This window comes from Mixophyes fleayi, chromosome 5, assembly GCF_038048845.1.
Source record: "Mixophyes fleayi isolate aMixFle1 chromosome 5, aMixFle1.hap1, whole genome shotgun sequence".
In the NCBI taxonomy this organism is placed as follows: domain Eukaryota; kingdom Metazoa; phylum Chordata; class Amphibia; order Anura; family Limnodynastidae; genus Mixophyes; species Mixophyes fleayi.
Window position 1 is genome coordinate 165,684,773 of NC_134406.1, and position 72,089 is coordinate 165,756,861.

The 72,089-nt window shown below is 40.1% G+C and overlaps 1 protein-coding gene across 1 annotated transcript; it reads left to right on the forward strand.

Moving 5' to 3' along the window:
- The first annotated feature begins 4,179 nt into the window (after positions 1-4,179).
- On the forward strand, positions 4,180-50,207 carry LOC142158731 (protein-glutamine gamma-glutamyltransferase 5-like). Its single transcript, XM_075212970.1, has 13 exons — positions 4,180-4,274; positions 5,858-6,034; positions 20,042-20,284; positions 22,065-22,183; positions 24,612-24,740; positions 25,220-25,397; positions 27,359-27,494; positions 33,939-34,042; positions 37,511-37,756; positions 40,689-41,009; positions 44,869-45,029; positions 47,563-47,696; positions 49,888-50,207. Exons 1-13 carry the CDS (start codon positions 4,265-4,267, stop codon positions 50,045-50,047), a joined length of 2,118 nt encoding a protein of 705 aa, XP_075069071.1. The 5' UTR covers positions 4,180-4,264; the 3' UTR covers positions 50,048-50,207.
- The last annotated feature ends 21,882 nt before the right edge of the window (positions 50,208-72,089 follow it).

Genomic DNA, 72,089 nt, shown 5'->3' on the forward strand with positions numbered 1-72,089 from the left:
TTAGGTGCACGCAGCTCTCCCTTTTCAAGCAAAGCTGTGTGAAGCAGGAGCAGGGTCCAGCCACCTCAATTATACAGTGCCCCAGGCTTGGAGGGGGGTTTCCAGGCACTAAGAACCCCCCCCCCCCCTCAGTTTGCCTATGGTTATAAGTGTATCACTAATCCTAGTGCAAAACAACTGTGTCAGATTAAATAGCTCATACAGAACACATGAGACCAACAACTTCTCAATGATCAATCTCAATTCAAATTTTATTCTAAAACATTTAAAATAAAGTAAATTAAATAGATAAAACAATATATATATAAAAATATATCAGTGAATTCATCAACTTGATTGCAAAAGATGAATAACCAACTTGCAAATGAGCTCATCAATTAAGTTAATTAATTTTGATCATCATATGGTGTCCTCTTTTATTCTAAAAAACTATCTTAAAATCAGTTCCAATAAAGTAGTAATAGTATAGTATGTAATGTCAATCCCAAATGGTCACGAACAGAAGTAATGACAAAGCGTTTTAACGTCATTTAAAATGGTGATGGCCATATTAGTATTTTTAAAGTGGCATAGGTGGCTCCCAATCCCTAACCCTAATGCTAACCCTAACACTAACCCTAATCCTAACTCTCACACTTACCTTAGATGACAACCGGCATTGCCACTTTAAAAGTGCTGATATTTCGGTCACCATTTTAATTGACGTAAAAACGCTGTGCCGTCATTACTTCTGTTCGTGATATGTCAGAACACTGTCGGATAGTTGTGTTGTCATTATTCAGGTCAGTCTGCATTTATTTAATGTCGCCCTTGTCACCTTTGGTCATTTTTTGTCATGGAAGTCAGTGTCGGTGTTATAAGGACCGCTAATGTGACTATCACCGCCTAGAAGAACTCCTTCCTGACTCACTAGAAACAAGCAATATACACAGGTGAATGGGGAAGCCAATACGCCACTTTTATTAGTGAGAAATACAGGAGTAATTAATAGCGGTTGATTTGGGCTTAGAATAGAACAGAAAATAATTAAAAGGGAAATATGTACAGGATAAACCATGCATAGACTTCAGGGCAATGTGAATTCATTTATATGTCCATAACCGTGAAGTGCTGCTTGTAGTATGTTGTTGTGTGTTGTTGTACAGGAGCTGTGGTCTGTAGATATTGGATATTTAGATGAGATTGAGGTCCATAGAAAGTGAATGAGAGGGCTGAGTGGAAGTAGTTGGCTCCTGGTATGGAGAGCTAGTGGGATTTTAGGAGATATATGAAAGATCCTAGGAGGGTATTAGCATATGGGAAAAGGAAATGGCATGGTAGTGTTCCTATGTGAAGGCGATATCTACATTTAGATAATGGTATAGGTTTTCGGATAAAGGACACATCAGCAATAGTAGAAAGATTGTTATTATATAACGAATATTAGTGATAAGCAGACAATACATATTGGTGCATAAGTGTTGGATAGCAGTGGTTAGATGGTAGGATGGGGTAAAGTGCATTAAGACATAAATATGGTAAAAGAGAGTAAGTAGGTGTTGAAAGTGTGTATAGTAGATAGGATATTAGAATGTGAGATGTGCATGAATTGTGATATAGAGAAGTAGAGAAGATAGATGTTGTTTCAGGAGAAATGGATAGGGCAGAATTAGAAAGGTGGGATGAGGTTAAGTAGGGATATATCAGTAGATACATAAAAACAAAAATAATAAAATGAAATGAATGTTGTGTCAGGATTCCCAGTATGAATATTATGGAGAGTTGTCGTAGTGAAAATAGATTATCTTTATTATTGAACACTGATCACACTATAGCATAGTCCAGAGAAGCAGTACGTACAAGACAGCAGGATTACCAGATATAGTTTGGAAACTGCAGATGCTGGATACACAATGGTTGAAATGCAGATACAGGTGTCAGGATTGCCAGGTTAGCTGGGTAGCTGGAGCAGGAAAGACTGATGTTGAGGTATACAGAAAAAATACAGGAACAAGGAGACTGAAATATCAGGTTTAGCCATAAGAGCAGGAACTACTGTTGTTCAGGTATAAAAGATGAAATACAGGCACAATTAGACTGAATTTCCAGGTTAGCCAGGAGGCACAAGGCACTGGATTATCCACAGTAGAATCAGGCAAAAGGAGGGTCAGGCAGGCCAAAGGTCAGAAGTCTGAAAATTCACAATATACCAGGGAGTAAGCAAAAACAAGATCAGCCGAAGCCGGGGTCTGGGTCACAGAGGATGTGCAAAACAGGGCAACAAAGCAGGAGTCAAATGCCAGAGAGAAGTCAGGATCCAAACAGACGTTTCACAGAGAGACAAACAGCAACAAAGACAATTGATGAACTATCTCAAGTTGCTGGGAAAGACAGTCTCTTAAAGGCCAGACACAGTTGCTTAGAATCCAGGAGTTATGATGAAGGTTTAACCCCTTGCATGCAGGACCAGGCGCAGGCAATGTAAAATCTAGAGAGGAGATACTGAACAGCAGCCTGAGGCAGATCGCAACATGTTGGCATAGTTTTTAGTGGATGAGATAATAAAGGATATAGTAGATAGGGATACCATTAAGGGTATAGTCAACAACAGGTACCAAATTAAATAAGCATGAAATAAATAGAAATCAAACTGTTAGAAGTGCACGATTTGTTTGTTACAGATTTTTTTCCAGACCACAATGAGAACCTACTACAAGCAGCTCTCCACACCTACAGATAAGTCTAACTTAGTTACTACGTTCACTAGATGTAGCTCATACACTATCTGTCATGATAGCCAAGCGCAATACAAAGTCAGCTCCTGCAATCAAAGTATCTGGCGTTGCCCAGGTTTAAATTATTAAGTTGTCATTGAGTTGGATGTAACTGTCAACATTTTAAAAATAATTAGCAGCTAAGATGTCATCCAAATCCATCCAATGGAACGCCCAGAACAGGCCTCTGTGTCAAAGTTCTGGCCAGCGTAAACCAACGGGAGGTCCGACCAGAACCCCAAACACAGCATTAGTTATCCCAGACCAATTGCCACCACTCTGTGAAGTTTTCATCCAAATCCATCCAGTGGAAGGGCCAGAACAGGCTCTGTGTGGCAAAGTTCTGGCCAGCGTAAACCAACGGGAGGTCCAAATTCTGGGGTCCAATGTTACCAATCTGTGAGTTTTCATCCAAATCCATCCAGTGAAAAGCTCAGAACAGGATTCCAGGGTCAAAATTCTGCCCAACGTACAGCAACAGGAGGTCTGAACAGGACCCTATACCCCCTAAAACCTGGCCAGGATCAAACTGGACCACCTCATGTTGGTTTCATCCCAATCGGTGCAGGGGTGCCCAAATACATAGCTGGACAGACAAATAACAAACAAACAAACCGATGATTTTTATATATAAGATTAGAATAATTAGAATACTTAATTCCTTGTTGTTTTATTTACATACTTACACTTCTCTGAATGGCAAACTCTCACTAACTGGTAATGTATATACATTATTAATGTATACTGGTAATGTATATACATTAGTTACCAGCGCTACCATTCTTTCTGTGCTACATGTCATTGGATTCTAACTTCTCATTAATGGGATTGATTTAGAGTCAGGAGCAAATTCAATCGCTGGGTACCAAATGTGCTCCTGGAAAATAAAGTTTGTGCTGCAGGAGCATAAATGTAAATTGCATAACCTGAGTTAGAGTTGTGAGGAGGGCGCAGCCTAGCCCAACTTTAAAATGCAGTGTAAAAATAGATCTGGCAGGGATGTATGTCCAGCATGCATTCCTTCAGTTAGAAAACACCAGTTACATTTTTTAAGTATTTTAGCCCCTGTAGTTAAGGGCACTAAGGGTGTCAATAACATATCAAATATGAAATAAATCACAGCAGCATCATTTTCAAATATTCCCAGTTTTCCCATTATTTTTTACGCTTTTTTATGCAGTGGAGCAATGCATTTCCATATTTCTACTTTATATTGTTTAAGGCTAAATTTATTGGAAAATCCTTCCCTAATTAAATCCACATTACAAAAATCCACATTTTAGATGTCTTATTTACCTAGATTATCTAGTCTAAACCCAAAAGGGGAAAATATACTTTCTGGACAGTTAGTTGCTTTTTCAAGATAAGTAAACCAGTTACAGGAAATTCAGCCACACCCACAATTTCAGTAGACTACCAAGTTTTGTATAAAAGGGTCAAAACACAGTATTAGCCACCACATTAGATTCTACAACATTAGTGAATCACCTAGAAAGGAGAAGGGAATCTCAATGGATCAAGGTACCGTATTTGTGTATTGTCGCTCTTAGTTGGATGTATGTGAATGTGTGTCTGTCTATTGTCTATCCACACAAAAGAAAATATATATATATAATGTATATACTATAATCATATCTTGACTGTACCTTTAAACTGTTTTCACTTTTGAGTGGTTGCATCTAAGTCTTCCATTATATAGATATTCTAAAGGCTTTATTTCAAGATTCTGCTTCCATATGTTATTGTGAATAGACATTATTTCCACCTCTCTTTTTGTTCCTCAGTAAAATAAGTTTATATCCATCTGTTCAGGGATGCTTAGTTTAAACGTTATTACAACTACTGGTGATTCCAAAAGAAGCATTCTATAATGTGGCCATCAGGCATAATTTCATCTAAAGTTTATTCATGATTTTGAAGTTTGCCTTGACAGTGATTTTCCTTGACAATCAAAAAATGCAGCTAAACTTCCAGCAACATGTTTAGCTCCTTCTCTTTCATCTGCAATTGAAGCTGTCACATTGCTTGACCTTGATTACATCCAAATGCTTTGTGCATGCACACATTTTGCAAGTTGTTTGTATCTAACTATACTCCTTCACAAATACGCTGTCAAACTATGAAAAATAACTTGTGTGTTTCCTTAGACTTTAAAAAATTAGCATTTCATTGAGTCAGTTTCTGAAGAAAAGCAGAAGTGAGCTTAACATTACATACACCCAGCTGCAACCAAAAGTGAAACATTCTGAATGATATCTTAGTTGTAAAACCCCCTCAAAAATTTTCAATCATACGACTAAAGAAGTAGAAGAATGTATTCCTATAAGAGGCAGCTATTTGCTTCAAACATTTAATCATGCATCTGACAGTCCTCATTCTATTAATCATTTTCTCTGCTTTGTTAACCATGAGGAACTATTATTAAAATGGTGCACACATAACTTTAAGAAAATAAGTGCTGTAAACCCCTAGAACAGTCAGATTATAACAGTTTAGAACTGTTTAGAAAATAAGCACTAATGTCTCATTGAGCACTATGGGTTACAACTCCTTTTTACATAGTTACACGTTCACCAGTTTGCATACATCTGCCCTATTAAGTCTTTTTAAGTTGCAATAGGTGATTAAAAGAACAAAATCAGACTTGTCACGTACTGTAAAAAAATAGGACATTAGAATATTCTTTTAAATTTGGAAAAAGGCAACTCAAGCATAAGTTATATTTAGGAGTAAATCCAGGTAGAAGGTGCAATCCTGCATGAAAAAAAATATGTGCACCCTTGTATTGTTATATAGTTTGTACAACTGCAAATTTCTCAATTCAGCTGGATTTACTGCTAAAGCCAACTGAGTGAGGTTCTAAATGTTCATATAATATAATGTTAATTCATGTGTTTATGATCAGATTTTTCAATGATTATATTATAGATCAAGTGCCTTTTAAAAATTAAAACAGAGATTTGTACTCAAAATCCCAAATTTTACTATTGCATAAAAAATACTATAATCAGAGGTTTCTTTTAGAATTGACGTAGACCTATATTTACCTGGACTTTGGTGCTTTCCAAAAGAAAGGTCCTGATGATGCAAATTTCTCCTTTTAGTTCACACCCAAAATGTTGACCTGCAGATTAAACGCAACAACACAGATCACCGCACTGATGAGATCAGTACAAACCGTCTAATAGTGAGACGAGGACAAGACTTTAAAATCCGCCTAGAGATAAGTAACAGAAGTTTTAAGTTGAGCAGTGACAGCATTAAATTCATTATCGAAACAGGTGAGTGGTTTTATCCCTGAAAAATATACAATTGATTACAATAATATGGTGCACAATATTTAACTCAATATTTTAAACTCAGTTAACCATTTCCTAAACATGTTATCCTTTTCTAAAGACTGCACTGGATCAATGCTACCATATAAATGACCTTTGAACTAATAAATAAGTAATGACTAATGAATTTCCCAAAATACAATCTGAGTCAAACCCAAATTTACCCTCAAAACTTGCAAATTGCTGGAGAATTTTAATCTATCTATTTCTACCAGTGAACAGCTTAAATTCATTCTTGCCAGATCATGTTATCTGTCATTTTACAACCTTTGTAGGAAGATGATGCAACAGAACATAACAAGTTACATATAGGAGAAACTGTTTGAAAAATAGCATTTAGGGTTTCTTTTAGAGATAAGATCTTTTTGTATTTAGAGAACTTTATTTTATTTTTTTGTGCTGTTTCTGTAAGTCTAGTAATTTCTTTTATGTTAGTTTCCTTTTGATGGTTTTTCTTTAGATAATAAATGAAAGTTATTGTTTTTCATCAGTTCTTTCTTTCTTTTTTTCTTTCCTTCTTTCTTTCTTTCTTTCTTTCTTTCTTCCTTTCTTTTTTTTCCTTACTTTTTTTTCTTTCCATATTCACACATTTATTTATTCATTTTTGCAATATGAGCAAGTAGAAGGCTAAATATGCACTGCATTGGCCTAGCTCTTGTTAGCAGTGACCACAGGAAGTAGGTCAACAACTTGAGCTCCAGCAAGTTCAGTTGATACCACCACAAAAAGTGCTAGTGCAGCATCTGTTATGTGCATTCAGTCTCACAGCAGTGACAAACAGTCTCACAGCAGTGACAAACAGTCTCACAGCAGTGAATAGCTAAAGAGTAAAGAAAACTACAGGACTTAAAAAATATAATTCAGACTGTTCTCTCTCTTATTAAAGATAGATATTAATTAATTTTCCTACAGCTCTTATGGTAAGGTGCATAAACTACTAAGCACATCACAAAAACTATAAAGAAGAATTTTTCTAGAATGGTGCATTGACCACCTATAATTGATAATTTGTTAAATTTCCAAACTTTATTATGTATTCATTAAAATTCTTATTAAAATATGGAGACAGCAAAATATTAAAATAATTTATTGTTCCCTGTGTAATATGCTAATAAGAAATTGTGAATTAAAACTCACTTAATGCCACTTTGGAATGTGTAATCCTTACAAAGGAAATCCTAATCAAAATATATTTGTGAATGTGCCTGCCTTTTAATTCCTTCATGCATTCAAAATTTATCCTTCTTCCTGGGGAAATTCTAGATGTATTTTAATATAAGTTTAGTTAAATTCTTATTGTTTCATTATTTAGCTTATCTAAGTATGTATATGTTATTTTGTTTACTCTTGTGAAACAATCTAAAGTTTATAGCTCTGTATTCAGAGTGATAAGAAGGCTTCTTTGTCTAAGACAAGTAATTTTGTTACAAATAGTTATTTTCACAAAGCTATTATGTTTTCTCTTGCAACTAATAATGTACTGATACTCTTGGGTGTTAATATACAACAGGTTCATTATGAAATAATTTTAAAGCTATATCCCCTGAAATTCCTCTTTTCATATGCTTGCAGTATCGATTTTTGCCTTCCATTAGCTATTCCGTAGGTTGCAGGGTAATGAGAAATATTGCTTTATTTGTATGTGATCTATTCCTTCTAGTTTATCTAATCCCTCACAATAGTAAACAGCATTCTAAGGTTGCCTATTCTAAGTAGAATCATTTTAGACCTTTAATTTAAATTACAGGACATTGGCATTGAACAAGAAACACAAACGTGTGTTTTGCAGTGATTGGGTTTTTTTTTACTTTTAAACTATCACTATTGCAAGGGATTAGATAAAATAGAAAACTTAAATTGCATATAGATAAAGCAATGTTTCTCATTGCCCAGCAACCTATAGAATAGATAAGAGAAACTCACTAGGCAAAAATCTATATTGGAAGCATATCAAAAGAGGAATAACAGGGGATATATCTTTGAAATTATTTCAAAAGTGTTCAATAAGATCTGGACAGGGATCAAGCTTGGTGTGGCATAAAGTAGAGAATAAGAACCAAGGCCAACTTGACATAAAGCAGAGAAACAGGACTGAAAAGGTATAAGATAGAAAAGATCAGAGGACCGCCCAGCAGCAGGTAAAGGCTCGATAGGCTGCTTGTGACTTTCAGACAGTCCAACACTACCCTAAACAACTCCTATGCTATAGACTGTAAGACTGAGTAGCAACATGTTAGGAATAAACAATCTGGCAGACAGTTATCAATGATTAAAATCATCTAACAAAGGAATCCTTGAACGCCACTTTCTTTAATAAACAAAATATCTGTGTTCCAGCAAGTGCTTGACAAATGTATTAAAAAGATGGGTTTTCAAAGAGTGTTTAAAGAATTGAAGGCTGTGAGAGAGTCTGAATAAGTGGCACAGGCACAGGAGAATTCTTGTATGCGGAAGTCTGAGGTGGTTACCAGAGATGAGTTGAGCGCAGATTACAAGTAGGTCTAAGATGGCAAGTGGGAGATAATTTTGACATGAGATTTGAGATGTATGAAAGGGTGATGTTGTAGGTAAGAGTGAGTAAATTGAATTCTGGAGGACACGGGGAGCCGATGTAGGGATTTGAAAAGTGTGCAGCAGATATGGAGCTGCGATTGAAATAGATGGGTTAGCAGAATTTCAGATAGGAGGAGGTTGCAGGAGTCAATAAGAGTGATGATGAGATGTGAGAGTGTATAATAATTTTGGTAGCATCTTTGGTAAGAAAAAGACATATGCTGCCAATATTTTTAAGATGGAAGTAACATGACTAGTATAGAGACTGGATGTGAGGAATAAAACAGTGTGTGGAGTGAAGTGTGACACCAATGCTTGAGAGTCTCAGGAACAAAAGGTGTTATTGATGGTAAAGTAGATTTGAGGGGTAGTAGTGATTTACAGAGGAGGGAAGATGGAAAGCTCTGCTTTGGACATGTTAAGCTTTAGGTATCATTGGGCAGAACATGTGGAGATAGCAGAGAGTGAGTTTCTTACACAAGTACAGAAAGGGTGAGATCAGGGCAAGAGAGGTAAATTTGGTTGTCATCAGCTTAGAGGTGTCAATGAAGACTGAGAGAGCAAAATAATTCTCCAGGAGAAGATATATACAATGAGAAAAGTAGAGGGCTGAGACAGAGCCTTGTGGGAGTAGAGAGCAGGATGTACTAGTGGTAGAGAGACAAGGAGCTGTTAAATAAGTGAACCAGGAGAGAACTGTGTCACATAGGCCAATTGCTTGAATGGTATGCAGGATAAGAGGATGATTAATAATGTTGACAGCAGCAGAGAGTTCTAGGAGAATGAGTATAGAAATCTTTCAAAAAGCCGGGCACTCACAAAACTAAATATAGTATATCCTGCCAATGTGCCCTTCTCAATAACAGGATTTTCAATCCACACAAACAAGGCAGCAATCTCTATTTTTCTCAGTAAATATATATTTAATTTGGCTAGTGTAATGAAATTTACACCAAATGTCAACAACAGCCCTTGCAATCCACACATGCAAAGATATCAAACCATAGATGTCTATAATTTAAGTTTTGTATAATAATGTGAAATGGCACAGGAAAAAAGTATTGAACATGCTTCCTGAAATTTATTAAATACTTTGTACAAAAGCCTTTGTTGGTAATGACAGCTTCAAGACACCTCCTGTATGGAGAAACTAGTCACATGCATTGCTCAGGTGTGATTTTTTTTATACCAATCCATATATGGACCTTGATAAAGATTCATATATGGATTGAAACGCGTCGGCCTGGCCGGCTGTCTCTGTATTTACTTTACCTTCATTTGGCAACATTTCTGAATGGAGAATACGCGGGATTTCATCATACTCCCTCCGATATGTCCATTAACATCTAATGTCCGGTACAAGCATATACAAACAGTGCTTTGTTTTTATTATTCAGAAACATTAATTTAATGTTTTAAATAAAACAATTTTACACTGTATGTGGTTTCCTTTTTGGGAGCTGTGGAGGAGGTGGATGCCTGTGACGCCTTTAAAGAAACATCAGCTTTATCTACAGCTCATGTTTCATTGAAATCTTGTAAGCAATAGCCCTAAAGGGGTCTGGTGGTGTCTGTATTCACTAAAGAGGATTTCTATCCATTTCACATCACATCAGGATTAAGGGTCTATCCTGTGTTTGGAACTTTCCTCTCCTCTATATATGTTTGATTCAGAATTTATTACCCTATGTTTTTGTATTTTGTTTGTTTGTTTCCGAATCCCATGTGTCCACAGGTGCATGTGCACATACATGTTAAATCTGGGCTCTTCTATTTGGGAGAAATTAGCGCTCTTTCAGGTACATTTTTATCTATTTTTTTGATGCTGTGAGGAGATCAGTGGCTCCTTTAAGTGTACCTAGGGCTGCTTCTTTTTCTACATTAGCGCCATTTTGTTCACTTTCTGTTATGCGTGCAAAGCACTGTTTCTTGCCAAAGCTGCACACGCAGCTTCTGTATGACCCATAAGAAGGATCTGCATCCGGGCCCAAGATTTCTCTCAGTGACCATCGGGTGTATACTGTAGAGGAAGGGCAATGGCATGGGGTAGTAATAGGGGATAGTAGAGAAAATATCAGGAGCACCCCTCAAAAAATTATAGATATTAAAGTATATCAACTATACTTATACTTTTTATAAAAGTATATTTGGAGGATTTTTTGGCAATTTCTAATTGCTTTATTCTTATTTTAACAGCGTATATGCTAAGTGTGCTTCCCATATGCAAACTGTACACAATGTCCCTGGTTCATTAGGGCAGGTATCTGCTGATTTTGAGGGTATCATACTCTAAATCACTCTGAGCATGCGCAGAACTAGCAGACACGGCCGGCAAAACAGTCCTTGTTCATGCTCTAACGCACAAAAAGGGCACTTATTAAAGCCTACGACAAAGGCGAGTGATTGGGGTGGGAAAGGGGCGTGTGGCCATAGGCATTGTACAGTGTGGGCATGCCAAACTCAAGCGCATGCAGCCACAGGTGTAGCAAGCTCTACGGTTGTGGAAGTAACCCTGTCTTTCTGCCGTATTTCTTGCCCCAGCTCTGGGGCTTGTATAAGTTAGCTGGCGGGTCGGCAGGCATTATATACGTACCTCAGCGCCTGTGTACTGTACTACAGCAGCCCTGATCTTGAGAGCAGTGGCTTGATGAATTCGGGTGCACGCAAAGCTGAAATACGGGTGTGAAATTCTGAACACGGGTTGCGCTCAAAATGTGTTCCTTAGTGAATCAGGCCCAATATGTTTTTTAAAAAATAATAATAGTGTCCATGTCAATATATTTCAATAGGGTTGTGTTGGAAAGCAATTATGACAAATAAATATGCATTTTCTTTGTTCTCATTCAATGAATGTTATAGACAGAGCAAATTATTAATATAGCACTCGTATTGTTCCAAATAAATCTTGCAAGAGGAGGGAATTTAGGGGCTTCCTAGTTTTCATTTACTTTTTGAAAGTCAGCAATTCCATTGTTTTTTGTTGATAACTGACTGCACTCTTCAGTTTCATTTCTACCAGCAGCACTGAATACACATTTAGACAATGCGCTAATACACGAGCAGCAAAAGAAAAAGTTTCAATGTCAAACTTGGATAAATTTGACCATTTGACAAGTTCTTCTGCTTTTATTTCAGAGGATCACAATAAGAATGAAGTACTTATAGAGCAATTCAAGTATGCTCATAGCAGTGGGTTGCTCTGATCACCATAATTATTCTACTACATATAATTTAATAATTGCTTTAACAAGAAAATGTTAGGTAAAATATCAAGATCATTCCTACTAATAAATGTGATCGCCTCATCAAAGGGATGTAACATTTTAGAAATGTCCTGCATTATGTGCCATTTCCTATGTGAAAAAGTACATTTCCCACAAATTTTGGATGCAACATAACAGTCATTGAAGGCTTTTCTCTGCTCATGCAGCTTTACAAGCATAGTAAGCTAGAATTACATCTAGTTGGAAGATGTCATGTTTCCAACTTTTATTTGCCTGGATAATCGGTGCTCAATTCTGCAAATTCTGCAAACCAGTGCAAACTGTGCAAATGTAAGGTGGCGTGAATGCTTCTTCTTATTCAATTGTATGGACGATAGTAAGGCTGATGATGGTGCTGGTGCTGATGGAGACGCTGTGGCTTGACTTATTTTGGACAGTCTAGAATTACCCACTGATTGGTGAAAGCCTTTAATAAGAACTGGTGCCATGTTCCCTCTCATTGGGGACCTGGGACCTACCTCCGTTTCCCAGGCACTGGCATTCTCAGCCTTTCCAGACATTGGGAAACCAGATTCTTTATCGACTATGGTTCCCATTGTGATGTCCCTATATCCTGCATTGGGGCTTTTGCGCCATGCTGTTAATCTCTGCCTACTCGTAACATGGCCAGGGGGTGTATACAACACTGGTAAGTGTTACACTAGCAAGTGAAGCTGTTTAGAGATTTTATTTAACATACTCTGCTTAGCAACATACAACATTTAGCAGTCATCAGCTTGATCTAGCAATGATTAATATAAATTATTTGCAGATGTATAATTAATGGATTTAACAGGGTTAAGAATACTGATCCTGTCTAAATTTTGTATAGCAATAAAATTCAAACTCATTTGTCCTGATACTGAACACAATGTTACCCTGTGATTTGTTCCTCTTAAGTCTCCAAGACATAAAATGCTGTTTCTGGAGAGGTCCTCAGCAGTATCAACAGTATCTAGGAGACCAGTCTGAATGGAAATAGCGTGGGAACTCTAGGATTGAGACGTTATGTTACTCAATATGGTTCTCACCAAGAGCCCCAGTCTGAATGGAAATAGCATGGAGAACTCTAGGATTGAGATGCTATGTTACTCAATATGGTTCTCCCCAAGAGCCCTATTTCGTGAATAATATTAATGTTTATCTAAGGGTAGGGGAAGTAACCAGAGCGTATCCTACATAGTTTAGATTATGGCACACAGAGCTAAAAAACGCCAACGTGCATTTTCGCTCTGTCAGCTTTATCAAGGTATGATAAAGTTGTCCATTGCTAGGCAGCTGGACGCCGTCCTCCCTCCTCAGGATTGTCGTGCACATATGAGTATGTTCGTGTCTATGTTTCCTAGCAACGGGAAGCTTCTCTGTACTTCCTGTCGGCGGTCAGCTGTTCGGGCCACCGCCTCCACTGCCACCAATCAGGGATAGGGCTCCACTATTTAAACCTGCCTCTAACACTAGGTAGGCGCCAAAGTATCTAGGTCTTTCTATCTTTCAGCGTTCCAGCCTGTTTCCCTGCTCTCTGACTTACCTCCTGTGTACCGACCCGGCTATCCCTGGTTCTGCTTCTGGATCTCCCTTCAGCTTGATTGCTCCCGCTATATCTGGCCTTTGGCATACTGACTCTGATTTGCTTTACCCTTTGATACCACGTTTGCCAGTACGGTTTGACCTCTGTCTGCACAACCATGTCTGTTCACCATCCTCTCCGCTGATAGCTAACTTGGAGGGCAGCACCTCCTAGCTTAGCAGTGTAAATATCAGCAAGTGGCCTTCAGTCCCTGTGACTTGTGACAGTTAGTTTCAATATTTACCAGTTGTTGTTACTGACTCTCCATTTAATCCCTTTTGCCATTCCTACATCTTTGTGCAGCATTATGTTTCTTTACGATCACTATTTCTTGGGGGAAGAAATCATTCTATTCAATAATATGTGTCCACTGTGAACAATTCTATAATATTATAGACCATACAGTACATCTATAATATTATAGTAGCCTGGAAGAAATAATAACAGGGATTAAAGAGGAGTCAGAGGACATATGAAGGTGAAATGCCAAGAAATATTATTTCAATAAGGGCTAACTAAAAGGCACAAACAATATTATCTGTTTTTATATATTAAAAGCATTTCTAATATTTGAGGAACAATAACTATGTAATGACTGTAGCTTTATTCAGACGAGGTCATCTGGGGGCCACTAGACGGAAGAGGCACAGGCTATGCTTAGAGCCATTGATGTTAAAGCGTCAGTGTCAGCTATAGCTGGCTCATGGGGTGTAGTAGGCAGCCATGAGGTCTGTTGGAGTTTGTAGAAATAGGGGGGGGGAATGGAGGTGCACTGCACATGCAATGAGGTATAAAATTAGTGATCCCAATAAAGCATTCTAAAGGGCCCATCAGTTTTAAGCCCCAAGAGAAAAATGGAGGCATACAAATAGGGGGATCCCCACCATCAGGGGTACCCTGAGAAGAGGCACCAGAGGTGGCTGATGCTGCCATAAGGATGCAGTTCTGTTAAGAGGGGGAGAGCCCAGCAAGTAATGGGCTCACAAGTCTGGAGACGTTGCAAAGAAGCTGCTGCGTGGAGGTCAATGTGTTTATCTCTCAGTATGGGAGATACTTAACTAGGCCCAGTAGTGAGGAGCCTGTTGGAAAGTACCACATTAGCGGAGAGAGTGCAGTATAAAGAAGTGTGGCTACAGTAGGAGAGCCCCTGAATATTGGGATGGATGTAAGGGAAACAGCCTGGATGTCCCTCACTGTGGGAAGAGCCCTGACAGAAACTGAGTGTCTTAAAGGGGAGAATTCAATTAGCCGCAATGTTCCTCAGAACATCGTGGCTGCGAGATTATTACAGAAATCTCTGCTGATTTATCCTGGCACCCCATATAAGTGCCAGGAAAAATGAGCTGAGATTTTTCCATAGTAATATTAAAAATGCGCAGCAGCAGCAATGTTCTGAGGAACATCATGGCTAATTCAAATTCCCCCAAAGAGAGAGAGTCCCTGGATATGTGGGATGATTAACAGTGCAGCATCACTGACAGAGCACCCTATGATAAGTGCCATCATATGGTGTAGGAGTGGTCGCTGTGTATAGGCAGTATAGCTACATAGAATGAAGTAGTATCTGGCTTAGGGGTTGGCTGCTCACTGTGTTATGAGAACACATGGAACGACTGCTCCCAGTGAACCTACTCGTATGTAATCTGCCTATGTGACATCGTTGCCACAAATTCTGTGCCAGAGTGTGAGGAGTTTGTGTAGCATTTACAGCTGTAAGTAATGTGTTGGAGGCGTTTGGAGAAGTCGTGAGTGTAACCATTATGATTATGTGCTGGAGGAGACCATACAATATTGCTGTAATATAGTTTTACATTTTATATTTCAACTAAGGTGACTTGGCACCCAGCATTATTTGAACTAGACCACATACACACCAGTGTCCACAATCATGTCCTGAACTGTGTATTTGGGAAGGGGAAAAAAGGACCACATATGTTTGCAGATTATGTCCACCAGAGAGACCTTCACAACTATGTACATCATTATTATGTTTGCATTTTTCAAACTATTTTTATTGCATAAAATGCAAAAACAAAACAGCAATAGAAGCAAAAGAACATAGAAAATATCCATCAAGCATGTATACATTGTCGTGTAAATAATTGTCTATGGTATTTTTCCTTTACACTTCCATTTCAATATGGTATGCTATATGTAATGATATATATATATATATATGTAAAAAAACAAAAAAGGAAAACAAAACTAAATAACAACAAAGATGTCAGTTTGTTTCATAGTATTGCAGAGACTTGGATATGTAGGCTCTGTTAATTGTCTTAAATTGAACCTCCTGGAGCCAGGCTGAGTTAGACATTTCCATGTGGATTCAAAGTGAGTTAACAAAGAGTCTGGGTCAGTCAACCAGGGATATCTTTTTGCCATGTTTCCTGTGGTTTTGTCCGAACCGCTTCTAGATTGGCATGCATTAGGTCTGCATATAAGATTCTTTACTTATACGTATTTGACTTGCACTAGAGATTGCCAAGAACTGTGCTACCCATTCTGTGTCTCTCTGTGAAATGGCGCTGCATCGCAGTGGAAGGCAGTACTTATAGAATCCAAAGCTTGCGAGATCTGAGATCTGACGACGTAATGATGACGTTTTGCCTTGTTTTCAATTCCGAAAGTACAGACCGCTCCAAGGACAGTGGCAGGGTGGGAGTTTGACTGAGGCGGTACACCTGTCAAACCGTAACGCAGGTGTCCTAAGGCGAGCTCAGGGAGGACAGAAACCTCTGTGGAGCAGAAAGCACCGGCTCAGTTCGGTACTCGGATCTGCTAAGTTCGGGTGTGTTCGTCTGAGCATCTCTAATGTATGTGTATATATGTATATATATATATATATATATATATATATATATATATATCTATATATATATATATATATATATATATTTATGTAACAGAAGAACAAGCAGGGCGCCTCTGAGTGTATAATTGTAATTGTATAACTCCCTGGCGCTTGATCAGAGGGGGTAGCAGGTAGTTTTAGGGTCAATACAGAGGTACCAACCTCTACTTTTTATTCTTAGGAATAGTATATGCTTCGGCACTAGGAATAATAGTCAGGTATAAATAAATACAGAGAAATTTATTAACTGCAGTATTTGTGGGTAACACCCTCCAGTATTCATAACACTGACATATTAAAAGATGGCACATATGAGGCTGTAAGCATAAAGACAGACAGAGAAGATATATCACATTTAAGTGCGGCAAACAAAATCCATATTCGCCATACAAACACAAGTCTCTGATAGGGCTGGTAAAGTCCACTAGACACAGAGATACAAAAAAGTCAATGGTAAATAGATGTGGCAATCATGAAGTTTCCGTTAGGCTTGTCAGGCCACATTAACACGGTTTTCTGATAGGGCCACTAAGGTCCGCTGAACACCAGGAGTAAAAATCAACTCTATGCGTGTCATGCAGGTATAAAGTATCCTTTAGGAATGTCAGCAGACATTGTAGTCCGATGGAGAGCGCCTAAGAAAGGCTGAGTGATAGAGGACCCTCAATATAGATGGGCTATGGTGTCCTTCCAGATTATCCCGTTATGTGCCAAGGTAGCTGATGTGATGAACGCTTGTGCCGTCCCGCTGAAGTGTGATAATCCAAACCCGGAAGTCGCGGGTAGTATCGCAATCCTAGCAGAGATGCGCATGCGCATACGTGAAGTGGGTCCGTTTGTTTCCCACAGCGGCGGTTTCTGATATATGTAGGGTGCCTTTGAGAGGCACAATTATGTTCAATCCAACGCGTTTCGCACTAGGCTTCTTCAGGGATCGATATAGTGCTGTAGGCCCCAGCTGGAGTTTAAATGCAATACTTCCTGGAAGTGCTCCAATGGTTAGTGACCTGGGCTGGGCCTGTAGATGATGGACAGCCGGATTATCCAATCGGCGATTAGTATTGGTCTGTTCTGGTTGGAGATAGGTTCTCCCTTTAGTCTGTAAACAACATCCACGTGTATGAGGGAGAGAATGAACTAAAATATCGTACCATACAGCATATAGCAGGTCTTTACTGTATCGTACCATACAACATATAGCTAGTCTCCCTTTGATCTATAAACAACATTCACGTGTATACAGGGAGAGAATGAACTGAAATGTCAAACCTTACAGCATATAGCTAGTTTTTATGGTTTTGGTTCCATTGTTCCCCGTTTCCATATTTATTTCAGAAAGAAAAAAAAAAAAAAAAGGGGGGGAAGTGGAATGAAAGTCCCGTTATCAAAGTCAAAACGGCATAACTAAATTTCCTTAATCCACAGAATGTTCCTTTGTGGGTTTGATTTAGGTTGCTTCCCATTTTCTTCAGAATTAAGGATTAGAATTATCTTGCTTTGAGAGCAATAATAATTTCCTTTTATAGTCATTTGTTCAGGTGACAGGAGGTACATCTTAAGGAATGGGATTAAGAACTCAGAGTTTTGATATCACAAAGGAGAAAAAAACAGTGGTTATGTTAATGGCTAATGATTAATTTTGGTGAACTTAAGGTGGTTAGTGAAATTAATTAATGGAGGAAGTGGTTGAGCTCAAAGTCTATATTTAGACCGTATGGCGTAAGGGCGCCTCTGAGTGTACAAAAATACAGGAAAATACATACAAAATACAGGAAAACAGCAAACATAGTGTAATACTGCAAAAATCACAGCAATATCACCAGGTTCCCCACAACACTATGGGGTATATGGGATAACTATCCCAAAATAGCAATAGGACACCACCACGAGTGCACAAAATAAATATTAAAATCTGTGTACCAGATATAGTGATATATTCCACTTCTGAAGGGTATTAGAACATGTGAAACACCAATGTCTTCACGATCACAACCTCATCCATATGGCGAAATTCGACTAACACTAATCAGTGTCCTCTTTCCATTAGGATGTCACTTTGCAAATATACCCCATAGTGTTGTAGGGAACCTGGTGATATTGCTGTGATTTTTGCAGTATTACATATGTTTACACTATGTTTGCTGTTTTCCTGTATTTTGTATGGATCGGTGGAGATCTGGAGGACTAAAGGCAAAGCACAGATTACTCCATTTTCTTCTGTAAAGTTTATCATCTACAACTTCATGGTATGCAAGTTATTGCTCTATTCCACACTATACAATTGATAATACACTCAGAGGCGCCCTGCTTGTTCTTCTGTTACAGCAATCCATCCCGTCCGGATTAACCATCTGGTTTCAGGCTATCGAGGCTGCCACTCTTACAAGAGTCAAGTGTTTTTTATGCATTGTGGATTTGGGACTGAATTTTCATATATATTGAATGTATATCTTTTATATATATAATCTTTCCACCTCATTTATTTGAAGTGGTTACGCTGTGGTGATCAGCGCCAGTTATATCTCTATTTGTGTTTATATATATATTTATATACATATATATAAGACAGAGAAGTAAGGCAAAGGACAGTCAGTGAGGTCCTCTGGGTTGCTAGGAGCTTGATGTGGGCTCATACAAACAGTGTTCCATTTTACTGTATAACTAGGAGCCGGGCAGTGGAGGATGACACAGTCTTTATCTTAAGAGAGGAAAAGAAAGAAAGAGAGGGGGGTAGTAGAGAGCGAAAGAGAGAGATAGAGAGGTAGAAATCCTACGAGGTTTAACTGGCCTGTGTGAAAGCGTGGTCAGCGCATTTACTCCTGGTAAAAAGGAAGCAGACTATACTCACAGACACGTAAATTGCTTATTAGTTGGAGTTGACGATTCACAATTCTGTGTGGACACAATGACCCAAGTCTCTCCCAATATTAATATACTTGTGTTATGGATCTATGTTGGTGAGAAGTAGATGAAGACTGTTACATACTTTTACAGCCGCTGATTATGTGCACAAGGTGCTCACTGTAATCGTCTATTTAAGCTGTCTCCCCTTTTAACCAGTATCTGGGCAACAGGTTCTGCACCTTAGTTGTCTGGACTTCTCTACTGTTCTACTGAATCATCACTACAATTTTTTTCTGTGACCCTGACCCTCAGTCTTATTAATCTGTTTTGTACTAGTGCTACTTGCTCCTAACCTTGGATTGTATTCTGCCTTTTTGTACATGAGCTGTCAGCCCAGATCTCATAACATATTCACCATTCTCCTATCTGTAACCAGCCATCTAGTGAGACTAGTAGGTTTATCACAAGCAAGTCCATCACTCTCTTGCAGGGGTTCCAGGTAGAGACTGGGTTTAGTCAGCGCCAGTTGCTACTGGCAATGTGAGTCCACATCTGGACATCTATATTTTCAAGATTTATTATAAGAATACATATTTTTCTCATAGGGCACTTTTACTTCTTATTAAATCCTATTCAAATGGATTTTGAAAATAGTGGCTAGACCAGTCGTCTATTTATAAAACAAATATATGTAATTTTGCATTTGTATGAAAGTACAGTCCTGAAACTGTGGATTTATAATTTTTCTATTTTTTCACATTCATAAAATAATATTTTTCATGGTTAACTATATTGTTAGTATGTTTTTAAGTGTGACATTATAAATCAAAGCAAATGGTGTTCAAACTTTATTTTTGTTCCACATTTAGGTATTCCAAATCTGAGACAATATGAAAAGAAGAAAGTCTTTGGCTTGTCAAATGAGAACATTAAGAATGATTGGACTGCATCCATTATAAGTAAAGACAGCTCTTCCATGGAAATCAAGATTCTCCCTCCAGCAGATGCTATCATTGGACTTCACACCTTGGACATGCAAATAAACGATCTGAAACAAACCAAAATACACCACCTCGGGGAATTCATAGTACTTTTTAATGCTTGGTGTCCAGGTATGTAGAATACATGCTATATGTTGTATTTCTAGAGGGCCTGATACATCTTTGGACATAAGTCCCATTGTGTGCCGTATCTTGCATGAAATTGCTCTGCGCATGCTCAGAAATGGAATTTCACCAGTGAGCACAACTGCACGTTGTTCAAGTCCAAATTCAAATGACACTTCCGAGTGCCTACTACTTGAAGGGCAGAACAGGAGGGGAAAGGGGCAAACGCACGTAGGCAGGGTACAGTAAGGGGGTGCCGAGGTCGAGTGCATGCACATTTGTCCAATTCAAGCTCTGGGCATCCCTGAGGTACATGTTTTTATCTGTTTAACTTGCACCAGCTACAGGGCAGGTGTAAGTGCCAACTAATAGCGAGAACTGAAGTGTATGCATGCCAGAACATGTGTTTGCAAGTAAGAGAAACTGTAAAATGCATTTTATGTACAGTACACATTAAGAACATCCTGATTTATGTATTTTATGTAAAAAATAGGGGAAAAAATTTAAATGTATTTTTATTTTTTATGGTATTAAGAATTGTTAATGTATTTAATAATTTTTTCCATGCGTTCTGATAGGACTTTATATTGCACATATGCATGCGCTTATCCTGCAGTCTGTTCTGTCTTTCTGCATACAACAAGCCACATATAGACATAACGTAGATGCAGATTGCATTCCAAGAAGAATCAGACCCAGAATATAAATATACTGGTGAAAGGAACAGTTGGAATCCTCCATACCATCCAATAATTCTCACTATAGCCTGCCTATACATTATTGAAGGCTCAACTGAAACATGACTCCTATTAATCATGTACAGTACTAATTTTTAACCCTAGATGAAATCATACAGGATGATTTCTGGAGATTAGGGATCAGTGGACACAACACTTTTTCATTTTTTTTTATTGATTAGTATGCTCCCAAAAAGTACAGTAATGTGGTGTATTATTTTGAGGAGTATAAAGCAGCTGTACTTTTACTTTTCACAATTGAAAGATGATTAATGCAAAATGTTTAAGGTCTTATTAGGAACGCATCTCGAGCTTGAATAGTGCCTTACCTGTAGTATCTACTGCTGCATAATATAATTCTATTTTCCAAATTCAGAAGTGTTAGGAAAGCTACTCACACACCCATCTGTAGCCCCATAAACTCACAACCTGGAAAGAGAAAATCTGTCATATCTCAAGCTGAACGTAATGGTCCTTTTGTTGAATGGGACATAAGTCCACACAGCTTATGTCCATATTTTCAATAGAATGTATCTTATAATTGCGGCCCCTTTCACTTGGAGAGACAGATCAGGGGTGTCAAGAAGTCTGGCTAATCATGAGGTTAAGCACCACAGATTGCATAATGATCTAGTCAGACTGCAATGGGAAAAAGTAGGGCTGTATGACCTAGTCACACAACAAAGTTGGTTTGGGGGTCAGCAGGTTGTTTGAGTATAGACAGAGAATAAAAGTTTTGAGTGAACTGGTAACTTTAAAGAATAAACTACGGAGTTTTGAGAATTTCATAAACTTGCCAGAAGAATTGTGTTTTCAGTGTGTGAGTTCTGTTGTTCTGGCCAGAATGGTCAAATCTGCTCCAGGGTGTCTTACCTATGGGTTATTGATATGACCTGGTTTGCTTTGGTTAGCCATTTGGAAGGGTCTCAATGATCTTCTTCATCAAAACCAATTGTGATGTACAAAAAATAAACTAAGATACTTGAATATTATTACTTTATGAAACTTTCTATTCATTCGATGTATGTAATGATTTTATTCCATTTTAGATGATGCAACTTTCCTTGAGAATGAAAAAGAGAGGAAAGAGTATGTCATGAATGAGAATGGTTTTATTTTTGTAGGCAATGCAAACTATATCTCCAAACGTTCATGGATCTATGGACAGGTAGGTTAGACCATTATAATGTGGCAAGGCTAAAGAAAATAACATACCGGTAGCTTTCTTCATTACATTATACACAAAATGTGGTCTGAATACTAATAATAATGGGCCTATTAAGTAGTTAATATCAGTTAATTATGCCCAATGAACTTTTTTCCCTAATAAAAAATATTCGCATACAAATTTCTTCCCCACTTTACAACATCTAAGCATTATTTAAACACACACCAAACCCTCCAGCAACTCATTTCATTATACAACCAACTCTATGATACACAGAAACCCCCTTCACAAAAACAATCAATTCATTATACTATCAATGATAACCCCTTTTTTAAGAGAGTGAACCCATCCCAGATCATTGACTCATTCCATGTGCAATGTTTATGCCAAGCATCTTTTTTTCATCGGCAGAGAGAATGCCTTAATGAACCAGTAGTGTGGAATGTTGAGAAGGATTAATGCTGTTGAAGTAGAAGGTTATTACCCACCCCACCCTTCCTACAGTTTACTACTTAAAGATACACTACCAGCTGAATGAAATACTTTCCTAATGCGCACCCCTCCACCTAGCTGGTGTTACATGCAGCCATTGTTCTTGTAACTATGCCTGTTCTGTAATACAGAACCGACAAATCAATTACGATAGACAACTGTAAATTGACTCGACTAATCAATCTATTGCAAAAATACAAACATGAAGTAGATGTGTGGTCAAATTAGAGAATGATCCACATGTTTTGGTTGAGAGGCACTGTTAGCTCATGTGCAGCCAGCTTTACTGTGGGTTTTAATGCTTTTTGAAGATCTGGTCTACAGTCATGGCCAAGAGTTTTGAGAATGACAAAAATCATATTTTTCACAAGTCTGCTGCCTCAGTTTTTATGATGGCAACTTGCATATACTCCAGAATGTCATGAAGAGTGATCAGATGAATTGCAATTAAATTCAAAGTCCCTCTTTGCCGTGACAATAACCTTTATCCCCAAAACAACATTTCCACTGCATTTCAGCCCTGCCACAAAAGGACCAGCTGACAGCAGGTCAGTGATTCTCTCGCTAGCACAGATGAGAGTGTTGACAGGACAAGGCTGGAGATCACTCTGTCATGCTGATTAAGTTAGAATAACAGACTGGAAGCGTTATAATGTGGTGGTGCTTGAAATCATTGTTCTTCCTCTGTTAACCATGGTTATCTGCAAGGAAAGACATGCAGTCATCATTGGTTTGCACAAAAAGGGCTTCACAGGCAAGGATATTGCTGCTAGTAAGATTGCACCTAAATCAACCATTTATCAGATCATGAAGAACTTTAAGGAGAGAGGTTCAATAGTTGTGAAGAAGGCTTCAGGATGCCCAAGAACGTCCATAAAGCGCCAGGACCGTCTCCTAAAGTTGATTCAGCTGTGGGATCGGGCACCACCAGTGCAGAGCTTGCTCAGGAATGGCAGCAGACAGGTGTGAGTGCATCTGCACGCACAGTGAGGCGAAGACTTTTGGAGGATGGCCTGGTGTCAAGAAGGCCAGTAAAGAAGCCACTTCTCTCCAGGAAAAACATCAGGTACAGACTGATATTCTGCAAAATGTACAGGGATTGGACTGCTGAGGACTAGGGCAAAGTTATTTTCACTGATGAATCCCCTTTTAGATTGTTTGGGGCATCTGGAAAAATGATTGTCCGGAGAAGGAAAGGTGAGCACTACCATCAGTCCTGTGTCATGCCCACAGTAAAGCATTGTGAGACCATCATGTGTGGGGTTGCTTCTCAGCCAAGGGAGTGGACTCACACACAGCCATGAATAAAGAATAGTACCAAAGCATCCGCCAAGATCAACTTCTCCCAACCATCCAAGAACAGTTTGGTGACGAACAATGCCTTTCTAGCATGATGGAGCACCTTGCCGTAAGGCAAAAGTGATAACTAAGTGGCTCAGGGATCAAAACATCGAAAGTTTGGGTCCATGACCAGGAAACTCCACAGACCTTAATCCCATTAGGAATTTGTGGTCAATCCTAAAGAGGCGGATGGACAAGCAAAAACCCACAAATTATGGCAAACTCCAAGCATTGATTAGGCAAGAATGGATGGCCATCAGTCAGTACGTGGCCCAGAAGTTGATTGACAGCATTCCAGAGTGAATTGCAGTGGTCTTCAAAAAGACGGGTTAACACTGCAATATTGACTCTTTGCATAAACTTAATGTAAATGTCAATAAAAGCCTTTGACACTTATGAGATGCTTGTAATTTTACTTCAGTATACCATAGTAACATCTGACAAAAAGATCTAAAAACACTGAAGCAGCAAACTTTGTGAGAACCAACACTTCTGTCATTCTCAAAACTTTTAGGCCATGACTGCAGAAGTCAAAGTTATATCATTAGTGGTAACATATTAATTTTTTTTTTAATTTTCTCTCCACATGGTGAAGTTTGATGAAGACATTGTAGACATTTGCCTAAAAATATTGGATGAAAGTCTAGAGAGTCATAAAAATGCATTAGAGGACTATTCTAGGAGGAATGATCCAGTGTATGTCAGCAGAGTGCTAAGTGCAATGGTGAGCTACTGTTACTGTGAACAATAATACATGTCTGTTCCTGTGATTGAGATGTGTAGATGGCTATGAATGTTATTTATTCATTATGTACATTCAGTTATTTCTTATTAAATAAATATGCTATGACAAAATGTTGGGGACTTCTAGTTAATGTAGCAAATATTACAGCTACACTTTTGTCATATCACTTTCAAAAAGTGTAAATCCATTTTTCTTATGGAGATAAAACCTTTTGTCTGGAGCAATAATAACTGGTCATAAAATATGAACAGAAAAAAATAATAGATGCAACTGCAGCCCACAGACCTAGACAACACCCATAAAGAAATTATTTATACCCATCTATTTCCTGTTATTGAGAATACATTCACCTTTACATTAAATTGTAAAAACTTACTGGTTTACAATGTAGGTATTTTTTATTTTTTAGTTAAGCACCTCTTAAGCATCACTTTCACATGTTTCTCTATTTCCTATAGATCAACAGCAATGATGACAATGGTGTAATGATAGGTAGATGGCTTGAACCATATGATGATGGAACGCGTCCTACAAAGTGGAATGGAAGCAGCTCCATCTTGCGTCAGTGGTTTTCAAGTGGACTCCAGCCAGTAAAATATGGGCAGTGCTGGGTCTTTGCATCTGTCTTGTGTACAGGTATCACATTGCTCAATACATTCCTTAATTGTATTATTATGTTCAAAAAAAGCTTTGTTGAATATTTTCCCAAAATATTAAAACCTGATTGGTTATGTAAATGCTTCCATGAAAATTTTTATGTTGAGCCCGGGATAGTCATGGTTGCCATCGCAGTTTCTGATTTGCCTATATTAAGCCTGCATCCACCTCAACAATTGAAAGGTTTGTCTATTTCTCATGACCTATTCGTAAAAGGATTATTGTATACAGGGCCACCCTTAAAAATGATGGCCCCCTGCCAAATTTTGACCCTGGGTCCACCTGTACTTGATAGATGAGTTGAATTACTTCCAAAACTTCAAGCAAAGGTTCCATGTTATGTACTCTTTGACTCTAGGAGCCGCATGCAGATTAGGATCAAAGAGTTATGATGGTTAATATCAAAGATTTAGAGTTATTTTGTCTCTGTTCACCAGTCTCTGATTGTTGATGAAATGTGCGCTGCCTGGGTATTTTCCCTCAGTCGCTTTATAATTACTGTAGACAGAGAGAGAACTTTCTTTACTGGTAAACCAATACATTTGTTTTACTGTGGTGGTTTTCTAATAGGTGGGTGGTAAACTTTCAACTGGGTATTCCCAGTTACTGCAGGTCAGAAGTTGTAGACTGTAGATGGTGCTGTCACTTTTACTGTACTGTTAAAAAAACAAATTCTAAGAAACTCTATTAAGTAGCAGATCAGTGGTGGGGTGGTGCAGTGATCTCCTCACTAGAGAAATAACAATGCTGCACGGCATGGTGGCAGCCTCACTGCCCGCACGTCACATGTGCGGCACCATGACAGTGTATTTGTGACACAAGGGGCTTCCAGACCCAAAAGATTACAGTTACACTAGTAGCCATGATGCCCCCCACACACACATCTGTGTCTCTTGTACCCCCAATGGGCAGCCCTGATTATATATTAAACTAACAAAAATGACCATCCACATTATTTTTTCAGACAAGTTATTTGGCACTTTACTTTTGTTTGACCGCTGGCAGGTTTGGCTGGTTGCCTGCAGCTGCACGCTGTATTTTAAGAACAATTGAAGCAACCATACCTAGTCACACCCAGTAGACTGCTGCTAGCAGATGATTTTTGGATGGTGCTATAAATTCCCCAATTAGATGGCAGATGCCTCAAAAGCGTGATGAGAGACAGAGAGGGACCACCGGAGGGTAATTTATTTAATAGGGTTGCCAGAGATCTGGGGTCTGAAATTTATCACTACAAAGTTAATGGTGGGAGGGGAGTAAAAAAATAATACAATTTAAAATGGCTGAAGTTATTTTATTTAATGTTTAAAGCCTATACCACTTGCTTGTGTTTACCAGCCACACTAAAAATTGCCAGCCAGCCCATGGGCTTTTCAATGAACATTAAATTAAGTCAGAATCAGCTTTTTTCAGCAACTTAAAGCACTTATCGAAGTAATGAAGTATAGATTATAGGTGTAGAAAAAGTATATATGTCTTATAATAATTAGAATTTGACTTAATTAGGCTTTCTGTATGTTTCTATTTTACCAAAATATGTGGTGTACTTTCACAAATACTTCACTACAACATAGCTGTGGATGGGATATACCTTAGAAATGTACTGTTTGCATCAAAGGTCTTCTTTTATGGGAAACAATGTGAAAGATAACAAGCAAGGCAAATTAAATTGTTTTCTTTAAAGCGGACACTCCCTACGTGCTCAAACTCTCATCTCTGGGAATAGGAAATCTCTAGTATTGCTCTCTCCTTGACTCTCTTAACAACCCTAGACTTATTTTAGATGTGAAGTCCGTCATGGGTTGTAATAATACTGTAATAGGGGATATGTAAGAGTGTATTTTTCCTTTAATGCACTGAGATTTTTCATAATAAACCAGCAATTTATTAGATTTGTACTCTTATATTTTTTTCTTGTAATTTTGGCATTTTCATTCTAGCACTAAGATGTTTGGGGATACCGACACGAGTGGTAACTAACTTTGACTCTGCCCATGACACTGATGGAAATCTTTATATTGATCAATACTTTGACGAAGACAAGATGCTTTCAAAGAACACACGTGACAGTGTTTGGTACGTTTTATTTTTCTCACATTAACATTTTAATACTTTTTTCAATATATCTTACTTTAAGAAGCCTTACTTGGTTATTGAGGTTCAGCTAGATTTATTAATGTTGTTGATCAGAAGTGTCATCATCGTCATCATCATCATTTATTTATATATAGCGCCACTTATTCCAAAGCGCTGTACAGAGAACTTATTCACATCAGTCCCTGCCCAGTTGGAGCTTACAGTCTAAATTCCCTAATATAGACACACACTCACACAGAGACAGAGACACTAGGGTCAATTTTGATAGCAGCCAATTTACCTACTAGTATGTTTTTGGAGTGTGGGCGGAAACCGGAGCACCCGGGGAAACCCACGCAAACACAGGGAGAGCATACATACTCCTCACAGATAAAGCCATGGTCGGGAATCAAACTCATGACCCCAGTGCTGTGAGGCAGAAGTGCTAAACTACTAGGCCACTGTGCTGTTAGTGTCTTACACCTTTCACTGCTATTTACATAGTTCTATTAATAATATTTGCTTGTAAACAAGATCAGTTTCAGGTTTTTTGTAGAAATTTTGTGGAAATAATAATATTATTTACATTTATATATTTAGTGCCAGCATACTCTGCAGCACTTTACAATTGGAAAGAAACACGGTGATAGAACAGGAATGGATTTTAAAAGACAGACAAAAAGGTCGCCTGCAAGCTTACAATCTATAGGAAAATAGAAGTTTGATGCATAGAGTGCTCCAATATTGCAATAGAAAAAAATTATTAGTGGTACAACATAGAGATGGTCACTGACCCCGTATTTTGGTTTTGGTTTTGGATCTGGATTACCTTTGTGTTTTGGTTTTGGTTTTGGCAAAACCGCCCTTGCGTGTTTTCGTTTTGTTTGGTTTTATTTTGCTATTTTTTAAAAAAAATACCATTTTTTTGGTCTAAAATAACCTAATTTAGTGCTCCACCAGTTTCTTGGATAAGTGAGGTAATTCTAAAGCTAATAAATTATGAAAAAAAAAGTTTAATCCCTGGTAGGCCGTCCTTAATTCTAACACTTGCCAGCAAATTATACAGACAAACCTGGTTGTCTTTCCCCTCCATCTTTGACTATTGGCAATGTAGCTATCATCTTTGGGTGTATATTACACCCTCCACTTGTAGTTAAATAGAAAAAAAGCAGCCTGCATAGACTGAACAATATAAAACGAAATGAACAAAGGTAGTTTGGGGGACGCGTAACAGTAGTTGTGCACCACTTTTAGACTCCAAATTACTTGGTCTTGCTTGGTCAAGTGACCGTACAAAAAGAAGGCTCAGTAACATTTCTTGATCTGCCACTAATAAAGAAAGGCGAAGGTCTCATTCTTTCTTTGCCACTGCGTGTGTAGAATGGCATGTCGGCAATTTTTTTTTTATCGGCAGTTAACTTTTCCTCAGTTACACTTCTTTTTCGCTTCAACACAGTAATTTTTTTTTTTTGTGTGTGTGTTTTTTTCCCTGATTTAAAATGACTATGTACTTTTACATAGGCTTTACCAGATGACGTACTGGGAACACTACCATCAGGACTGGTGCCAGCACCTGATTGCTGATTCTGCTCATATGTGTACTGCTTTGAATTCATTTTAATGAGGCCAAAGAACTTGTAGTGCAAAATATTCAATAGATAGTGCTTCTATATATTACTTTTTGCAGCCAGAAAAATTATTGTTTCACACTGGGGAATATGAGACACCCCAAAGCACTTGATGTGCAAAATATTCAGTAGATACTGCTGCTAGATATGACTTTTTGCATCCAGAAAAAATATTGTTTCACACTGGGGAATATGGGACACCCCAATGCACTTGTAGTGCAAAATATTCAATAGATAGTGCTGCTATGTATGACTTTTTGCAGCCAGAAAAATTATTGTTTCACACTGGGGAATATGAGACACCCCAAAGCACTTGATGTGCAAAATATTCAGTAGATACTGCTGCTAGATATGACTTTTTGCATCCAGAAAAAATATTGTTTCACACTGGGGAATATGGGACACCCCAATGCACTTGTAGTGCAAAATATTCAATAGATAGTGCTGCTATGTATGACTTTTTGCAGCCAGAAAAATTATTGTTTCACACTGGGGAACATGGGACACCCCAAAGCACTTATAGTGCAAAATAATCAATAGATACTGCTGCTAGATATGACTTTTTGCAGCCAGAAAAATTATTGTTTCACACTGGGGAATATGGGACACCCCAAAGCACTTGTAGTGCAAAATATTCCAAAAAATGACTCCTCTATCCTCGCTAGAAGAATTGGTAGCAGAATTTCAATAATAATTAAAAGAATAAGGTATACAATAGTTGCTCTGTCCCTGCTCTAATGCTGCCTGTGACCTAACCCTGCTTTCTCCCTCTGTCAAATGGCGATGGATTGCAGTGGAGGTGGGTATTTATGCATTTCAAATATCGCGAGAACTGAGCTCCGAGATCCAATGATGTCACAATGACGTTTTGCCTCGATTTCGAATCCGAACAGGCGGGAGAGTACCGAGCCTGCTCATCGGATCTTGGGGAACCGAGCCTAACCATCTCTAGTACAATATAATCCAGTAACACAACAATGTTGATTTGGAGGTCTTAGAATTATTTAAGTAGAGAAAGACAATAAGGGAAGTAATTTCACCTAGTGGACCATATGCAGATTTGGTCGCAAATAGGTTTAATTTACATTTAAAAAACTGCATGTAAAAATAGCTATGTAGGATCCATATAGTTCTGCAAAAGTACCATGTCAGATTGGGTTACGCCTAGCACACATCACAGAAACTCATGTCCATGTTTTTATCCATTTGTTTTATGTGTAACAAATGCATTAGCTATTAGGCTTTAATAAAACATAAAAAAATCCTCTTTAATATTGCAGAAAAACTGTCATTCTTGTATAGGAAAAAAAAAAATATTTCTTAAACATGCACTCAAAATCGTAATATATGTCCAAGCAACAAAGAAAGCACCAATCATTGTCAGAAGAACTACAATTGCAAACAGCCAATCACAAGCTGTTTACTAGTGCTAGAGACCATCATCATTATCATCCACTATTTGCACCTGCCCCTGACCGACTGCAAATAATATGGCTTTCCCAGACATACATGTGTCTTTTTCCTGGTCTGCATCCCTTTGCAAGTGCGCAAACATGACCTTACTGTACTCGACCTACATTAAACCGCCTGAGAAAGAGATTGGGTCAGAATGTTTTTGTTTTGTTTTTTTCAGAATAGGTGTAGTAACCACATGCATGAGTAATGATTGAAAGATACCAATGTGGAGAGTGATTACAGAGGGGAGCAGAGTCAAGCAGGTGCAAAAGAAATGCCTGAGTCAAGTGCATATGTGACTGTTTGCAAGGTCTGCATCTGATCGCAATTGCATGAACAAGCCCTTAGTGTACATTGGGGAATGTTGCAATGCCCATTCACTCCACATTCCGCCCAGTCATTTGTAGGGGTCAATAGGTCTGGATATGTACAACTTGGCATTTAATGCTATTGTGTGTGGCTATTTTTTGAGCATGCACAATTCAAAAAAAATCACAAAATATGGTCAAAAACACGACTTCTGTTCCACTCTGCATGACCCCTATGTAAAGTGGACAGGACGTAGAGTGGGAGGAGGTGAAGAGAGTACATCATTATTTGTGGAATAAAATGAATAGAAGGTGCTAGTAGGTGCAAGAAATGAATACATTTGTTATACATTGATCAGGGCAGTGGACACCATTTATTTTCTTGTCGATTTTGTCCTTGAAGTAGGAAGCAAGATCTTTAGTAGTGAGAAAAGATTTAAATGTATTAAAGAGGTGTCTAGGGTTAGAAGCTCGAGTAGAGATGAGAGACAATGAAAGATTGGAAGTATATTTGTTCAGAGCATAGAACTGGTAGATAGCAGCAGTGTCAGACTGGGGCATGAAGGGCGCACCATGGAACTGCAACGCTAGGGGCCCACCAAAGGGGGTGTGGCCAGCCATCATAGAGGTGAGACCAGACACTAGAGGGTGAGTGGTCAGCCCACGAAGGACAGCTAGCACCATAGTGTAGTATATAAAGAATGCAGTGTATGTATAGAGTACACAGTCTTGACCTGCCCCTTAGATTGGGCAGAACAGTCACCAAAAATCGGGATTGTCCAACTAGACCAGGCTTGGCTAACCTGTGGCACTCCAGGTGTTGTGAAACTACAAGCCCCAGCATGCTTTGCCATTATGTATCAGCTTATTTTTGGAAGGGTTTGCTGGGACTTGTAGTTTCACAACACCTGGTGTGCCACAGGTTAGCCAAGGCTGCACTAGACTCTTTTACAGACTGTCCTACCTGTTCTTGTCACTTTTACCACCTGTGGCTGCTGGTTTCTTTAGTTGCGGCTTATCTAGATCCTGGAATGTTGGGGGCCTTATTTGGAAAAAATAATGGGTACATTTAGAAAATTCAAACCAGCCCCGGCATTAAATCAATAGGACCCACAATTAATACTTAGCCACCACCTACCACACACACATTACATTGCCACAAGCCCGCTGTGCCATCACACACACTACTGTGCCCCTTAATCACCATGCTGTGCCTCCTTATGATCACACTGTGCCCACCATTCTGCTTTTGCTCCCCCCTTCTCCTGGCCCCCTTTCATCACCCTGTGCCATGCTTCTTTGGCCCCCCTTCACATTCTGCCATGCTGCTTTGGCCCCCCTTCACACTGTGCCATGCTGACCTGGCCCACCTTCACACTCTACCATGCTGACCTGGCCCCCCATCACACTCTGCCATGCTGACCTGGCCCCCATTCACACTTTGCCATGCTGACCTGGCCCCCCTTCACACACTGCCATGCCGACCTGGCCCCCCTTCACACTCTGCCATGCTGCCTCTGCACCTTATCCATCTTTCATCCCTCTCACCATTTCCCTCAGGGCTTCTCTGCTCTTTTCTGTTTAAAAAAAAATGACAGGCTGGCTGGCTTGGGAGCGCACTCACTTATCTGTCTCCTCTGTCTGTGAAAAGCTCCGACATCATGCTCCTCTGGGTGGCCGCGGCTAGTGATGATAACAGGAAGGCAGCAGGAACTCCTCCTCCCCTGCTGAAAATGAAAAACTCCGTGTCTGGACTCTCTGCACCTGCACGGTAGTGTGCTTGTTACCGAAGTGTTGCCGCCGCCATCGCAAGTCAGGTCTTCCCCATAAGCTCCGTCTCAACAGCGGAGGGGGGCGGAGCTTCAATGCGGCCGGGCCTACCTGTGAATAGCCCGGCTGCCCAGCAGGCCATTCCTAGGCTGTATAGCAGTACAATATATCTGACGAAATCAGGATAAATGTGAGACTTTTGTGGTTCATTGTGGAACATTGAATGCATGATTAGACACTTAGGGGTGTAGATTCAACTCCTATCTATATCCATATGTAGATGCTTACTATTACTTACTCTGTGGTGGAATGAGAAGCAAGTGTAGGTTAAGTAGAGTAAGGGCAAAGTTTATGTAATTACACAAATACAAGAAGAAGCATCCACAGATACATCTATCAGTTTGCGTATATCTTGTGGGTGCTCAACCCCCTGGGTCAGTGATCCGTGCTGATCATAAGCTTGAATCTTTGTAGTGTTAATAAAAGAATTAGATAAATCAATAAATAAAAAAATGCATCTCTCTCCCTTCAAAAGTGTGTGAAGCACTAGTGCTCACAGCCTTGGCTGGATGCCGCTACTGTGGAGAAAACAGCATTGCTTCTTCATGAAAAATCCCCAACTAGCACCAGTCTGTGAGAAGCTGGGCTAGTCACACTATACCATGAAAACCTGCAGCATAAGGTTCCCGGGCATTGTGGGACACAGCCTCAGCATGTTCAGCATAGGGCTAAGTTCCCTAGAATTTGTGTAGCAATTAAAGTGCGCCCTCCCCTATAGCTAAAACCAGCCCGGTATTAATAGCAACTCCTGGCTTCCTTGTAAAGCTGCAAGAACAGGTAGGATAGATATGTATCTGGTTGTAGAACTGGTTAGCACTTGTAAAGGGCTGGGCACACCCCACAGTAGGATCACTATTCCTCCTCTAGTGGCAGGCCGATCCTGGGAGGCAGCATCTACTCCCGCCAAGATGGAGGGCGCTAAAATTACTAGTTACGGCTCTGATATTATACATGGGTATTCCAGCTATTGTCCTTTGTTATTATGCTTTTTTTTCATGTTGACTTTACTCTAGATACAAATCCTTAAAAAGCAATCTGAGGTGTTGAATATATTTTGTTACAAAAGTTATTACTCGTAGCCTCTCTAGTCATCTAGTCATGTATGTAATTATAGATTAATTTCATGGGATCGTTTTCTGTGTAACTAGGGCAGAACTTTCTGACAGCTAGGTATCTGCATATTGTTTTAACTACAAATTAAATATTATTTTCTTTTTACATAGGAATTTTCATGTCTGGAATGAGAGCTGGATGGAACGAAGGGATTTACCACCTGGGTACGATGGGTGGCAAGTATTAGATGCAACCCCCCAGGAAACAAGCAATGGTAATCTACGGACATTAAACACAACATATGCTTCTATATTGGTTTCATTAGTGAATATAGGACTGATCACACATTACCAGTTTAGTAACACTGTTTTAGGACATAGTAAGATGGCTCGCAATGAGATCCTATTCATAGCGTTTTTAAAGTTTTGTTTGCATTTAAAATACATTGCAGTCAGGGCAAGCATTACTTCTAAAGCAAACAAGGCCACTATCTGGAATGCCAGTATTTGGGGAGAACTTAAAATACTGAATTAAATCAAATGATGTCATACATTTAGTGTTTTTATTTACCCTGCGGCGTCACTGCAATGGGAGCTGCCCACCCTGGGGATATAACTATGTAGACTTATTTAAGTACACTGACCGTGGCCTGGTACGTCCCTTTCAAAGCCTCTTTCCCTGCTGCTTCTAACCTTGTATAGAGGAGGCAGTTATCAATTTTAGTCTGTGATGCTGCAGGTTTCTTCTGCTCCTCTGTGTAAGCTGGGGATGTTGCACTGAGGGGAAAGGAGGAATTATTTACAGGGGGTCAATAAAAGCAGGAATTAATTACATGCTGTGGAGTGCGGGACGAATGAATGAATTACAGAAATGCATGAATTACATGGTGGAGGTGAAGGAGGAGGGAATTGAATTGCAGGTCGATTGTCAGTATTAATAAATGCATTTTTCTACATAAACATGTTAATCCTAAACTATTGAATTATTTATATATTACACGTGCCATCATAATGAGGTGGGCAAAGGGCTGCAGCTTCCTATAGGGTACATAGTATCAGGGATTGATTGGGAAATTAAAGTGGCCCTGGAAAATATTCTGAAAGTTGTCTCATGACCAAATTGCGTGTAGGCGGGGTCAAATTAACCGAAGATGGGCCCCAGCGTGGATATGGGAGTGACCAGCATGCAAGCAGTGTAGCCATCAGTTTAGACAGTGCTAAGCCATCCTCCAACCACTTCTCTTTTCAAACACACTGGCAACGCAGTGCACACTGCTGTGTGGTGCATGTGTGTCCCCCTTAAAGCAGACCAGTATAAAGAGCGACATACCTTTCTACAGTTGGGAAAAAGTCCTGAGTACATGAGACAGTCCCTCACATTTGGGACATTTGGCAGACAGTCTTTCTCCTACCTGTTCTTGCAGCTTGCATTATTTGCTGGGGTCTTAAATCCAGTTGCTGCTTGGTCTGATTCTGCACTGTAAGAGCCCTGTTTGGAAAAGGGATAGATACTGTTCACCTACTAGAAAACAGAGCAACCAATAAACACTCTAGGACCCCCACCAGCTCCAATATTAAATCAATAACATTCTCATTTTACAAATAGGCCTATTTTCCCTTATAACATCCGATATTACATTATTAGCACCACCATTACATCAGTAAATACCCCACACACATTACATTAATACCTCCCAAAAACACACTGAAATCAGCAATACCCCTCTACATTACGGCAATCATCAATACCCTCCAAATTACACAAATATGCAATACCACCCACAATACATCAACCAGAAATACTGCATTATAACAATACTCCCACATTAAGCAATTAGCTCTGACATTACATTAATACCTCCCCTACATTACAGCAATAACCTACCACCACCCCAACACATGACACATTACCACCGGTCACCACACATTACAGCAATACCACCACCTCCATACATTAGATTAATAACATACCAAGCCCGCGCCCTATATATATATATATCACCACCACTCCCACAATGCATCACAGCAATGCACCACCACAACACATATGTTATCATCATCATCATCATAATATATTTATATAGCGCCACCAATTACACAGCCAGTCATTCACTGAAGTCCCTGCCCCATTGGAGCTTACAATCCAAATTCCGTAACACACACACAAACACATGATGGTTAATTTTGTCAGTAGCCAATTAACATATAAGTAAGTTGTTGGATTCTGGAAGGAAACCGAAGCACCCAGATGAAATCCACGCAAACACAGGAACAACATGCAAACTCCACACAGATAAGGCCCTGGGCAGAAATCAAACTCATGATGGTGGTAATGTGTTATGGTGCTGCCCATAACACATTACAGCAATACTTCCCCCACCATACATTATTTACAGCATTACCACCACCACTCTCAGTACACTTTACAGCAGTGTTTCTTAACTCCAGTCCTCACACACCCCCAACAGCTCATATTTTAAGGATTTCTTTTTGTGGAAACCAGTGGGATAATTATTGACCCAGCCAAGTAAACTAAGTCACCTCTTCATGACCCAAAGACCAGATGGATTACTGGAGACTGAGGCCACGAGCCAGGCAGACAGAAGACAGAGATTATTAGCCAGAATGAGCAAAGCCTGAGACTGTGAGCAGTAGCAGCACTGACAGGCAAGAAAGAGAGCAGTCCTTACCAGGGCCGTCTCTTCCATAGGGCACGATGGGCAGGTGCCCGGGGGCACTGCAGCCCAGGGGGCCCGTCAGAAGCAGCTAAAAAAAAAAGTTCCTGAAAAAAAGAAGAAGACAATACTTACCTTGCTCTCAGCTGGCGATCCGGCTCCCTCACTGGTCTCCTCCTCCGTGCGGCGCTCACAGTGCATGTCGGGCTTGACATCATCACGCCCGCCCCACATCCATTGCGGAGCGCAGCACGGAGGAGGAGACCAGTGAGGGAGCCAGATTGCCAGCTGAGAGCAAGGTAAGTATTTTCTTCTTCTTTTTTTCAGGAACTTTTTTCTCTCGCTGCCTCTGACGGGACCCCCTGGGCTGCAGGGCCCATATATATAATCATTTATTTTTTTTTATATATATATAGTGGCCCCGGTGCACTGCTTTGCCCGGGGGCCCCAAATGTTGTTAAGAGGGGCCTGGTCCTTACACACAACAGGAGATAAAGGTGAGAAAGGTACTGAGGAGGCAGCTGCAGGTAAGAACCTATTGCACACACAGACTATATACCAGAGCCATGTTAGAGGAAAGGTGAACATTGGTATTATGGATGGGTCAGAGCAACCTGAGAGGAGTGTAGTTTTTTTTTTATCGTGAATCTATTTTACAAATAATAAATCTGAAAAATACAAACAATATTACTACATCCTGCAATTTTTGCATCTGCCCCATATAGTAATTTATATTAAGACTCTAACAACACTTAAATATAGCTGCAGGCAATATGTCTGACACACTGACAGAAATGACTGCCACTTGCTGATTAGATGAGGGTTGAGATCAAACAATCAGGAACCGGTTGTTATTTATACCAATTTATTATATCCTTTAGTTTTCAGATAGCTATCCTACAGTCTTCCAAGTCTATGTGAGTGTGTGACCAGCTGCTTCACACAAACATCGGAGATCCCAGAGGAGTGTACCTCATTGGTGTATTAGTCTAGGGCAAGTTAGGGGAATATGTTGTGCCCGTATCTATTAAGATGGAACCCCTTTAATATGTATATTTGTTGTTTCAGGTATATATTGCTGTGGACCTGCTTCTGTAAAAGCCATTAAAGACGGAGATATTCATCTGAAATACGATTGTCCTTTTGTGTTTGCTGAGGTCAACGCTGACGTTATCAAATGGTTTATTAGTCCTGATAAATCAAAACAAGAAATGTTTTTCAATGACAGTAAAAATATTGGAAAACATATCAGCACTAAAAATGTTGGGAATAATGAAAGAATGGATATTACTGATAGTTACAAGTATGATGAAGGTAAATGTAATGTATTTGAAGTTGAGCACTGTGATATTAAATAATAATTTATTATAGAGCTTTGTTATACAGGACCTTAATTATCTTTGTGACTATGTGCAGTGATAAGGATGCAGATAAGAGTACCAGCAGTCTCAGTGTCCAGATTTTATTAGTGATATACATCCTTTTAATGAGTTTACTGTTGTAAATGTATCTATATTATTAGTAACAAAATATGTTGGAAATTCGGAACTTGTACAAAATAATATCAAAACATTACTAGGTAACTAGGTAAATTAGGTAACACTAGTATAATAGATTTTCAAAGAGCAAAAGATGGTGACCCATGTATTTTGTTCCTGACTAATAATTTAAAAAATCCTAATCTATAAAAAGTTTTTTCCAAATATATCAGAATTATTTTTATCATTAGTATTTTTATATATGTACCCCATTATCACTGTGTTTGTGTGGTGTTGAGGTACATAGGTGGGCAATGCACTTCCTCACATGCAATTTCCTCTGCCCTGGCTAGCTCTTGGGTGCAGGCATAAGTGACCAGAGGTCCCCCGCACATGTGGATTTTACAGCAATGTCTGCTAAGTAGTGACACAGGTGTTGTTGCATGGTGGTGTAATGCAATAGTTCTTTGCAGCAAGATGCCAGACCATCTCTATATTGCAAAATATACAATCTTTGCGCACCCGGGCAGATAGTTGGCACCACAAAAGCAGTATAAGGAAGGATTCTACAGGCCTGGTGGTATGGTAGAAAGGCAAAGGTCCCCCCAGTAGTGTTGAAATAAAACAAGGAACACAGGGCAAAAACTGCATAAACAGGTGGGTTTATTCTCTTTGTTGTGGCAAAAGCCATTACCACAACAGTAGATAAGTAGCGCCAGTGTAGAGAAGTAATAACACGATACCATGAACATGCAATATTATTCAACATATCACAAAATAAATAACATTTCAGGAATTTTGGTTCGACAATATGCAGACATAAATCGACAGAATACATAGGTCACTGAATAAATATATCCCACTTTAAATTTAGCCATTGTGTTTCAGTGAAATGGATTTCACTGGATAGATACTTTAGGAGATAACCGGTTACTACAAGTTAATTAGACCATTACACTAAATGCTGTGGCAGTACAATTATACTTATCAGACAAAAATCAGTAGAGATGCAATAAGGATTAATCCAGCTTGTTCAAGTTAGATGCTTTCTAGTTCACTTTATGATAAACAGAACCCAAGGGGGTAAATTCTAATCCACAGGTTTAACCGAAGCTTAAGCTGACACATGAAGCTTATTTACTTGTACAAGGTGAAATCAGTAATTAACTTGATTGTGTGCCAATGTGGGACAGTATATTGGGGTCTTATTGCCCGTATTCAATAGGTGGTGGCAAACCTGAAGTGTGTGGGGGTGTGAGCGCTGTTTGGGGGCGATTCAGTCGGTCTATAACCTCTGTGATAGGTAGAGAGAGACTGCGGGCTGGAATTGTGTAAGACCTCATACAGCAAACACCCTAAAGTCACGGCATCTAAGAGCGTTTTCGTGACAAACATAGTTTGATGGCTCACTTAAACAACTTGAATATAGCAAAGCAAAAGAAACTTATCTTTCATCATTTGAGCCCTGCTGACACCTCATGGGCAAAGGCAAGTTAGGTATTTTCCTCTACTGCAAAGGTGCTTCTTTCTGGGCTGGCTGCAAACATCCCTCAGGATAACAATACAGCCATAGCATTCAGTGGCTCTTTGTGGGAAGATCCTCAATTAGCTCAGCCACCAGTCACACACATCACTTCTCCCTCTAGCCAGTCCATTTTTGTTTCCTCCCCTTTTTCCCCTAGAATCTCCTGGAACCTACTAGTTCATTTACTGCAGTTAGCCCATCCCAAAATAGCAGATGCAATTTGCATTTAACTTCCCAGAGGCACTCTGGGGAACTGTAGTTTTCTGAATGAGTGCATACAGTAATATACCTGTGATTTGCAGGTTATTACATTTGTGTATACCCCTTTTCCTCCAACACCATACTTGGGTTGCAGATAATAAAGTAACTATATGCATATACTGTCTCCTCCTGCACAGTACTTAATGGTTGACAGCTTTCACTTACAGAATTTACTTCTACTCCTCCTGCACAGTGCTTAAAGGGGTGACATGGTTATGATAATAGGACAGTCCTATTTCAAGTGGAGCCGCAGTATACATCCATTCTTTCTCAGCAGTGTTTCACTCACCCATCCTCTGTGGGGGTAAAATCTCTCACTCGGCTCTGTCACTATCCTTGATAGAGTTCTATCAGCCCTGCTCATCCCTCCTCTGTGGGGTTAATACATTACATGTTTGGACTCTGACACTTTCCTCTTCAATGTACACAACGCTGCATCTCTGTTCCAAGCAGGATGTCTCTGGGTTCATTCACTCAGACACTGTGCCTCTCAGTTATAGTATTGTAATGTGAGGTAATGTGTACATTCCCCTTGACTGAGCTCTCCTCTCTCTCATTCTGTCACAATCTGAGGAAAATTCTACTCCAAATCTGTCCCATTTCTCTTATATTCTCCCTGTCATGAGGTAACCAGGCCCTTGGGGCAGAAGGCCTGCTCACCAAATTGCAACATGAATCCCGGAACCTCCTCCCCTCCATCCTGGGTCCCTGGTTGTCACCCTCTCACCACGCTCATACCATAAATCACATATATATTTATAAGGAATCACTAAGCATCTTATGTGGTCATGATGATTATGCACTAAACAATTAGAGACATCATAAAACTATTTGGGGCCTAAAGAGTTCAGATAAATATATTTGCCAGTGTCCTTGTTTTCACACTGTTTATTAATTTCTTCCTTTAACATATATTTTTACCATATTTCTATTAGTAGTCTGTTTGCAACTCTGTACAGCTAATCTATCATATTTCTGCTAGGATCAAAAAAAGAAAGACTTGTGTTTAAAAAAGCACTAGACATGAAGAACAAACCAGTTACTGAAGACCCCAAAAGCGAATACCCTGACAGACCTTCTCCAAATCCTCCTCTTAGAAGGATTGGATTAAATTTGAAGCTCAAGTTAAAAGAGCCTCCTGTTTTTGGTCAAGATGTCCAGCTAATTGTTTTGATTACAAACCTGACTCCTCAAAAGAAAAAGTTAAACATTAATATCAACGCTCAGACAATGGAGAATAATGGCTCAAACATGAAACTGATATGGCAAAAATCTGATTTTATTAAAGTAAAACCCAATGGAGGTAAGTTATGTTTCCTTGTAAAATGTTATCAAAAAATATATGAAGACAGCAGTGATCTGCATATTTGCTACTAGATAGCTCATACTTGCCAAATTCCAGGAGAACCTGGAGCAGAGGTCATGTGACATGGGGTCGGAGGGAGCTTGATGGCGCTACTGCGTCACCATAGCTACGCCCCCTGCTAAGAAATGCTAAAATTCATGGCATTTAAAAGCAGGGGGCGAGGCTCGATGGCGCAAAATCGCGTCATTAACCCCCGCCCCCATCACTTCTGGGAGAATGCCTGCGCTCCCCAGTATCCGAGAGGACTCCCCATAATTCGGAGCCTCCTGGAAATTCCAGGAGAGTAGGAAAGTATGAGATAGCTATATAAGACAGTACTAGTCTCCCCTAATAGGATCATGGTCCAAAACAAAGAATCAGCTCTCATCTTGTCTTGTAAATAGCAATGCATTGTCACAACATTAAAAACTAACTTCTGTGGCCCAATGATTACAGAAAAATATAATGTACTTGTTTGTATTTGCAAGCAATATTTTTTGGATACAAATAAAAGACAGCTTAGGCTTTAATATACATTTTAGTTAAATATTTCTGTAAATGCCATCTTGCAAATACAAATGAAATTAAGAGGCTATTCTAAATGACAGTTTATGTTTTTAAAATCAAGGAAATATATTTTCTATCTTTAAAATTTAATTTAGCTATAAATCAGTTTATTACTTTGTTAGTTAATTGGGGGTACATTAGCTATGCAGCGGTTTCGTAGAACTGCTGATTACTGGCCATTTGAAGTCATTTTCTTCAACTGTTAATTTTATTAAAGACAAAACCCAATGAACTTTGTCTTTAATAAAAGTGCCATTTTAAAAAATGACTTGAAAGCACCAGGAATCGGCGGTTCTATGGAACGCATAGTAAATATACCCCTTATTCTCTAAACAATACCTAACTTTTTCACACCATGAAGTAGACATGGGTGGAATTACATCTGTTCAACTATCATTTGTCTAAAGGATATGGAATATAAGGGGAAGATTCAATTGCTGACGATGTGCTGTGCACATTGCCAGCCATTGCAGTAGGAATCTCCACTCATTTTTGTGCGCACTGCTATGGGGTGCAGAAAATGAGCGGAGATTCCTGTAAATCTCAAATGCGAGGTGTCTCCGTGGACGATCTGACAACTAGTGCCGAATTGAATCTACCCCTAAGACATTAAGGAACTCTTTCCCTGATACCCTTCCAATTGGATGTAAGGAATGCATGCTGAATAAGTTACCAGCCATGTGACTTTGTTTTATACTGCACAGCAGCAGCTTCAGTAGACAAATAAAACATTTGGTGATTTGGTGACCTGTTGGTCGTCAATCGCATGCTGCAGCAAGCTGGATGTTCGCACTTGGAAGTGTCCTGATGCATTGAGTTGCAGTAACTGCATGATCTTGGACTTTATATATATTTGTCCAAAGCAAGCAAGATTTGTGTACAGAGAACAAAAACACAGATGACGGTTTTAAAATGTGCTAGTTATTTTAGTTTTCAGTTTATATTACATTTTGTTTTACTAAACTAAAAATTTAATTAATGAAAATTAATCATTACTTAAATATGTTTCCTCTGATTTACATTTGACAGGACTCCATAGTGGAGTAATTTGTTCTTTTATTTATAGATCGTTTGATTAATTTAATTTATTTTTTTATTTCCCAAATAAATATGATTTATAGAGATATTTTTGCCAAAGATTATACAAATATTTTTATGTATTTATAAAGATGTATCATCCGGAGTGTATTTAGGTGTGTATGTATACCTCTAATGTATTTATCTCTCTAAAGGCCTGATTCATCAAGGCATGTATCTGCCGATTTTGAGTGTACCATACGCAAAATCATTCTGCGCATGCGCAGAACCGTGAACACAGTCCTATTAGCTCCTTTTTTCTACGCAAACAACACTTACTTCAGCTTACATTTTGCTGTAATCAATGTACAGTAGTAGCATGCCAAACTGAAGCGCACGTTGTCATGTCTGAATCAAGCTTTCAAAGTTACTTGTTGTTCTGCCGTATCTCTTGCTCCAGCTACAGGGCTAGTCTAATACCAAATCTTTAGTCATTACAGTCTCAAATGTATGCTATAACTTGTGTTTAGTCAAAGAAGGAAAAAAGGGAGAATCAGCGCTCCTGTGGGTGGTGTTGGAGATAGGAGTTGAAATGCTGCCGTCTATACTCTTATGAAGGTAATCCGGAACCTTCAAACTTAATAGGAGAAAAAGATTGAGCGGGTATTTGGCGCAAAAGGGGGAAGGGAAGAGTAAAGAAGGGTGGGGAGGAGTGGGTATTTGCAGGGAATGTACAGTTTTGTCAGTTATAGCGTGTGAGAGAGTTGTAAAATGTCTGCAAATCCAAATGTAAAGTAAATGGGGTATTACACTATGCGCTCAAAATACGGTTGTAGTGTAGTTGCAATGAGAGATGTGTTACTGAAAATGAGCAGGCGAGGGAGATAAAGCATACAAGTTTACAGACACCAGTCAATTGGGATTTGTTTTACATGTTTCATATGCAATATCACTCTATGACCAGGGCCTGATTAAGGGTCACAGCCGCCCTAGGCTGCTACACCAGTTTCCGCCACCCCCCCCCCCCAACCACTGTGTGTGTAAATGTATATATATATATATATATATATACTTTACAATTTTGTATATATATATATATATATATATATATATATATATATATATACACACACACACAAATATATATATATATATATATATATATATATATATATATATATATATATACAAAATTGTAAAGTATTAATTAATGCATAAAACAAACTTCATTCTGCACTTCATCTATTACTTAATCTTGTAGCGTAGACTACCTGTTTTTCTTTTTTGCTTGTTCTTGGAGCGTTGTCAGTTGGCCGGCTTCTAGAAACTTGGAGTATTGTATTTAAAATGTGCAAATATTGTATTATAGTGCACAACCGTAAAAAAGCATGCTAGTTGTGCTAGCGCCCCAGGCTGCAGCCAGATCAGCCTAATGGTTGATCAGGTCCTGTCTATGACTGATCTCTATCAAGTGTTTGTATAATTTTAGATGTTTTATGGTATGCACATTGGTAAGCTTTATCTCCTTCGTCTGCTCATTTTAGCACATCTCTCATTGCAACTACACCACAACCGTATTTTGAGCGCATAGTGTAATACCCCATTTACTATTTTCACTACCTTTGGATTTACCAACACGCTATAACTAACAACATTATACATTCCCCCGCAAATACACACTCCTCCCCACCCTCCTTACTCTTCCCCCTCCCCCTTTTGCGCAAAATACTCACTCTATCTTTTTATACTATGACGTGTTTGCAATCAGAAGCAACTTTGAAAAAAGATTTGAAATTCAGTAGACATTAACAAAATACTAATAAATGCATTTCTTAAATAAAAAAAATGTAAAAAAAACTTTTTTTTCCATTTTGTCATTAATGCCTTTTTTATTAACTCTCTTTTATGAATGTATATTCCACATCGGCATTGGACGTATCCAGCTGTATAGTAGAGCACAGGAGACCTACACCCAAATTCAGAAGCGCACGTATCATGAGATCCGTGTCTTCACGAATTTGGGAGTGCACAAAGCCGAAATTCATGCATTTTAAATCAAACACAGGTAGCGCCATCACATTTTAAATTTACCTCCCCCTCCGATATAAAATGATTTTCCTAAGGTTCAAAGTCATTTTTTTTGCTTTATTTTCCTTAATGAATCAGGCCCAGTATGTGTGCTTTGATGAGTTAGGCCTTAACTGTACAAAACGTGTTTGCTTCTTTTCCTCAGAGTACACTGCTCTACACCTAATTCCTTATTCAGTATACAAGATATTCCTCAGTGACAGCAATCTCTTGAAAGTCTCTGCAGTGGGAAAATTGACTGACACGATGGAAAAGCTTTTGGTTGAGAGAAAAATCACGTTAGATTCTCCTGTCCTGCAGGTTGAGGTATGTGTTTAAGTGAACATGTTATCCAGTTGTGTTGTGCAGTGTTTCTTAGGGTTGAAGCGCTGTATAGTATCCGAAAAATTATTTGAAGAATAATATTTTTTTTCAAGACTCTACAAACACAATAAAAAACACATAATACTAGATCACATAATCCAAGTTGGTTACACACTGCTTCTGTGCTCAGCTCACTTGCACTTTACTACACAAGAATAAAGTCTGGTATATCTATCTACATGCATTTTTATTTATTCTGCAACTGTTTACGTGTGCACATACATAGTACATCATAATCTGCAGTCACTTGGAGTGCAACAATTTTTTTCAAAGCTAGACCTCAGGAACATAATATATAAATGTCAAAATTATGTACAGACTCTTGGGCTAGATTTACTAAACTGCGGGTTTGAAAAAGTGGGGATGTTGCCTATAGCAACCAATGATATACTAGTTATCATTTATTTAGTACATTCTACAAAATAGCTAGATTCGGATTGGTTGTTGTAGGCAACATCTCCACCTTTTCAATCCCGCAGTTTAGTAAATATACCTCCAGGAGAGGGAACACATCACATATTTCTCTCTCTATAATAAGTAGTCTCACCATAAGGACCTGATGCAGAGTTGGCAGAATAGCAGCCTAGACAAGATGCATGTAAAAGGAAGTATATTTAATGGCATTATGTTTGCCCATCCCTACACTCCCCTCTTCTGCCTCTCCAGTCATAAGGAGTAGCAAGTGTAAGAAAGAAAGAAATCTGCATATGGACATGTGGTGTGCATGAGCAGTACAGAGTTGAATGTTGTACGCTAATATACCAGACGTACATCCAACTCTGCATCAGTGTTTATAAGACATGCTCAAACTATTCAAGCCAGTTTGAAATTGAATTGATTTGGCCCAATGGACTGAAACTTTTGGTCAAGCCAATCTCAAATATATTTAACATGGTGCATATTTTAGAACTGCTAAGCTGTTAGTTTGAAATTGCAGTTCCCATTCACAGCTAGCAGTTAAAAGAAGTTAGACTATAAAATGTTGTCTTCCCTGTCTGTTTGAGTGTAAATGGCTACATTTGAGCGATTTTTAACTTTTTTTTTATTGAACATCACACATTTTTGTCTAGGTTTTTGAAGTTTTATTTTGCATGGGAAAATACTACAAAAATACCATACAATGTTGCCATTTCAGCTCAAATAAGATACTTTCGTAATGGCTGAACCCATTAGCTTTGCTCGAATTTAGCTCTAAAAGTTTAGTCTCTCTTGAGAATACTTATTACAATTTTTTTAACTTTAGAAGTTCCAGAACCATTTTGAAACAAAATCAGGCATTTCTAGTTTTTACAAGAATTCCATCCTATTCCATTTATGGTAGAGTAGTAAATAATTTACTGGAGACCAGTAATAATAAAAAAAACAGGAGTTTTAGTTTCATACATTTGCAAATATATGTAGAAGCCATCACCCAGGTGTTTCTGCTAATAGGATGGTTCTGCAGTGCTAGAACTTTAAAGTGTTCACAAGTCAGATGGAAAAAAGAGGAGAGTGGGAACCTTCAATGCTTTAGTGGACAAATAATAATATTAATTAAAAATTATTGCAAAGCAACTAACCATGTCACTTTAGCAGACTGTCAATGTTTTGTAGAAGAATTCATAAACCTAGTAGCTAGTATATAATACACAACTGGTGTTGTCTTATTAGTGAAAACATATTGAGAACTGGAAAGTACAATCTGAATAATTCTGAATATTAAATAAAAATATCTGAAAATGGAATAACAACATATTATGCACTGGGGAAAAATCAGGAAAAAATTGACGATGATGAACACGCTTTTATTATAGAATATAGTTGTGTCATTATGACATGATGAAATGAGCTGTGAATTAAAATGTAGTTCAAATAGAATTGTTATTTCTCTGAGTTTACAATAAATATCAATGAAGGAAAGGTGAGGGTCTCCAGGGAAGCTGCTCCAGAAATCTTCAACAAATACATCTTAAAAAATCCAATTAAAATGAGAAAAAGAATATTTAAAAAATAATCACAATGTTAGTGAATGTCCTAGAATGACCACTGTGGGCTTGACACATGCAACCTCTCAAAATGACATGGATGGTGTTAACTGAGCGTTAGTAAGATTATGTTGTGAATGCATTTGATGTGTTTATAGTATTCACCCATAATAATTACAACAATAGAGTAAGCATGCAGCGCTACAAATATAATGACATTTACTGCCTGAGTCCTCACCAGCTTAATCATGACCATCCCACTGCATTTATTAAAATTCCCTTCTTTTGCATGGCACCTATTTATTAATATTTAAACCTACTCTGCTAATAGGACACTGCACATTTCCCTAATTGTTACATTTTACAGATAAAACCACAAGATGGGGAAAGAGAATCATGTTAGTAAGCTCTGGCACTGTGTGGCACAGAGGCAACCAATAATGTCAAATAAGTCAGCAATGTACTGTTATAGCCTTGCTCCTAAAATTGAAATGTATGTTTTCCTTTTACAGACAAATGAAAAGGCAGTAGTGCATGCTCCACTTACAGTCACAGTTAGATTCACCAACACGTTATCTGAGGAAATAAGCGATTGTGCGTTGGCATTGGAAGGTGCTGGACTAGTGAATGGATTGCTTGAAAAAGAGTAAGTCACATGAACTATATATGCTGATCCACAGAGCATACAATGGGGATGAGATTCTGGTTTTCTGACATCTCCGGACAAATGATAAAAAAAAATAGCTAAGACCAAATGGCGCCAAGTTTGTTAATGAACTAGTCAATTCCTCTTTTGTTAATTTAAATATAAGGCACGCACCATTTTGTGTTGGCTTTTACAGTTCCGCTGCAAAGTAAGAATTATGGGCTTCATGTAAGGTCATGCTTATGTCCAAAATGAAAGTCCAAAATTAGCTATTCCATACTGCGCATGTGCAGGAGAAAGGAGTATTTATCTCCTAGTTGCACCTCTCTACAAGAGAAAGGTGGAATGGGGGAGGGAAAGGGTGGGCTGCCTAAGCCTGTGTTTAGTAAGGGCATTTCAAGGGCACCTTGCTAACTATGTATAGTAGGAAGCAGACGCAGACATGTCTCTTAGGAGGCAAATCTGCTGTGCTTCCTTTCCCCCGGAGCTCACTAGCACGGACCTTGTGTAGGCTGGAATTTTCAAAATCATGGGTGAGAAAAGCATGGGGTCCCACTAAAAATGGCTAATACCAACACTAAGCTATGCCAGCCTAGGCTGGTGGCACCAAACCCAGCATGGAATCCCGATGCCATAACCAGCCCTTGGTCGGTCAGCACTGGGCTGAATTCCCTATGGGGATTAGGCCAACAAATGTGGACATTCATCACTGAGTTGTAATTTTTGTCAGATTATTTACATTTATATTTAAATCTATGCTATGTGAGCAGATTGTCGCCTATACAACCCGGCAAGCCTACAGCATCTCAGTTATTCAGAATAATGACAGAGTGGAGGGAAGAGGGTATGTGCATTTATCTGTATTGCAAAATTACAGAGAAAGCCAATCATCTTAAATAGAAGGTATTCCTCCTTTCTTAATGTACTTAAGACAGTGCTTTTTTTGTAAGAAAAAAGGGGCCGGAACTCACCTCTTTCTGCCCCCTCATTTTTGTGTAGCCCTCTCTTTCTGCCCCCGTCGTTTTTCTGTAGCCCTCTCTTTCTACCCCCTCATTTTCTCTAACCCTCTCATTTTGCCCACTCATTTTTCCATAGCCTTTTTTTTCTGCACCCCTTGTTTTTCTGTAACCCTATTTGTGCCCCCCTCATTTTTCTGTAGCCCACACTTTCTGGCCCCTCATTTTTCTGTAGCCCTCTTTCTGGCCCCTCGTTTTTTCTGTAGCCCACTCTTTCTGCGCCCTCCCCCACTTTCTGTAGTCTGTACTTCTTTTCTCAATTCTCTGCTTGATCGCGGCGCCTCTCACTGGCAGCATCGTGACGTCACAACTCAGCAGGAGCCGGAAACCCACTAAAATGCGATGCTGCACTGTAGCAGCACCGCAAATAAAAAAATAAAAATTGTTAAAAAGTTATTTAAACTTTGAAAAGCACTGACTATAGATATTTACACACAAAAATTGCAGCATTACCCGGTAATTTCATTTTACCTCTGTTTAAAGCCCAATTTAACTTCTCTATTCTAAAAATGAAACAAACCAGCCTATTGGGGTATCCCAGAAACAAATAAATGCTAAAATGCAAAGTGAATAAAAGTAGTGTTTATTGTAATAGACAAGACATAATAACATGGAGGGAATATACTTTGTAAACCAGAATTGCAGTATTCCAGCCAAAACCAAAAATGTTATTTTGGTTAGAGTTAAACTTATCTTGGGTGGGCGTTACCCAGATTCAGAAGGCCCCCATGGACTCAATCAGTCCATTGCTGAACACCTCTCTCCCATTACTGGCTTTCTGATACCAGCAGCCCATAGTGTTAGCAATTTACTTAAGAGCTTTTCAAAATCAAAGCCTTAGTAGGAAACACTCCTGCAGTTCTGGAGCATGGAGGATATGGTAGATTGCCACACCAATGATAAGTTTACATTTGCATTTTTTCATATCTTCGTATTTTTAGTATGGCATAGAGTAACCCTTTAAGGCCGTTTAAAACCTTGAAATACTTAGCCTTATTATACCTACATGTTTTTATATAGAAAAAAAATTATGTGATATTATTCCTATTTTAGTCTGTGACACATAACATTGGGAAAAATGTTAGCCTAAGATCTGGAAAATAGTGCTAAGAATTCTATTTTTACTTGAATAAAGCTACTTTTCTATTATTCATGTAATTATGTTCCTTTTACAGGCTGGGGACTCTGAAACCTGGGAAAGCACTTACAACCCAGTTTGAATTGATGCCATACAAAAGTGGGAACAAGATGCTGCAAGTGCTCTTCATCAGTGATAAGATCAAATACATCAGAGAATACATTGATATCATTGTTTTACCACTTCCTAGTATCTAATCTGCACAATGTATTATGCAGATTATTAACTATTTCAAACACAACATTTAATCTGTTTATTAAAATCAGAGTATATATTATGACTTCATGTACTGGCTATCTATTAATGGTGTGTTTGCTTTTTTTATCTAGTTAGAATAAAGACACATTTTTATGCTGATCCTTGAGTTTTTAAAGAATTTTTTATAATAACCCTTTGAAAATATTATGAAAGAACTGAAACTTTTCCTTCTCAAAGAATTAGTAACCCCAAAAATATTTGTGCTTTGATAAAATGTAAATTGTGTTGCGATTTCCTTTCTCTTATTTAAATCAGAGCATTTCAAGTTTGGAGCCTTCTCTTGCTTATTTTCGCAGGGACACAAACCTAGAAATATTATTATTATTAATCTTTATTTATAGGGCACCATATGAGGTCTGCAGCGCCGTACAGAGGACAAAAAACAAGACAATACATAGTATAACAATACAATAGAGTAAACAAATAACAGTACAACTCACAACACAGCTACTGATAGTCTGGAGAAAAAAATTATAGGTAATGAGAACAGGAGGGAAGAGGGCCCTGCTCACTAGAGTTTACAATCTAAAGGGAAAGGGTCAAACAAATTACTGACAAATGGGGTGAGCCAATGTAAGGGGATCTGAGGACAAGTAGCAAGAGATGGAGGATGAAAGAGGGTGAGGTGGTTAAGTGGACTGGTGGGCTTTTTTAACAGGTTGGTTTTCAATGACCATTTGAAATTATACAGGCTAGGGGATAGTCTGATAGAACGAGGGAGATCAATATGTGATATGATAGATGTGATATGCCCCCTCAGGAACGTAGACCCAAGTCCTTTGACATTAGAATTGTTAGTTTGCCTCAGAAGTATATGGCTCAGCCCTGTGGCTTGCTTCCCTTTTTACCAATGTTCATCCTGTACTTTTTCTTGCCATTAGCATTTCCTGCCATAATGCATTTATAGTCTTTGGTATTTCTGTTCTTGCTCCATCTGTGATCCCTGTCTTCTGTGCAACACAATCATGTGGTGTGGTTCTGCAGTTTATCCACCTGTCTGTTTACACCTGTGTTAACATCTCTGTCTATATTCTGGCACCTGCGCTAGCCCCAGTGGAGTTTCCATAGGCACTGTGTATTAAAACTTGGTGGTAGCTAAGTGCTGGAGGTCTTCTTCTAAAGGAAAAGGTTATAAATGGTACAAGAGCATGCTGTGTTCAAGCCTTTGTGTACTGGTTGTATTGTTCAGAAGTAGTAATCTTCGCGTGGCTGACTTTTTTGCCAATATGGTGAAGCTCAAATTGTTTTGTATTATGCAGAGCTTATTAAAACCAATGCCTAAAGGGATTAGTCACATTTGGACAACCCTCACTCTCCAGCAAAGCAAATCGTTTGAAGCTTATTTTCTTGTGACAGATCCACTGAAGGCAAAGTATTACAATCCATCCATTTCACTCCAATAGAGCTCCAAAAAATAAATGTCAAACATATTGATACTATCAAAAGCATCAAAAGGAAACACACACATCTCGGATATTTAACATGTTGGCTGTCCTTCTTTCTATGTAAATGAAGTCAAAATTCAAACAAACAAAATAATAAAACAACATATGAACATAAGAAACAGCACACAAATTCACCTTGTCTTGTGAACCATAGCACTTTTTATTTGGGAGTTAAATTTTCCAAGTTGTTCTTTCCTTGCCCCTATGTATACTTTTATATTGTGATACAGTCTACTCTACACCTGGAGTTGGGGGTCAAACAGAAATTCTACTGTGAGGATCTAGAGCAACAGACATGTACATCAAACTAGAGATTTGCACAAAATTCAGGGTATATTGACTTCCTCAGTGGAGAAGTGTAAGACTTCTACCCTCTTAAGCCACCAGCCAATACTAGTCTGAATTTGAGCCTTTAGATAGGCCCAAACCGTTCTTTATGAGGAATTGGTAGGACTTCCTCCTGACTCCTAGGAGGTTAACCCTTTCCTCAGATGTGGCAGTTTCTCACCCTGATTGGTGGAGAGACACAGAGAACCTTAATTACAAAGCGCAGTGAATACACACAGCAAATGTCTTGGTTTTGCATCTAGATAGTTTGCTCACTGTATTCCAGGATGTATGCTTATTAGAATATATACAAAAGTAAAATTGTCACGTCGCAGTCCAACCACCTGACCATTTCAGTTTAAATGAAACTTCAGCTTTTCTCATAAAGTAATTCTCTGTTTAGCCTCCTTAATGGTTTAAATTAATCATGAGAATAAGGGGATATTCAGAGTTTTGTAATTACATGTGGCACATACTGTATATGTGTTTGATTTGTTTTTTACATTTGGCAAAGTGCAGTCAGAAGTGCATTCCTTTGCCGAAGTGTAACTAAAAGATGGAAAATGCATCCCATTTAAAGTACTGAATGAAATACAATCTTCCCCCGTTTATTTTATTTCAATAATCCTGCACTGTCACATTTCAATAGTCTTGCTCTCGCACAGCTCCACAAAACTAGACAGTGCAACAATATGTTTACTGCTATTGAGTAAATGACACCCATTGAAGTGCCAACTTCTTCCCATCGCTAAAAAATACACTCTGGGTGCACCTGCGAAAGTGCACAGCACCACTAAAGGGGATTTTGTACCACGTCTCAGACATTTTTGTGTGTTGTAAATGACACCCAGTGAAGCTTATGGAGCACCTGGTATTTGTACTATGTAAAACTTACTGTCAACTCCAGTCATCAGTGCAATCCAAGGACTGGGCTTCAGACACAATATGGCAAAGTATGGGGGTACAGAAAGAGGGCAATTAGGAGAATGTTAGTCTAATGGAAGAGCTATAATTTAGAGGGAAAGGTTATTCAGCACTTGCAAGTTTCATATATAGATATTTCTTCTTTTTATGGCTTTAGAATACCTTTAGAAGGTTTACCCTCCAACTTTTCCTTTTATTACAATGAAGAATTATTTAATTAACAGTAATGTATACATTTTCAGTTAAAATGTGTAAATATTATAAAATTATGCTATTAAAGAATTATAGTTTGAAAATATTATATATGCTTTTATATACTTTCACATTCTTGAAGAAGACAATCAACATTTGCTAAACATCCAGTTATGTCATTACCATTAAATATATTTTTAGTTTAACAATCTGAGAGTTGAGTTCATCATTTTGATGTATAATTTATACCCAGGGCCGGTGCTAGGGTCCTTGGCGCCCTAGGCACACTTTCAAAATCCACCCCCCCCCCCCACGTCTTTACTTACCTTAACTCCATAAAGCTGGTCCTCTCTGCTGGGTCCCATCCCTCACTGACACTTTCGGGCCGTGATGATGATGTCACGCCCGACAGTCAGTGAGTGGAGGGGAGGAGACGGAGCGCTCCATCAGCTGTTGGAGGGGAGGGCGGTGGTGGTGATCCATAGCCCCTCCCCCCTCCCCGTGGATCTATCTGGAGCTGTGCGGCGGCCGTGAAAGGTATGGTCAGCGGTTGTCGCACAGTTTTAAAGTAATTTCAATCCTGTGGTGCCCACCAGAGCCCGGCGCCCTAGGCAACTGCCTAACCTTGCCTAATGGGAGCTCCGGGCCTGTTTATACCTGGTTTAGTACGTTACACAACGTTTGGTTATCTGAGACAGGAAAGAAACCTTTCCCCTACCAATTTAAATTTTAAAGAAATAAATCATTGCAAACAGAGAACCCAAAAAGAAAAAATAAATAAAATAGTGCTCTCTGTATGATAAACACTGTCTTGTGATCAATTAACAAATATGCACTCACCTAAAATAGGTGAGAAACAAGCCTAGTATAATACTCTTTTGTGTCTCAATACTTCAGTTCAGTCTCATATTTGGACAGGTAAATGTCTTAATAATTCACGGGTGTGGCTGACTCTCAACCAACAAGCAAATCAAGCTGAGCTTGAAATTTTTTATTGATATTATTACTGTTTATTTATAAGATGCCACAAAAATCTGCAGTGCTGTATGTTAGAATGGAGCACCAAGCTCCGTCTCCTATTGCAGCCATTCACCTGGTAGTCTTTTATACAGGAAGTGGATAAGGAGCCTCACGTCCTACTGGGCATGCGCTAGCAGCAAAACCGGAAGCAGGTGATGTTGCTGCATACCTGTTATATGTATAAAAGCCCTCAAAGCCTATTACAAGTTACTGGAGGCTCCATACTGATGACAGGAAAGCCTGTGCCCACACAACAAGTTACTGTACAGACATGCAGCATACTACAGAACCTGCCTGCATATATTTATATAAGTGTATACAGTAACCTGCCATTTGCAACCTTCATAAGACTGTATGCCTGCTGCTGTACAATTAATATCTGTGCGCACCTGCATCAACATTTTTGTTGCAAGTTCTATAAACCAGTAACCTTTTTTAAGATTAAAGCGAGTGTGGCTTAACATCCATACTCAACACTGCTAACACCTATCACAGACACCAGCACCATGTATACTGCCAATAGGTTATAACCAATATTGTACTGTATATTATAAATATTTATTATCTGAAAGATAAAACATTTTGAAGTACGGACATTCAATGGCAGTCTATAAAAGCATAAACTGATTACATTCACAAAACAGAATCAATATATTGTGTTTCATAATCACACTGATTGCTTCCTCAGGGTCACACTGTTACTGAGAAAGCAGTCTGATTGTGAAACATGTAGAGGTGTATTAGTTCAGATAGCAGAGATCTGTGGTGGTGGTGGTGGTGGTGGTGGTGGTGTGGTATAGGCAATCTGACACTAAAGAAACTGAGCCATGGCTTTGGAACACAGAGTAGTTAATCAGCTGCAGCCATTGGGATGTTCAGATCATATAAGTGATGCACTGTGGGTGATTAGGTACTAACACTGTTAAATTGATCACAAGACTGAACTATGAGAAAAAAGTGTTTTGAATTAAAGAGTTTGAGTGAACAAAAATGGGATTAGACTGGGACACATGACACACCTACCTTAGTTTTCAAAATGAGGCTTGAACAAGCAGTATTTACGATAAAAATATTATTGGTTTTATCCAATAAAGTTAACCTTTTCATCCACCTCTCCCCTCATTGCTCACGTTTCCCAATTCTCCCACAGGCCCTTGCCTTTGAGTGTAGAGTACATTTTCTGTTTCAGAGCTCAATAAGTAGTTAGGAGTAATATGACACATTAATTTCTTTTCATAACTTCCAGTTTATTCCTCCTTGATTAACTGGTGCCACAACAATACTTTCCTGCATTATATTTTTCAATGATCTGGTTATGTGAAATTTTTAAATATTTTTTTGTGGCCCCACTGAATTTTGAAAAATGTCTTTGCTGTGCCAGGAATCATTTTGTGTAAATTAGGGATGTTCACTGACCTTCGTGTTTTGGTTTTGGATCTGTATTAACTTCATGTTTTGGTTTTGGCAAAACCACCCTCATGTGTTTTGGTTTTTGTTTTGAATCTGGGTTTTTTTTTCTAATTTTTTAAACATTTTTTAGCAAAAATTTTTTGCTACAAAATGCTAAAATCACATAGTTTGGTTCTTTTTTTGTTCCTACATTATTATTATTAACCTCAATAATATTAATTTCCAGTCATTTTCCAGACATTTTCAGACAATTTATGTAAAATGACAAGAACACTGCTACCCCTCCTGTTTCTGTGTAAGCAATGGCACTGAGCAATGGCCCTGGAGACTGGAGAGTGACAAGAACACTGCTATCCCTGTTTCTGTGTGAGCAATGGTGCTGGATTTCCTGGAGAGGGAGATACTTATGAAATGCAAAACCAGCAAGATCTGACGATGCAACAATGACATTTTGCTCGATTCAGTTCCACGGAAACGGGAAAGTTGCTGTTCAGGGGGGGTTTTGTTTTCGGAATATCGAGCCTGAGCATCTCTAGTGTAAATAGAGAACTCCATAGCGCAGTGAAAAAAAACATTTAAGGAGCAGAGAAAAAGTGAACAAAACACATTGTGGTATTAGCTAGAAATAAAACAAGATATTGGATTGAAAAGGAGAAATAATAGATAAGACAAAAAGGACTAATTCAGTCATTTTACTAGATGGATTATTCTACTACAGCACCCTAGATTATATGCTCACTGATATACACTGCATTAAAAAAATTAAAAAAACACACAAAAAGGAACACACCACCCACTCGAAGCAGCACTACATATTGATGGTGCTGTATAGAATGCCAATTATTTGGATAAACACTGTAATCTAATATGGAGAGGAGCGCTGCCACGGCTGTGCCCGAGAAGAGGGCGAAGAAAGAAGAAAGGAGCGACTCACCACTCCAGCGGTGAGTATTCTCTCTCTTCTTCCACAGCTCCCTGTGGCAGCAGGCAAGTGAGCCAATCACGGCTCACTTCCCTCTGCTGGCCAATCAGTGGCCGATCAGCCATTTGAACTATTGGCGCCGCCGCCGCGAGCCAATCAGGGCTTGCGGCGACAGCTGATGACGTTGGCGCGCCGCCATTTCCTCAGTCTGGTGGTGGAGAAGAACGAGGAGGACGTCTAGCGACGTCCACTGCCGGAGACGCAGGCGGAAGCGGCAGGGAGCCATTGTAAGGGCTGTGAGCTACCCTGCTGCCCGAAGAGTGAAAAGAAGACACTGGTGAGGAGAACAGCGGTGGGGAGCCCTTGCAAGGGCTAAGAACGCCCCCGCCAAGAAGACTCTGGGAGCGATGAACAGGAGATGGAGGCGCCGGCCGCTGGAGGATTGTCACAGATCTCAAACAGAAGTACAGCTAGGAGTCACGAATTTGGTGAAAACACTCTGTGTTTATTTGCAGAGAGGTATTAACAACAGGTAATAAGGAGCAGTGATAAATACCAGGTTCCAGCTGATGCAGAAAGTAGCATGAATGTCCAGAAACAACCAGGTAAATGGTAATGCAGGGTAGCAGAGGGTAGGTATTAACAGCAGGTAATAAGGAGCAGTGAAAAATACCAGGTTCCAGCTGATGCAGAAAGTAGCATGAATGTCCAGAAACAATCAGCTAAGGACAACAGGAAATACATCAGGATTGGACAACAGGAAAGGACATCACAGGATGGGACAACAATAACCAGCCCTGTGTGCTGGGAGTGACAGGTATATATAAGGGGAATGAGACACATCCAGGTGCATGAGATAATTAGTGAACATACAGGTTAACTCCTTAAGCGCAAGAATAAAGCACAATAGCAGCACCTCTGGTGAAAAGAGGTACTGCTGGAACACAAAATAGAAATACAAATAATAGAGTCCAAAAGTCCAGGAGGCAGGTTGTTACAGTACCCCCTCCCTAAAGGGCGGATTCCAGACGCCCATATCACCAAAAATGTTTGAAAGTGTCCGAGTCATAGTCCACTATTGGGCATGTGGTGGAGAAATCCTCATCCATGGACAGAGAAGGTACGGAAACCATGTCCAAGGAATGCGGGAATCCCGAAGTCTCACCTCTCTTCTTTTTACATTTCTTTTTCTTTGCTTTCTTTTTAGGGACACAGGATTGCTCAAACTGATGAGAACATGCAGGTAGCCTCAAAGGTTGGGCAACTGGAGACAACGTAGTTGGCACAACAGACATGCAAGGAGTAAAACTGACAAGTGCTGGAACAAATTCTTTAAACACTGCCTCACAAAAAAGTTGTAAATCGGAAAGGATGGGATCTCTGGTCTCAACAAAGGGGCTGGCCCATTCCAGAGCTTTCCCTGTAAAATTGGACAACAGGTAATATACTTGCTTCCGTTGGCTATCTAGGAGGTCAGGTACTGATGGTAAATAGGATATAAAAAATTTAATCAGAGCATTAAATTGCTGTATATCCCCATTGAAGGTAGGTGGTAATTCAGACTTGGTGGCAGGCCCGGACTGGGCAGCAGGCTTGACAGGAGACCCAGAATGGGCAGCAGGCTTGGCAGCAGGCCCGGCAGCAGACCCGGACTGGGCGGCAGACTTGGGAGCAGGCCCGGACTGGGCGGCAGACTTGGGAGCAGGCCCGGACTGGGCGGCAGACTTGGGAGCAGGCCCGGACTGGGCGGCAGACTTGGGAGCAGGCCCGGACTGGGCGGCAGACCCGGGAGCTGGCCCGGACCGGGCGGCAGACTTGATAGCACTCTGAGAAGCCTGAGGGCAGACAGCACTTTGAGAAGCCTGAGGGCAGACAGCACTTTGAGAAGCCTGAGGGCAGACAGCACTTTGAGAAGCCTGAGGGCAGACAGCACTTTGAGAAGCCTGAGGGCAGACAGCACCAAGTGGTAACTCGGGCTGAACCGCATGGACTGGCAACTCGGGCTGGACCGCATGGACTGGCAACTCGGGCTGGACCGCATGGACTGGCAACTCGGGCTGGACCGCATGGACTGGCAACTCGGGCTGGACCGCATGGACTGGCAACTCGGGCTGGACCGCATGGACTGGCAACTCGGGCTGGACCGCATGGACTGGCAACTCGGGCTGGACCGCATGGACTGGCAACTCGGGCTGGACCGCATGGACTGGCAACTCTTCTGGAGCAGACTGGAGGGACAGGACCCCCTCTGGAGAAGTCTTTAGGGGAGCGCCCCCTCTGGAGCCGACGGTAAGGGCAGCGCCCCCTCTGGAGCCGACGGTAAGGGCAGCGCCCCCTCTGGAGTAGACTTGAAGGGCAGCGCCCCCTCTGGAGCAGACTGGAAGGGCAGCGCCCCCTCTGGAGCAGACTGGAAGGGCAGCGCCCCCTCTGGAGCAGACTGGAAGGGCAGCGCCCCCTCTGGAGCAGACTGGAAGGGCAGCGCCCCCTCTGGAGCAGACTGGAAGGGCAGCGCCCCCTCTGGAGCAGACTGGAGCTCAGGAACAGAGACAGCGGCTGAAGACTCTGAACTGGACACAGTGGCAGGAGACTCGGAACTGGACACAGTGGCAGGAGACTCGGAACTGGACACAGTGGCAGGAGACTCGGAACCGGACACAGTGGCAGCAGGCTCCAAGCTGGAGGCAGATGATGTGACCTCAGAGCTGGAGGCAGATGATGTGACCTCAGAGCTGGAGGCAGATGATGTGACCTCAGAGCTGGAGGCAAATGATGTGACCTCAGAGCTGGAGGCAAATGATGTGACCTCAGAGCTGGAGGCAGATAATGTGACCTCAGAGCTGGAGGCAGATGATGTGACCTCAGAGCTGGAGACAGAGGCTGGCACCTCGGCACAGGAGACAGAGGGAATGGGTGCCTCAGGACAGGCAGCTGGAGCTGGCAGATTGGGTCTCTTCGCAGAGAACAGGAATGCTGGAGCATAAACAGATTTGGAGTGCCGAGAGGAACCAACAGGATATGGCTCAGTAAGCTGACGTGGTCTACGGACAGGACAGTCCTGCAAGAAATGTGCATTGCTGGCACAGTAGAGACACAGTTTGTTGGTTACTCTGCGCTGTCGCTCCACTTCGGTCAGATGGGGGCGTGGCCCACTTGTGAACCGGGCATTAGTTAAACTGCAGTTGTTAGTTAAAGGCAAATTTGACATGGTATTATTGCAAGGTGTTGGCGGCACGGATTCAGCAGCAGACAGAGTTGGCTGGGTCAAATCAACAGTATTAGATTTCAGTGAAACAGTCTCTGATAGTCTCCTGAGTGGGTCCAAAAGCAAAGTGGAAAATTTGGCCAGCTGGGAGCGTAACAATATAATGTCCATTTGTAAGGTTTGTAGCAGTGGTAATTCCATGATTGGTAAAACAGACATGTTGCAAAAGACAAATGAAAACTTGATTGCAGCAAAAAAAGTCCCAGAATAAAACAAAACTTTCACCTGACTCCAAAGCTGTTTTTTGGGCTGGTTATACTGTCACAGATCTCAAACAGAAGTACAGCTAGGAGTCACGAATTTGGTGAAAACACTCTGTGTTTATTTGCAGAGAGGTATTAACAACAGGTAATAAGGAGCAGTGATAAATACCAGGTTCCAGCTGATGCAGAAAGTAGCATGAATGTCCAGAAACAACCAGGTAAACGGTAATGCAGTGTAGCAGAGGGTAGGTATTAACAGCAGGTAATAAGGAGCAGTGAGAAATACCAGGTTCCAGCTGATGCAGAAAGTAGCATGAATGTCCAGAAACAACCAGGTAAACGGTAATGCAGGGTAGCAGAGGGTAGGTATTAACAGCAGGTAATAAGGAGCAGTGAGAAATACCAGGTTCCAGCTGATGCAGAAAGTAGCATGAATGTCCAGAAACAATCAGGTAAGGACAACAGGAAATACATCAGGATTAGACAACAGGAAAGGACATCACAGGATGGGACAACAATAACCAGCCCTGTGTGCTGGGAGTGACAGGTATATATAAGGGGAATGAGACACATCCAGGTGCATGAGATAATTAGTGAACATACAGGTTAACTCCTTAAGCACAAGAATAAAGCACAATAGCAGCACCTCTGGTGAAAAGAGGTACTGCTGGAACACAAAATAGAAATACAAATAATAGAGTCCAAAAGTCCAGGAGGCAGGTTGTTACAAGGGTCTGGAAGACCCAAAGATGGCGCGGAGCAGGTTAGTATATTTTTCTCATTTATGTCGGGCACAAGACCTGGGGGCACCTGTCAGGCACTAGGCCTGTGGCACAGGTAGGGGTGGCCATCGTAGGCGTTCCAGGGGCACAAGGTCCATAGGAAAGTTAGGGAGGCACAAGGCCCCCATAGTTTGGCTAGAGGGGGCATAAGGCCCCATAGCCAGTTAAGAGGGCGCAAGGCCCTAGGTAGTGTTCAGAGGGCACAAGGCCCTAGGTAGTGTACAGAGGGCGCAATGCCCTAGGTAGTGTACAGAGGGCGCAAGGCCTCAGCTTTAGGCTAGAGGGGTAAGCACCATGGAGTGGTGGGTGGCTTCAACATACATTTGCAAATGTGTGCAACTGAGACTTTTGCATTTTTATCTACAGTAGAAATAGCAGATCTGTTGCTGGCTATAGCAGTGTGCTGGGGGAATTTGTCTGTGTTTTTTTCCTTTTAGGCTAGAGGGGTATCAGGCCCCATAGTTAGAGAGCGTAGCAGGGCACGAGGCCCTTTGTAAGCGTAGTAGGGCATGAGGCCCTTTGAGGGTAGAGAGGCAGAGGCCTCTGGGTAGGGGAACAATAGGCTAGCAGGGTGGCTGCCCTGTAGTGTAGCAGTACATCGGGTTCTTGCATGTAGCGGGACAGAAGGTCCCTGAGGTTAGTGGGCAGTAGGCCCGTCTAGTTGGTAGTGGGCATGCGGCCCAGATCTAGCAGGATGCTAGGTCCCGAAGCAGTGTAGGGGACACTCGGTCCCTAGGTAGTTAAGAAGTAGTGTTCTGGAGCGGTTTACAGAACCCCTCCATCCATCCGGAAGGGCACCTAAGTCCTGAGCCCCAGGACAAGGCGGGCTTAACAACCAGGGCTCAAGCCGCCAGCGAAGGCCTGTGGAGTGACAGCGTCTCCGAGCGTGTGAGTGTTCCATGTGAGGATAAGAAGATGCGGTGTGTTCCATAGCGGTCCCTCAGTATCTGGGGTGCTGGGGAAGGGATTGTTGTTGTGGCTTTGTCTTCCTTGTTTTGCTGGTGTGGTTCATAAGACAAGGTTTGCAGAAGATCTCTGGAGCGGAAGGGAGAGAGGGAGTCGCCGTCGCAGACTCACGTCCGTGAGTACAGCAGCGGCGAGGGCTGTTCCCTTGGTGCACTCACCTTGTGGAGCTGTCCCTCTCGTATTTCCCCCTTTCCCCTTATAGCAAAAACGAATGCCCTGCACAGGAAGTCAGGGGCCTTCCTCCCCTGTGGCGTTTGGGCGCTTGGACATCCCCAACCCTCCCCCAGTGGACCTCTTACACTAGTAATTAGTTATTTCATTTAAGCAAGTCCAGCAAATGGTGGTGATTTTGAACACCTTTGAACTGGGGATTTAGCTAGTTTTTTTTTTTTTTTTTTAAAGTAAACAATTTGATCATGCATTTCAATGAGTTTTCCCGGTGTGTGTGATACATGCAGAAAGTCTATTGAAATGCATAGACTTTTGAAATAAATGGGAGAGAAAGTCCTGTAAGTGCTCTTCCCAAGTTTTTCAACCAGCCCAAATCTAATTAACCTGGGCTTGTCCCTATTTATACAGGATGACAACCAGCATGGGGTGCCCCTGCTAAAGTGGTAACCAGCATCAGACTAGGACAGCCTGTCATAGTTTGAGCCCAATCCCAGCCTATTCAGCACAGAGCTGAAGCCTTTACTGGGTTGCAAAATGAACAAGCAGGTCCCCCCTCTTAGAGCAAACCAGACCCAGGATTTTTGGGTATCAGTAACTGTAATAAATACGGAACAATGGAGTGGCAAATGTTCCACCCCAGTGTCCCCACTTATTGTGATATTATATTATAAAAGCATCAGCATGCATATAGCTGCAAGTAACTGTTGTAGTTCCACAATAGTGTAAATAGAAAAAAATTAGAGATACGCACAGTTAAAAAAATCTTTTATTGAAATAAATATACTGAGAAACTCCATTTTCTTTTTTGAAATTCCATAGAATCCTTAAGTCTCCCTACTCAAATACAGTACTGACTAAAAAGACATAAGAAATGAAAGTGAGACAAGAAATTTTAAATATGGCTAGAAGAAATGAGGTAAATATAGTCACGGCAAATCCATGTTCATATCCTGCGTAGAGATGTATTTGAATGAATGAAAGCAAATGTACTCTAATGACTTGTTTAAACCATGGACAAATTAATCTTTGCCAAAAAATATAGTACCTGGGCTGCCACAAAAGGGCTTTTACATGAACACCCAGGATTTGGAATATATTGCTCAGTTTTCATTTGATTGGTTTTCAGAGGTCTATCAAATTGCATACTGACAAATTATGCTGCGGCATTAACAGTCTGACTGTTTCAATCACAATCCTTATTGCTGTGTGTGGATTTTTTTTCCCCTAAGTGCAGTTGAAAAAAAAAAAATCACAAAAATAAATACTGTAGAATGGAACAGGGTGGATCACTGATTGTAAAGGATATTAGGATATTAGGAAACAAAGGAGAAATGCCTTTAGGAAGAGATAGAGACACCTTATAAGATAAATAATAATAAGGAATAAAATATATTAAACATACATCTCAAGTGTCCTGATTTCAGGGCTCTGTTCCTCTGACCTGCCCCGGAGCCATGTTTGTCCCATGGGTGGGAATGTCAGGGGAAGGAAGGTATGTAATGTACAGCCTAGCACTTTACAGCGCTAAGTAGTCCTCTGGGGGCGTGGCCACATGCTCATACCCGCTGGTGGGGACAGACATGTTGGGAGTTATGTATTAAATATTAACATTAAGCCAAAGACACAAGTTCATACAGTATAAGAGATGAATTAAACATTTCTTCACATATGATTTGGACACTATGAACCAGGGCCGTGTCATCGGAGTTGTGGAGTCGAAGTCGGTACATATGTACCGACTCCAGCTAAAAATAAATACTTATAATATTATATATCAGTGATCACATTAACGCATGTATAGGCATTTATGACTCATTATTCCCAGGCACTACTCCAGATCAGTCTTATTCGTCTCTGAATACATGAGTCTCACCATTATCTTGCAGAAAAGAAATGCTAAACAGCGAGAGGAAAAACCCAATAAAGAGTTGTTAATAAAGACCAGCACAGCATTAATTGTTCTCGATTTGGAGGACAATAACGTTTTTTTCAAAACAAGAGGAACAAAACTGTAGCTGCATGTTAAAGTAAAACTGAAGTGTCCATTGTCCAGGGAATGATTTGTGACTGTAAGTGTGTTTAAAAGCTATTGGAATTTGAAAATATACAGATGACTAGAACATTGTTGACAGTCGATAATCATACTCATACTTACTCCTAGTACACTAAAACATTGTTATTATTACATGCTCACATTATTATATACCCTGTCATCACCTGAATACAAGGGGCATAACTATAAATTATTGTATCCCATAGCATCTTTTTACTGAGACCCTCACTAAATACACAAACTGCAAAGGACCAAACCATCCCACAGCATCCCACAGTGGTGAAGAAAATACGTTTATGTAATCTATACAGAGATGTAGATGTAGTACATTTAAGATTCTTTAAGAAACAATGGGAAATAGACTGAAGCGGAGTCCCTGAAAAGATTATGAATGAAACTTTGTTAAGTGGTGATATTAGCTTCAAGTGTAATTATCATTAGATAATATAGGTTAAGAATACATTTATGGGAAGGAAGGGATAAAGGTAATCAGTTCTAAAACATAATATAATTGAATATTTATTAAACCTTTTATTTGTATGATGTTCCCTGTTCTTTTAGTTTCTGAGAATAAAATTAATCTGTATCATTAAGAAATTTTGAGGCCAAATGTATGATTGTCATATTGAGTGCTACAATTGTTTTGTATTTGATTGCTACAATTGCAATATTTATGTTAAAATGCTGCATAGGTATTTTCTTTCGTGATCTGCATGAAAACAGCCATGTCGATAGATAGATAGATAGATAGATAGATAGATAGATAGATAGATAGATAGATAGATGATTAAAATATCAGCCTGACTGGAAGGTGAACATATCTATTTCAAGGCAGTCTATAAATCCATTACAGGGCCCAATACTGATCCCTGTAGTACACAATGTCACGACTTTCACTAGGAATATCACTGACTGGTATTAGCGCAACTAAACTGAGAGGCGCGTAGTCTAACGCACCACCGGTGTTCGCCAGGGATCCCCGCAAGGAGGTTTGGGCTTTGCTGCGTGTGATGCGCAGGTCGCGGTTCTCCCAGATAGTTACCAGCTCAGTGAATGAAGAGTAGACAAACAGGCCGAGTCAAAACCAGAGGAGCGCAGTACAGCAGAGAGAAGGCAAATAGTAGTCAGGAACAGTCCAAGGGTCAAAACCAGTGCGAGCAGCAAAGAACAAGGGATGATCTGGAAGAGAAGTCAAACTGTAGCCAAGGAGTCAATACACAGGAGTAACACAGGAACATCAATGCTGGAGCTAGAAGAACCAATACTCTGGCACTAGACATGTGTCAGAGGCTGCTTTATATACCCTAAGGTGCCTCCTGATTGGGTTAGGGAGATTTTGGCGGTTAGGCATGCTGGCAGCAGACAGGTGAGCAGAGATAGCGTTCTGCTGCTAGGCAACAGGACGTGGATTGCGGAGAGAAGGTGTCCATCTCTGGTGCCTGTGGAGAGCGCGGAGACGGCACCTGACACACAACCAATAACTTTGGCCCTGACTCAATATGTTCCATTTGTTTTCTATCCTTCAACCAGTGTTCTATACATGTTTTCTCTAGGCCTTATTTACCAGACAGTAATGAATGAGACTGTTTTGTTCATTGAACAAAATTACCATGGTGAAACGCTAGCCTCTTCCACCATCTCAGAACTTATATACAAAGAATCTAAATTTACTCTAAACTTGATTTATAAGGGACCTACAGTCTCACCCATAAAAACTATGGAGATGATTGTGGTGCTGGGATGGAATGGTGTTTATGGGGAGTTGTTGGGCCATTTGAGTAGGGTGATTTTTTGTGAGGGCCAGGCCTGTCAATGTACTCTTGGGTGAGGTGCAGGTCAAGGCTGGTGATGACTACACCTCTTAAATGGTGTTGGCCACAACCGACCCCCCCCCCCCATCCCCTATTGTCCATCATTTACATGGGGCTCTAACAGACATATCTAGCTATGCTCCTTGATAGAACACACAGCATTTTGGGCATATTTAGTAAAGTGTAAACAAATGTATAATTCAATGTATATTAACTAGTTCATTAATACTCTGGATTTAATATGTTTTACAGTTCTAATTGTACTTTTACAAACTCAAAGCATTAGTCTTTGAAGCTTTTGCTTGGAGAAGCATTGACATATCCAAACACACCCTTTTCATAACATAGTTTATTTTGTTCTAACTTGCTGAAGTTAACGCTTTTTCAGGCTGTCTGCTCTGGATAATAAACTGCCATGACAGAAATGTACACATTTTTTTCAACATATTAACATTAATTTAACGTCCTTAAAAGTATTACTCCATCAGTTTGATCCATGCTTATATTATTAGCAGGTTTCAATTGCAATGTTTATGTTAAAATGTTGCATGGTATCTTATTTCCTGATCTGCATAAAATAACACACGCAGCCTAAATGGAATGATTATGTGCTAACTGAGATTACTCAGATTTGGGGATGGATAGATAGATTATTATAATACTAGACCAAGTGGAAAGTGGACATATCTTTGGTTTCTAGGCAATCTAGAAATTCATTAATGAATAATACAGGGTCCAATACTGATTCCTGTAGTACACAACTAACAACTGTGGCCCAGACTAAATATTCCATTTATCCATTTGTTTTCTATCCTTCAACCAGTTTTCTATACATACTTTCCTTAGGCTTTATGTACAAGATAGCAATGAATGCATTTGCAAAATCTATATATAACACATAAACTGCTATACCAAGATCTAGTTTCAAACTTTTCTCTTCATAAAAAAACTAATCATATTGACTTGTTAGCCATGACAGGTGTTTCATGAAACCATGCTGACACTATGTTATCAAATTGTTTTCTAGAATATATTTCAGAATTGTATCCTCAAGATCCCTTCAAATAGCGTACTTGTTACAGAAGTCAGTATAACAGGTCTATAATTTCATGGATCCAGTTTTGTTCCATTTTATTGGTATCACAAATGCTTTCTGTTAGGACCACAGCTATTTCATGAGTTTCTATAACCAGACTAATATAGATTTTCACTTATAGTAGTCGCCTTTCCCATAGAACTAGTATGTTCGGAGGTACTCAGATGCCCAAAGGACTAAGCTCTGTCTGTGCATGTTAGGGAATGTAGACTGTAAGCTCCAATGGGGCAGGGACTGATGTGAATGAGTTCTCTGTACAGCGCTGTGGAATTAATGGCGCTATATAAATAAATGGTGATGATGATGATGATGATATAGTAGTAGAAGCTTATGAAGCTAACCATAGCACCAGGTAGAGAGTAACCAGAATACATGAGGCATGTACCAGAGACAGTCCAAGGTCGTGGGTCAGAAGCATACACGGGTAATCCAAAAACAGGCAAAGGTTAAAAGGGCACAGGAGTTCAAGCAGGCTCCAAAATCAAGTCAAAGTTTCACAACAAGTGGTCAAATCCAAGGTACCAGAGGTGCAAAGAAACAGGGGAGCTGGCCTCACTAAGGACCTCACCATCTCTTCTCCTCCATCACGTTCCACTTCCTCCACGTGGTCTCTCTCTCACGTGGCCTCATGCCACAGTCAACAGGCCTCATCATATATATGCAAGCACAGAGAACGCTATAACCGGCATGGAGGCTAAGTCCTTCCTGCCTTAAATAGAACTAGTGCCCGATCCAAAGCCATGGCCGATCCCTGCACTAATCAGCTCCAGGAGGCTGATAATGAATTACAGTTGTGCACATACCCGGCTGTTCTTTCATGCCAGTGCGCGGCACTGACTGAGAGAGCAGGAAGAGACGTCCTGGTCATCATGGCGACAACCGGGACGCGGGGCTCACAGTGAAGCTGCAGCTTGGAACACTTTCTGACAATTTTGTGGTGCTCCTACAATTCTTTAGGAGTCCATAAATATAAGAAATAGTGTTTTATTGGTGACAATTTTAGTTCACTTAACACACATGAGAAGATGCCATCTGTGTCAGTTGCTTTATCTGTTTAAACTTGTATAGGCATAAGTGCACCACCTCCTGTGTTATACAAATAACATTTATTGGTGTGTAAAGGGTTTTGCTACACAACTTATTTCCTGGCATCTTTTTCTTCTTTGTGAATACAGACAGGAACAAAAATTAGAAGACCAGCTTTCCCTTTATCTTCTGCAATTACTATATCTTAAGTCTCTTCCAACTTGATTATTACTTGTTCACATATTTTACTTGGAAGACTCTTAGCATTTGTTATTTGTATACATTTGATATTTTGTACTGACACTTTTACTTTTATATACCTCCTTATCAGATTTGGCACACTGCTTCTAGCTTTACCTTACTGCCCGCTTTAAGTTTAAAATCTCCCCAGCTGTATTTCCTTAAAAAGAAAACAATTAGGTAAATTGAAGCTAATAATGTGCGAGAGATGACTCCAGGAGGCAGTAGCAGACATTTTCGGAGCCTCCATGTCCGACAAGCGTTCCCACAGTTGCAAAGTCAACCCCCTCCCTGTGGGCAGAGATAAGTATAGCCGCATCAGGCAATTAGAGTTCCCTGGGGCAGCGATCAGAAGAAGACGGATGGCAGAATCCAGAAAGAGACCACATGGAGGAAGTTTGACATATATGAATGTATAACAATGGAGAAGAGATGGTGAAGTCTTTAGTAAGACCAGCTCTCAGCAGCCTCATGCCTCAGTCAGCAGGTCTCATCAATCTTAGGTCCCAGACAATCTTAGGCCTCACTAATTTCTGGTCTCAGCCTCCGGTCTTAATAATCATAGACTGTCATTTAGGTAGACTATTCCCTCAACCAGTGTCAATAGTGTCCTAACAATGTATTCTCAGGTGAGGTGCGGGTCAAGGCTGGTCATGACTACACCCGGTGGTCAAAGTGGAAATTTAGAAATGATGGTATGGAAATTTAGAGGTGGCGGTATGAAAAATGTAATTGTAATGTATGTGAATGGAGTTTGATAATTTCACAATGAAGGCAGTAGGAGTAGTGGCTGTACGATGTGCAGACACATAGTGTGTGAGCTCCTGAATCAAGTGATCTCTGGGATAGCGCCCAGGGAGCAATGCTGGATCCTGGGGAGGAGGTGGAGAAGAGGCCCCAGGCTCTAGGCCTTAGTTCTGGCCCTGTTCAGAAACCTGCAAAGGAAGATAATGCAGCGATTTTAACAAAAAATAAGCAAGATAGTAGAAAAATCCAGTCTGCAGTGAAAGAAAATATCTCCTTCAAGAAGTTGAATAAGTTTAAAACTGGGGAATTTCTTACAGATAAAACTCCACAAGTTTTAGACTATTTATAACTATACAAATTTCATAAAATAATGAATTATACTTATATTGCTTGTGATGACACTCTCTGAGTTGTTGCTTCTTAATGATATTCTTCTCCTATATGATATACATGTAAGAAAAAAATCACAATAGTACAATATTGTTTGACATATATGAATGTATAACAAAGTCCCATATAAAGATCTTATAATTCAAAACCCACGATTTCGTCTTAGCCTATCGCCTCCTAGTGGTGGGCAACTCACTGGAACTTTGTTGAAAAATTGCCCATCAATCTACAATTTTTCGTTACAGTATTCCTCCAAAGACATCCTGATACATCATGAAGAACTCACCATCATTTCATAAAAATAAAGAAAAAATAAAGTGCATCTAGTGTGATATTATTTGATTAAATATAATATCTTTCTATTCACACAAAATGATACACTCACATTTTCACAAATAAAACAATCATAAAATTCAAAGAAAAATGGTTGTATACTCCAACTGGATAAATGAGAACATCTTGGCAGATAGTCAATTTTTCCACAAATATAGTAGAAGGCCAAAGAAGTCCGCATTCAGCGGAAGAGGTGCAGATTATATGCAGCAATATAAAATCACAATCAGCTTACATGCTCCAACATGTTACAACATTTATCATCTTTATCAAGGTGCATGTCAGCTGATTGTCCCGGTGTGCCTTTCATACACAAATTAACCAATCAACACAATCCTCCATTTGTAGAACCTGGTATAATTTGCAAGAAAAATAAAAAGGATATCTAGGTATTCAAATTATACATATACGCAATAATGTTGACATCATTAAACTACTTGAAAAACATCCAAAGAGTTTGTTTATATCCAACCGCCCGCCGGGTGGAACGCAAACTCACTTCCGGTTCTTCCCATTACAAACTACAGATGGAACGCATGGTAAACATAAGGGGACTTCTGGTTTTCGGAGCGTGTAATGTCACATCCGTAATTGCGGATCAAACCTCATAATGAGGTCTGTTATTCTTATTAACAAGAACATCTATATTGATATAATAGAATTATATTGGCACATCTTAAACAATGAAATATTAATCCCACCCAGGGGTTACTGTAGGGAGCTTACCTGCGGGACTTCGACCGCTCGGCGCTGTTCCCTGTTCGGCCGGAATCGTGCCAATCAGGGATCACCTGCCAGCCATTTGAATGCTTGGCGCCGCGACAAGCCAATCAGGACTCTCTTCGATGCCGCCTGACATCTAATTAAGTGGTCAAGAAGAGAAGAAAGAAGATGGTGAGGAAAAGACATTGAACGCAGAGAGCCCTTGTCAGGGCTAGGAGCTACTCTGAGATCAGAAGACTGGCGTGATCAAGATAGAGAAAGGCAGCGTAGCCTAGAAGCAGCGGCTTTTGGGGAATCCCAGGAGAAGAACCCCGAAGACCTAGGAGACAGGTAAGGCCCTTCTGGGCATTATCCCTCTCATGCCCCACGCACACTCAATTCTTATCTCAGAAAAGGGCACAAGGCACTGCAGCATTTCGGGCACTAGGCCCATGGCACAGATAGTGGGCACAAGGCCCGGGCCCAGTTAGGCATAGTCAGGGAATTGTCTGGGCACTAGGCCCCCATAAATAGTTGGGCTTAATGTCCAAAGTTAAAGAGGGCATAAAGCCCAATAAAGAGGGCATAAGGCCCTATAGGTAGAGGGACATAAGAGTCCAATAAAGAGGGCACAAGGCCCTATAGATAGAGTGGGCATCAGAGCCCATAGTTAAAGAGGGGCACAAGGCCCAGTAGACAGAGGCAGAGCACAAGGCCCTTATAGGTAAAGTGGGCATGAGAGCCCTTTGCTAAGAAGTTGAGGCAGGGCACTAAGCCCTTAGGAGCAGTGTGAGACGGAGGGTTAACGTCAGGCAATAGGCCTGGGACATCAGTTTGAGCAGAAGGCTCCTGTTGTTGTGTTGTACACTAGGCTTATCAGCTAGCCGGCGCAAGTGCTTGTCATACTCAGACCTTCCTAGACAGTAGTAACGTGTTATTGAACTTGATATAGCATTGTGCATTGTGTTTGGATTGTGTTTAGAAGTCTCTAGCAGGTACATCATCATCATCATCATCATCGTCATCATCATCATTTATTTATATAACGCCAACATATTCCGTAGCGCTTTACAATTGGGGACAAAAGACGTCAGGCCCCCATTAAAGGTAAGTGCTTGTAACCTGTCCTCTCCTTTGTGTTTATCTGTTTATTCTGTGGGAGTAGAGAGTCAAATGACATCACATATGGTTTAGGATACATGTTAGTTTTCCTGATCCGTAGTTCCATGGGCACGCAGACTTACAGAGGCAGTGATAGGGTACCCCATTGGCAGTGCAAAACGGCCAATTGGAGTTCCGGGGGTTCTTTGTTCGGTTTCACTTGGGTGCCTGACTCTGAGCTCCGGCAGGTCTGCTTGGCGGTTCCAGTAAAAGCGGTGTTACCACAGGATTGGGCGTGTCCGGAGTGAGTTCCGACAGTGGCCATTGACAGTTCTAGGTGGAGGCATCTTGCTAGGTGGCGCATTGCTCCAGTGGGCTCTGGTCGACCATCTGCAACTGGTCCTTGGTACTGTGTAAGTGCCCCTAGTGAGGAGACAGTCTCCTTGGTAAGTCCTGGGATTTGGGTTTAGCTTATAACCCCGGGGTAGAAGGTAAGTACCAGTTGGTGCTTCTCCTGAAAGAGGGCAGGGGACTTAGGCAGTACACCATATACAGCTACTAGCAAAGTTGTGCTGACTGGTCATTAGTTGTTGTAGGATCAGGGCGCCTGTTGTTTAATTGTAGCATCTTGTGGTTGGTACACTATAGTCCCACGGTTAGTATAGGTGGGAGGCTGTGTGTTGTTGTTGCAGGTGACGGAGGCACGCGAGGGAGCAGGAGTCAGAAGTGGGAGCAACTTGCTGAGTATAACGACTAGGTTTCCCTACTTCTGAGTGGGCCCTCACCTATTGGTGATTATAGTACTTGGGCAGAACTGTTTCTAGTCCCAAGTATTTGTAGTACCGGTTTCTTGCCCTG

Bases quoted from the DNA above. Each gene is read 5' to 3' on its own strand.
- LOC142158731 (XM_075212970.1), top strand. The intron at 24,741-25,219 runs GTGAGCTACTGT...TATTTCCTATAG, and splicing joins GCAGAGTGCTAAGTGCAATG to ATCAACAGCAATGATGACAA. The intron at 25,398-27,358 runs GTATCACATTGC...TTTTCATTCTAG, and splicing joins TGCATCTGTCTTGTGTACAG to CACTAAGATGTTTGGGGATA.